The sequence below is a fragment of the Pseudorca crassidens genome, chromosome X, assembly GCF_039906515.1.
Source record: "Pseudorca crassidens isolate mPseCra1 chromosome X, mPseCra1.hap1, whole genome shotgun sequence".
NCBI classification, from domain to species: Eukaryota; Metazoa; Chordata; class Mammalia; order Artiodactyla; family Delphinidae; genus Pseudorca; species Pseudorca crassidens.
In genome coordinates, this window is record NC_090317.1 from 14,943,069 (window position 1) to 15,015,157 (window position 72,089).

The 72,089-nt window shown below is 45.2% G+C and overlaps 1 protein-coding gene across 2 annotated transcripts; it reads right to left on the bottom strand.

The window, feature by feature from the left end:
* Window positions 1–24,731: 24,731 nt before the first annotated feature.
* ZIC3 (Zic family member 3) lies at window positions 24,732–36,157 on the bottom strand. Of its 2 annotated transcripts, none has more exons than XM_067722773.1 (3): window positions 34,596–36,157; window positions 33,313–33,476; window positions 24,732–25,274 (listed from the first exon to the last, which is right to left on the bottom strand). In XM_067722773.1, exons 1-3 carry the CDS (start codon window positions 35,644–35,646, stop codon window positions 25,125–25,127), a joined length of 1,365 nt encoding a protein of 454 aa, XP_067578874.1. In that variant the 5' UTR covers window positions 35,647–36,157; the 3' UTR covers window positions 24,732–25,124. The 2 variants fall into 2 exon arrangements, with proteins under 2 accessions (XP_067578874.1, XP_067578873.1); XM_067722772.1 differs by lacking the exon at window positions 24,732–25,274 and adding an exon at window positions 30,541–32,492.
* Window positions 36,158–72,089: the final 35,932 nt, after the last annotated feature.

Consider the following 72,089-nt stretch of genomic DNA (forward strand, 5'->3'; position numbering starts at 1 on the left):
CTGTACCATATTATTCCATATGATGCCTATCTCTAAATGACCCTCTTCTGCTTCACTCACTGTCTTCCTCCTCGCTCTTGCCGAATCCTTAGCTATCAGCTCTTCTCTCTGTATGCTTATTTCCTAAGACAGATTGCTACTTCCCATCTTCATCTATATTTTAGCACCTTTTTAATAACTTAGGCACTCTTATCTCAAAGGTCCCACCTTGTATCAGATCAGATATATTAAAATACACCTACATTCTATATTACATACCATGTATGCATTATATGAGTTGAGTAATGCTCATTTTGTCAAATGCTTTCTCTGTATCAATTGATATGATCATATGTGTTAGTCTATTAATATGGTGGAGGGCTTCCCTGGTGGCACAGTGGTTGAGAGTCCGCCTGCTGATGCAGGGGACACGGGTTCGTGCCCCGGTCCGGGAAGACCCCACATGCCGCGGAGCGCCTGGGCCCGTGAGTCATGGCCACTGAGCCTGCGTGTCCGGAGCCTGTGCTCCGCAACGGGAGAGGCCACGACAGTGAGAGGCCCACGTACCGGAAAAAAAAAAATATGGTGGAATACATAGATGATTTTCAAATACTGAACCAGCTTTGCATTCCCAAAATAGACTCTACTTGGTTGTGTTATTTTTATCATACATTGCAGCATTCTATCTGATAATATTTTTTGAGTATTTTGCCCCTATATTTATGAGAGATATTGGTCTATAGTTTTTTTGCTTGTACTGTCTTTTTCTGGATTTGGCTACAGAAGAATCCTGGCCTCATAAAATGAGTTTGGAAAGGTTTCCTCCTTGAGCCTGCTACTAGGTCCATCTGTACCATTTTTCTAGATTCCATAGATATGCGTCAGCATACGGTATTTGTTTTTCTCTTTCTGACTTACTTCATTCACTCTGTATGACAGTCTCTAGAGTGAAGTAAGTCGGAAAGAGAAAAACAAATATCGTATGCTAACGCATATATATGGAATCCAGAAAAATGGTACTGATGGACGTAGTGGCAGGACAGGAATAAAGACGCAGACGTAGAGAATGGACTTGAGGACACGGGGAGGGGGAAGGGTAAGCTGGGACGAAGTGAGAGAGTGGCATGGACATATATACACTACCAAATGTAAAATAGATAGCTAGTGGGAAGCAGCCGCACAGCACAGGGAGATCAGCTCGGTGCTTTGTGACCACCTAGAGGGGTGGGAGGGAGGCTATTCGGGGTCTTCTGTGTTTCCATACACATTTTATTTAATAATATGATTATCAAGTTATCTATTTCTTCCTGAGTAAGTTTTGATATTTTGAAAATTTTAAAGAATCGTTCCATTACATCTAAGTAATCAAATTTATGTGCATAGTCATTTGTAGTATTCCCTTATTATCCATTTAACGTTGGTGATGTCTGTAGTGACATTTCCTCTTTTATTCATAATATTTGTGCCTCCTCATTCTTTTTCTTTGTCAGCCTAGCTAGAGATTTGCCAATGTTATTCATCATTTCATGAAAAAAAATAGCTTTTGATTTTACTGTGTTTATTGCTTTTCTGTCTTCAATTTCAGTGATTTATGCTATTATTCCCTTCCTTCTACTTTGAGTTTCTTTTTCTCTTCCTGCCTTTTCTAGTTTCATACACTAAAAGTTTAGATTATTGATTTGAGAACTTTTTTCTTTTCCAACATAATCACTTAAAGCAATAATTTTTCCTCTAACCATTGTTTTAGGAACACAGCACAAATTTTGATATGTTGTATTTTTATTTTCATTTAATTCAAATTATTTTCTCATTTCCCCTGACTTCCTCTTTATCACATGGATTATTAAGAAGCATATGATTTAGTTTCTAATCAATTGGTGATTTTCCAGTTATCTTTATGTTATTGATTTCTTGTTTAATTCCATTAAGGTCAGTCAACATGCTTTTTATTATTTTAATTATTTTAAACCTGTTACAATTTGTTTTATGACCCAGGATTTGGTCTATTTTGGTAAATGTTGCATTTGCAGCAGATAAGAATGTGTATTCTGCTGTCATTGGGTAGACTGTTCTATAAATGCCAGTTAGATACTGCTGTCTGATGGTGTTTTTCAGTTCTATAGCCTTGTTGATAACATGTGTACTTATTCTATCAATTACTGAGAAAGGAATGTTTAAGTCTGTAACTATAATTGGGGATTCACCCAATTCTCCCAGTTCTATCATTTTTTGCTTCACGTATTTTCAAGTTTTGTTTTAGTTGCATACACATTTAGGATTTTATGTCTTCTTGGTGATTTGATTCTTTTATCATTGTGTAATGTTGTTCTTTATCCTTGGTAATTTTCCTTGCTCTGACGTCCATTTTGTCTGATATTAATATAGTCGGTCCAGTTTATTTTGATTAGTGACTGCATGATATACATCTTTTCCCATTCTTTCCTTTTACCTAGCCTATTTCATTACATAAAAAAGGTTTTCCTGTAGAAAGCATACCACTGAATCGTTTTTTAAAAAAATCTATGCTGATAATCTGTGTCTTTTAATTAATGTGATTAGATCATTTACATATATATATCAACATGTTTGGATTTAAGTCTACTATTTTATTACTTGTTTTCTCTTCTGTTTGTCTTTCCTCTGTTACTCTTTCTTACCTTCTTTTAGATTTATTAATCCAAATATATTTCTTATATTATAAATTAATTATATTAACTATAATAATATTATTTAGTATTCCATTTTAATTTATCCATTGAGTTTTTTAGTAAATCTCTTTGCATGTCTGCTTAGGTGGTTACTCTAGGGATTACCATATACATACTTAACTTAGCACTGTCTACTCAGAATCAATATTTTACTACTTCAAGTGAAATGTAGAAACTTTACCACTATATGAGTTCCTTCAACCTCCTCACTTTATGTTGTACTTGTCTTACATATTTTATTTACATACATTGAAAATCGCATTAGGGACTTTCCTGGTGGTCAAGTGGCTAAGACGCCACACTCCCAATGCAGGGGGCCCAGGTTCGATCCCTGGTCAGGGAAATAGATCCCACATGCCGCAACTAAGAGTTCACATGCCACAACTAAAAATCCCGCATTCTGCAACTAAGACCTGGTGCAGCCAAATAAATAAATAAATATTTTTAAAAAATCGCATTAGTCAACGTTATAATTTTTACTTTCCACCTTCATAATATTTTAAAGAACATAAATGAGAAGAATCATTTATTATATTTACCCATACAATTACCATTTCTGTTGTTCTTCCTCCATTCCTGATATTCCAGGTTTTCCTCTGGTATCCTTTTCCTTCCATCTGAAGAATTTCCTTTAGCATTTCTTTTGGAGCAGGTATTCTGGTGATAAATTCTTTCAGTTTTCCTTCATCTGAGAATATCTTTATATTACCCTCATTCCAGAAGAATATTTTCATTGGATACAAAATTATGCACTAACAATTCATCTTTAGAGTCATTTTTTTAATGTTTTTCTTGCCTCCATAGTTTATGATGAGAAATCCACTATCATTGTATCACTATATGTAATGTGGTGTTTTTCTGGTTGCTTTCGATATTTTTCTTCATATTTAGTTTTATGTAGTGTGATTATGATGTGTCTACATGTGAATTTCCTTGAGTTTATCCTGGGTAGTGTTCCCTGAGCTTCTTGAACATGCAAATTCATGTCCTTTGCTAAATTTGGAAAGTTCTCATCAGTTATTTCTTCAAGTATTCTTTCCGTGCCACACTCTTTTTCTCTCTTCTGGGACTCTGATGAAACAAATATTTAATTTATATGTTTATGTTTATATTGTTTTACAGATCCCTGAGTGTTCATTTTTTTGAATCATTTTTCGCTATTTTGTTCATTTTTAGATAATTTTTATTTTTATTTATTTATTTATTTGGCCACACCCTACAGCATGTGGGATCTTAGTTCCCCCACCAGCGATTGAACCCGTGACCCTTGCTGTGGAAGCTCAGAGTCCTAACCACTGGACTGCCAAGGAATTCCTAGATAATTTTTACTGATCTATGTTCAAGTACACTGAACTTTTCCTCTTAAAACTCCTTTCTGTTATCAACCACATCCAATGAATTTTTATTTCAATTATCGTATTTTTCAATTCCATCCTTATATTTTCTATTTCTTTGCTGAAACTTTCTACCTTTCCATTTGTTTCAAGAGTATTTAAATTTCTCAGGCAAACAGGAATTGAGGGAATTCATCACCAGTGGCACATATGGCAAGAAATTATAAAAGAAGTTTTTCAGAGAAAAGGAAAATTATATAGGTCAGAACTCAGATCTATATAAAGAAAGGGTGTTAAAGAAGGAATAAATGAAGGTTAAAAAATCTTTTATTTTTCTCATTCTTAATTGCTATAACAGTTTGTTAAAATAAGTGTAGCAACAAGGTATTTGGTGATTATAGCTTATAGATAAGTGAAATGAATGACAATAATGTTATAAGGGATGGGAGGGAGGAATTGGGAATACTCCTTTATAAGATACCATCACTACCTGTGAAGTTGTATAGTGTTATTTGAAATTGATGTAGTTGTAAATGTACGTTGCAAACTCTAGGGCAACCACTTTAAAAAGCTTTTTAAAAAAGAAGTATAGGGCTTCCCTTGTGGCGCAGTGGTTGAGGGTCCGCCTGCCGATGCAGGGGACACGGGTTCGTGCCCCGGTCCGGGAGGCTCCCGCCTGCTGCGGAGCGGCTGGGCCCGTGGGCCATGGCTGCTGGGCCTGCGCGTCTGGAGCCTGTGCTCCACAACGGGAGAGGCCACAACGGTGAGAGGCCCGCGTACCGCAAAAAAAAAAAAAAAAAAAAGTATAATTGATATATTAAGAGAGAAGAAAAATGGAATCACATAAAATGCTTAATTAAAACCAGAGAAGGCAGGAAAAGAGAGGAAGACAAAGAGTATTTGCCCTTATTTATTGAACCATGGTTATAATAGATGCTTCAAAGTATTGTCATAATTCCAACATATGTGTCATCTTGGAGCTGGAATCTGATGATCATTTTGTTTTTTCCCTTGCAAGTTGAGGTTCCTGATTTTTCATATGCTGAGTAATTTTGGATTGCATCCTGCACATTTTGAATATGAGACTCTGGGTCTCGTATGATTTCTAAGGAAAATGTTGTGGTTTTGTGTTCGTTTTTGTGCTGTTTTATTTTTGCTTTAGAAGTTAATAGACCTGGTGAGATTCGGGCTACAAGTTTCAACCCAACTTCTCTGGGCTGTGGTTCCAACGTCAATTTAGTTTTCAGAGCATTTGCAGTGTGTTTTGGATCTGTCTTGCATATACACCACTCAATGGCCACTCTGAGACTAGGCAGTGGTCTAATGGTCTCTGGTATGCAACTCAGAGGTGTGCCCAGGCCTTCACACACCACTTTACAGGATCTCTCTCCGTGACAAGTTTCTGCCTCTCTGGGGCCCTCTTCACAGTCCTCTGGCCAGAAAGCTGGGGAGTTCTGATGCAACACTTCCCATTGTCTGCATATGGTATGTAAGGGAAGAAAAATCTTTTCCTCTACCCTCCTAAGTAATAGCCGGCGGTCCCTGTAACAAAAAATAAATTAACAAGAAGAAACCATACAGATTTATTAAATATAAGAAGTTTTACATGACATAGGAATCTTCATAAGGAAAGAAAGACCCAAAGAAGCAGTTAAACCTGGGGGTTTTTATGCTAGGTTTGATGAAGAGGGGAAAGTTCTGGAAAAATGTAAAAGGACAGAGAATAGTATGAGCTAAATGTGGTAAACTGGGGGAAACAGCAAAATCTGTTCATTCAAATTCCTTTCAGGATCCCTCTGTCTTGGGAGATTAAGATGCTCCTTTCCGCCAGGTATAGGGAGATGACCTGTCACAGGAGGGTTTTATGACCTGCTTCAGGGGAAAGTCAGAAAATCCTTCCAGCACCTGCCATTTCTCAAATTCCTTCAGCTTGAAATATTCAAATGCCAAGGTGCCATATTTGGGGGGGGCACATCTGAACCCTTTAGGGGCTAAGAGGTAGGAGGGCAGAGACAGAAATAATGTTTATTTACTCCACACTCTTGGGACCATAGTCCTTCCACATTGCCTGGTACAGGGCTGAACCTGGGCAATCTTCAAAACAGGCAAAGATGTCTTTGGCATCCTCCTGCCATTCCACTAACACCTGTCTCTCTCTAGTTTATTTTAGATGACTTCTGAAGTCCCTTCCCGCAGGGAGAGGCTCTTTGTTAAGTAATTCAAAGTTGTTAATAGCACAGTACCTGGTGTTCAGAATACCTTTGTTTGGATCCCATTTTTATTTGAATCCTGCTTACTAACTGGGTGACCTTAGAAAAATTACTTAAATCACCTGTACCTTGCTTTCCTCTTACTAGCACTTAACTCCTGAGGTTGCTGTGAGTTTTAAGGGAGATATTGCATATAAAGTACCTAGCATAGTACCTGACACATAGAAATAGTAAAGGCTTAATAAACGGAAGCTGTTACTTCTGTATCTTAAAGAGAAACTTTCCTATTCTGGGACAGATTTCGAATTTGTTTTATAATTATTTTTGTATTCTTATCAAGCAAGAATGTTATTTTTACGTATTAAGTGCTTTTGAATGTTAGCACAAGAGTTCTAACATGGCTTTAAACAGCCGCATGATGCATACACACCAGCACACATACGTATCCTACTGAACGTATGAACTTGAATTGTATCAAATCAAAGGTACAGAGTCTGATTAGAGTAGGACTCTATTTTATTTGCATTCACTGTTTTTCAAAGTATGAATTTTGGTGATAACCATTTATTTTTTTTTGATATTGAACATGATTATTGACGTAATTACTCTGAATGTATTTAATTCTTATTTAGGATTTATTCGTATGTGTGTTTATTTTTTATTTTGAGGCAATATTCTTTTTAGCAAGGTACCAAGTCCAAAGAGACTTAAAGAAGAAATATAGGCAATATCGTGTTGATCTTCATGCTTCTGGAATACGGCTGAGTAATAGTAATAATAATTTGCATTTGAATATTGCTTTTATAATTTCCAAAGCACTTCCACATAGCCTCTTTTGAAATTTAGTTAAACTGCATGTTTCAGTCCCAATAGTGAAAAATCTGATTCCACTTTAAAAACAAACTGAAAACTAAATCTTTCATGTTTATACAATAGTACTTTTATTTTTACTAATAAAGGTTACCCTTGTGTCATGGCCAGAACCTACCCACAATCCCAGTGGTATGACCCTTTTTCTTCACAAAATTAGATGGAAGACAGAAAACCATTTTCACAGTAGGCATCGCACAAACTAATGTAAGAGAGAAGAAACGAATAGCTTATTTAAACTTAGAAGGTAATTTATATACATTTAGTACTTTTACATTTGTAGAAGCATCCAACAAATATTTGTTAAATGAATGACAGGTTGAACTTGTTTTTAATCAAATTAAAAGATGAGGGACTTCCCTGGTGGCGCAGTGGTTAAAAATCCGCCTGCCAATGCAGGGGACATGGGTTCGATCCCTGGTCCAGGAAGATCCCACATGCCGCGGAGCAACTAAGCCCGTGCGCCACAACTACTGAGCCTATGCTCTAGAGTCCGTGAGCCACAACTACTGAGAACGCCCGCCACAAGTAGTGAAGCCCACGTGCCTACAGCCCATGCTCCACAATAAGAGAAGCCACCACAATGAGAAGCCCGCGCATTACAACGAAGAGTAGCCCCAGCTCTCAGCAACTAGAGAAAGCCCACGCGCAGCCACGAAAGACCCAATGCAGCCAAAAGAAAAAAGAAAAAGTGAATTGCAAGAATAAGGTAATATGAAATTTAATTTTTGCCAAACATTTATGAATATGTTTCTCTTTCTGGTTCAAAAGAACAGCCTGATGCTCGCCTTCTGCTGGCTTGCTCTTGCCTACTAAATAGGGTACACTTGCTTGCCGTTTCACATTCTTCGTTCTCAGACTAGTCTGCTCTCCTGCCACTCCCCTGTTGAAATCCTTGACACCAGCCCATCGTGACTGTTTATTGTTCTGTAGACACAGTCATGCTCCCCCCAGGTCAGGGCCTCTGTTCACGTGGTTTCCTTTGCTGGAAATGATCTCCCTATCTCCAGCTTACCTGTGGAATACTATCCATTTGTGTGTGTATGGGTGTAACAACCATTTATTAATGCTCATGAATTCTGTGAGTCAGAAATGCAGACAGGGCACAGCAGACATGACTTACCTCTGCTCCACCATGTCAGGGACCTCAGCCAGGAAGACTTGAACGGCTGGGGTGATCCAGTGGCTCGGGGCAAGAAATGTCCAGGGGTGTCTTCACTCACTGGAAATTGCCCTGCTGAAAATTTTACTCACATCTGGCACCTGGGCTGGGTTGGTTGAAAAATTCCACTCAACTGGGCTGTTGACAGAAGCACCTTTACATGTACTCCCCATGTGACCTTGGCTTTCCACAGCATGGTAGCCTTGAGGTTCCAAAAATGAGTGTCTCAGTAAAAAAAATCCTACTCATTCTTGGAAGCCCCTCTCAAATGCATTTCCTTCATATGAAGCCTTCCCTTATTTCCCTCTTAACCAGACGTGTTTGCTCTCTTTTGAATTTTCACTGTAGTTTCTTTGTGCCTTTCCTTAAGCACTGTTTTCACTCTGCCTTGGTTTTATAGCCATTTGAGTATTTTTTAAAATATCTATTTATTTATTTGGCTGTGTTGGGTCTTAGTTGCGGCATGCAGGATCTTCATTGCGGCTTGCGGGATCTTTTGTTGCGGCGCTCGGGCTTCTCTCTAATCGTGGCGCACAGGCTTAGTTGTCCCGCGGCATGTGGGATCTTAGTTCCCTGACCAGGGCTCGAACCCGCGTGCCCTGCATTGGAAGGTGGATTCTTAACCACTGGACCACCAGGGGAGTCCCCCATTTTAATATTTATTTTTATATTCATCCTTTTTTCCTTTGTGTTTCCTATAAACACTTTGAGGGCAAGAACCAGGTTTTACTCATCTACGTACTCTCTAAAGCAATTAATAAGGTACCTTCCTAGCATACTGTACATGGTGAACAAATATCTGTTGAATCAAAAAGGAAAGAAAAGCTGGTTTCCTAATCCTCCATTAAGTGTTCCATTTCTTCAATGTCCACTTAAAATAAACCCACACTTTTACTTGACATATATATGTGTTTGGGAGTATGGTGAGTTATGTCAAACCATAATAATCAAACAAACGGGAATACCACTTGGCAGTTGGCAAAGAGGAATCGGGTAACCATTGTGAAGTGGTTATTTCCAATCAACCATGCGTCCATGGATGGTTTGTGAACCATGGTTAATTTAATATCCACACATGCTTATTAGAAGTATTCAGCCTCTTGCTATAATCAACTTGTTTATATATTTACAAGTAATGACTTTCTGGTTATTTTAATTAAGAAACCCTTCATTCATTAGAATTCTGTTGACTAATATAATCCTTTCCAATGGGGCAAACTAGTGTTTATTGCAGTTGTAGGAAGAGCAGGTTGACACATTGCCACAGACATCCACAAAAAGGTCTTGATTAACCTGTTAATGGAAGAATTAAAATCAGATAAACATTCTGGAGGCAATTTTGCAATATGTATCAACTGATGTAAAATTGTACATATCCTTTGACCCAGTAATTTCTCTTCTAGAAATTTATCCTTGACACTTGCACAAGGATAGGAACATGATATTAATTGAAGCATCGGCTATAAGAATATATATTTGGAAACAACATAAATGCATATCAATGGAGCATTGGTAAAAGAAATAATGGTACAGCCATACAGCGGACTGTTACATAGCTGTTAAAAAGATTGAGGAGAATCTATACGCAACAGCAGTGAAAGATATTCATGATGTATTGTTAATCAAAGGAAGTTGCAGGACAATATGTATGTCATGCTACCATTTCTGTTAAAAACAAAAACACCAACATGTGCTTATAAATTATAGAAATTTAACCAGGATCAGAGTTGTGGTGTTGAGAAGGAGGGGAATGGAAGAAAAAAGGAAGGTGGAAGAGAAGGCTGGGTTACGTTTAGTAGTTCTGAGAATCAAAAACATGTGTCATCAATCCTACTCAAAAATGTAATTCTGGGCTTCCCTGGTGGCACAGTGGTTGAGAGTCCGCCTGCCAATGCAGGTGGACGCGGGTTCGTGCCCCAGTCCGGGAGGATCCCGCATGCCGTGGAGTGGCTGGGCCCGTGAGCCGTGGCCGCTGGGCCTGCGCGTCCGGAACCACCTGTGCTCCGCGGCGGGGGGGCCCGCAGTGATGAGAGGCCCACATACCGCAAAAAAAAAAAAAAATGTAATTCTAATGTCAAGGAGCTCTTCCCTTTTTCTGTCAGCCTGTCTCCCAGTTAGTGGGGCTCAAATCTCCATTCTCTCTGAGTGACCTCTTTTAGGTTTTTTTTGGGCCGCACTGTGTGGCTTGTGGGATCTTAGTTCCCGGACCAGGGCTTGCACCCGGGCCCTCAGCGGTGAGAGCGCTGAGTCCTAACCACTGGACTGCCAGGGAAGTCCCTGACTGATTTCTTTCTTGGAAATCAGTCCAGAGCCAGTGCCCAGGCTGTCAATTCTAACTAGTCCTATCAACTCTGTCTCCCCACCTCTCTCGATTTTCTCTTCCTCCCTTTTCCTTTCCACTTTCTCTACCAGGTAGTCCAGACCTTTATCACCTCACCCCTCAATTATTGCGGTTTCTCCCAGCCTGTAGTTTCTCTTCCCAGGCCACAAACCTTCCCTCCGTCCTATACGGAGTTTCCTAATCCCCAGCAGTGTGCTGGCCCAAAGCCTTGAGTGCTTTCCACCGTTAAATGTCCCAACTCCAGAGGACAGCTGGGCAGTCGACACACTCCCACAGCCTGGCCCAGACTACAGTGCCAGGCCTACCTCCCAGGACCCCACGTGATGATGGCCTGATCTTCTGCGATCATGAGGACCCCTATCTGGAAGGCCCTTCCTGCCTTTCCAGCTCTCTGAATACTACGGGTTCTTCAGTACCCACCTGTACCACTATGAGAACCTACTCATTTTTATGGGCCCCAGCAATGTCTTCCTCACCATTTTTTAGAATCTTTCTTTTATTGCCATGTGTGTAAGTCCCTAAGCTGTGTGCAGAAGCTCCCTAAGAGTGGAAACCATGTCTCTTACACTGATGAATAGATCATGTAACCTGAATTTCCTTAGGGTTTGCCAGCCTGTGGGCACAATAGGGTCACAGGAATCTATACTTCCCTGACTTTTGTCCCTATCTGCTCACGTGGGACCCTGTCCTCCTGTAAAGTGCCCTTCAGGTATTTCTGGGAGTCTCCAAGCAGCATCTCACCTTGGCTCATGACTGAGCCCCCATCAGCTGTCCAGGTCTGCTTCCATGTGGCATATACCTTTCCTTGCCTCATTTCCTGCTCTCAACCCCTGCCAGGCACCAATGCTCCCCACTGGCACCAATGCCGCTTCTGCTAGATACCACCGTGTTCACTAGGCACCAGCCTCCTGCAGACACTACTACAATTATATATTTTTTTGCGATTGCCACACTGCTGTGAACCTAACAGGCTCTCACAAATATTAGCTGTGGAATGAAGGATGATATTCACTAGGACATGCTTTGATTTGCTTTTCCAGTGGTGGAGATAGGTTGAACTGATTTATCCTCACGCTCTCTCCAGTTACCATCAGGACCAGTCAGTAGACATTTGTGAGGTGGCTTTTCAGGGCTCAGGATACACTGTTCCGAGCTGTGGAGCAAAGTAATCCTACCTGCCAAGGTTGCCAGCCCAAATCAACGGGTCCTACTCTGACGTGTTTTGATCCGTACATGGAAACTTCCTATCTCTGGGTCTTCAAAGTTCAAATCCAAGTAGGAGTTGATCTCAAATTTCAAGAAAGGTCAGCTCACACCTCAAACAGAGTTTCTTTGTGCCCATCTGCTAGGCCAAAGCGAGAGCTCCCTACTGCAGTTCTCACACGGGGAGAATTGGGGAAGTAAAACAATCAAAGAAATGCTTTCTCCATAAAGAGTGGCACATGGCAGTGCAGCTAGGAATGAACGGACAAATGCGCTACGTGCAAGTGTGGTGGAAGGATGGTCAGAAGACAGTTTATGAGTGTTTGTTTCTTAGTGCTTAACAGTATTACCATGCAAATGGTCCTCAGAGGCTTTGAAGTTAAAGCTCCTGGGAAAGAGAAGTGTTCACACTTGGGGTTTCAGTGCACTAGAGCCAAGGTCAAGTAAACCTGGTGGTGTGAAAGGCCCACAATAGAGGCTCAAATGGTAGGAAATCTATCTGGGGCTTCTTTTAAAATACCTGAAAGAATATGGAAATACTCTATCCTTATAGAAGGCAAAAGGTAACTCTGCATATTCTTCAATAGTAAAAGAAACACTTTCAAATCATATAAATTAGGTTAATAATTTCCCATGACATCTAGTCATTGGTAAGATATAACACGTGTCAAGAAAAAAAAAGCTGATGGTCTGAAATATGTGGCACTTTAGTGGCAGATATAACATTAGTAAGTTTCCAAACGTTTTGCAGTAGGTGTCAAATTTTCTCAAATGACTTTCATATAACTAGTTTTGGAATTTCTAGGACATTCTCCGTTATATGGGCCTCACTCAAGGCAAATACCATAAATAATTCTACATCTATACAAAGGAGAAACAGAGAGTGATTATTTGCCCAACCAAAGGATCTTCATCCCCTATAGAGTAGTATGAGATTTAAGTTACCCAAATATATTCTCTCATAAATTTTTCCTGGTTTTATTTTTTAAAAATCCCACCTTCGGACTTCCCTGGTGGCGCAGTGGTTGAGAGTCCGCCTGCTGATGCAGGGGACATGGGTTCGTGCCCTGGTCCAGGAAGATCCCACATGCCGCGGAGCGGCTGGGCCCGTGAGCCATGGCCGCTGAGCCTGCGCGTCCGGAGCCCGTGCTCCGCAACGGGAGAGGCCGCAGCAGTAAGAGGCCCGCGTACCGCAAAAAAAAAAAAAAAAAAAAAAAAAAAAAAAAAAAAAAAAATCCCGCTTTCATAGATTCTTTTTGGATTAAAAAAGTAATACTCATCACTTAAGCGCACTTGAGATTTGTATGACAGCTTGTGCTGATCAAGCCTTGCCCCTCGCCCATCCACTCTTAAGTTGGTTCTGGCAGCCCTGTGAGGGAGGTGGTCAGAGCAGAATTGCCCACCTCTATTTTGTTTCATCTTTATTGCGGTGGTGGTGGGGTTACTACACCATGAACCTGTTCTTGTTGTAAAATATCTAAATGATTCCAAGTCTAACATATACAACTCTATCTTGCACGTCACTCTCACAACTTCTCTCCATCAAGTTAAAGGTATTCTAACACTTCATAGAGAAACCCACTAAGAAGTGGTAGTAATATTTTCAGCCTACAGAAGTGGATCCCAAACCTGATTGTGCATCAGAATCACCTGAATTTGCTAAAAATACAGATTCCAGAACCCTACCACAAACTACTGAATCGGAATGTCTGACAGTAAGAAACTTTGCGAGAGCCTATTTCAGATGGCTCCCCTACTCCTACTTCAAGGAGAGGACTCTGCTCTCCCTAACTCCTTCAGTCCAAGCTGTAATTTTTAACAGAACTTTACTGAATGCTTGGAGGGTGGCATAGAGGTGACTGAGGTAGTAGTTTATAACTACTAGCTTGTAATTTATAATCCACGTTCAATTTCTAGCCCACCTCCTGGCAATATCCTTATAGCAAGTACCGGCTCAAAATCCACACCAAAAGGAACCTTTAGGAGTTCCCATGGCTAAGATTCCAGACCCAGCTCCCCTTGGCTCCAGCCAAAGGAGAAAGTCCTCCTTTCCTGCCACCTAAGATCATTGGCCCACTTTCCCACCCCAGAGTGAATGACACTGAGATTCTCCATTTCCTCCTAAGGGAACCTAGTCCCTGGTATCGCCAGACACCATGACCCAGATGGATAATCAGGAGTCCACAGTCTGTCTCCCAAAGGCTGGCATAAACATGTCTCAAGTGATTCCAAGTGAGGCCATCTTTCTTCTATTTTAGCCAGCACTAAGCCAGGCCCAGGCTCAGCTCCTTGTCACAGCCTTTCCTCCAATTTAAGGCTAAAGAAAAATCAAATGTACACACCTCCCCTGCTTCAAACTAATCTCAATTCCAAGTCTATTGTGAGAAAATCTCAGGGCAAAAAACCACACCCATCTCCGGGGCTGGGGTGGGGGGGGGGGCGACGGGAGGGGGGGTGACGGGGGTGGGGGGAGGTGGAAAAATCCAAGCTTAATCCATCTTTAGAAAGAGGGAAATTCTCTAACTCTATTGGAGAGTAGTTTGTTTAAACCCAATTTACATCACCAAACAGATTGATTAGCATCTCACTCTGAAGTAAGTTTCCTCCTAAACAAAGACTTAAGGCTTTTAGGACAAAAGGAGCTCATCGAAGCGGAGCTCCCCCAAACAAAGCCAGGACCTGCTACCCTTGGAGTGCAAATTGTCCTCCTATCTAAAACCTACCCAGCTCAAATCCCTCTTCTTCCTGGAAGCCCTCCTCGACCATCCTGGACCATCATGATGTCTCCTTCCAATAAATCGCAACAGTTACTATCAATCTTGTTCACCTGGCAATTGCTCACACGTGGTCTCGAGACTATTCTGGTATTATGGCCATGAACTTTTGAACTCTTTTATCATTTAACTTCGTGTATAAATATCTGGCCCCACCACCACCACCCCCATTTCATCCTGAGCTACTTAAAGAGTGCCAGTGAGAGCATCTCTCAGGCTGCTTCAGACACCTCAGAGCCGGTTCTGTATTTCCCTCCAGGATCAGCTCTATCTATACTCATCACACAACAAGTAACCATTGGGTGGTTGATAGAAATAATCTAAAATATCCTGTTACTCCCCAAAATGTCTGAAGTTTATATCATTTGTTCAGTCCTCACAACAACCCTATGCGGCAGGTGTTTGTATTATCCCCATCAACGAGGACAATGAAATTCAGAAAAGGAAGCAGAGGCACCGAAGTCACACAGCTGGATCACACAGAAGCAATTCTGATCCGACTCCCACAGAATATTCTCTTATCTGTCATCTCAAACTACTTCCCAAGGAGTCTATTTCGACTGGACCATTGGACGTATGGAAACGTATACTGCAAAATAAGGCCGGCCTAGGTGAGAAGGGCCTTATGCATCAAGCTATGAAATTTGTACTTAATTTGATGAGCAATGGGGTGCCATTGAAGGCTCTGGAGCACAGAAATGACAGGATCAGTGTTAGGTGTTAGGAAGATTAATCCAACAGTAGGGTGGAGAACGAGAGTGGTGAGAGCCTGAAGGGGGTAGGTAAGTGGAAGATCAGTTAGTGAGGAAAGACAACAGTCCAGGCGAAACAGTCCTTAGAACTTGAAGGGGAGAGGCAGATGTGCAAGAAAGAAGAGGGTACTGATTATCTAAAAATTGAGAAGGAATGTCAACACAACCCTCCTAAGTCAATTTCTGGAGCCCAAGAAGTGAAGAAAAGGATAATCTCTCAATATTATACAAAATGAACGTAGTTTTAATTTGCACCCTTTTATTCGAATCCTTGTCTCCTTTCTCCCCTTGTGACTGAGCTACAGTCACCTTACTCGAGACTCTTCTGTTAGGCGTTTCAGTTTTCCCTAACGAATGCAAACATTTAAAAGTGAGAATTGTGATTATTCCAACTTGGAGCAGAGCCACAGTATTATATCTTCACAGCTGAAATACAGTAAAACATGCCCAACGTTTCTGCCTGGTTCAGACACTTCAGCTTTCATAATGCCTAAGACAAAGATATTGAAAGTAAAGGTGACGAAGTGTGAACCAGGAACCTCTTTTAAAAACAGTATGTTCCAGAAAATAAGAGATACTTAACTTGTATTCAAGTCAGGAATTTGAACCTAACCTAGAAGTTTAACCAAAAAGAAAGAAAAGAATTGCACATGTGTTTTGTTTCTTAATGAGGACCTAATCACTCATCTTAAAGACATCTAAACACCTAAATTAAATGTTTTTTGCAACCTGATGCAAACATGAGTATTTTCTCTCCTACTCGCTCTCTGGTCTTTCCTATCAGGCCTCCTGCAACTAGATTTTTCTAGATCTCTTTTGATTATTTTTGTATCTCTAGAAAAGTGCATGGTTAGATGCTACGCAGACCAATGTTATCCTCTGATCCCCAGTGAGGAAGACCCACTGTGTACCATGTTTTTACACATCAAATACATTTCCATAGCTTCAAATATTTGGAATTACTAATGTTCCAATAATGCGTCAGGCACATTGTGGTGGTATTGAAACCACAAGAAAGGAATATTACTTTATTAAGACAGGGTTGAAGATGTGCTCTTTCACTGAGGGAAGGAAACGCCACAGTAAAAAGCACGTATGCTCTGCTTCTCTGATACCAGGGAATCCAGAGGAAAGCTCCTCGCACAAAATTAGCATAGAGCCTGGCTCCGCAGAGCGTTCCTCCAACTCTACCTCCGTTCTTTCCCATTTCAGTAGTAGAACGGTTAGTACCGAAAAGGTTTGTGCCGAAATGGGAAGTTCTCCTATTTACTGCGTTCTGAAAGCCTTACTGTACTGTGCCTCTATTTGGTGTGCATAGTATAATAAAATCCATGTGTGAATGTTTATATTTTAAAGATGTTGTGCTCCAATATGTTCTGAGTTAGGGCTTTTGAAAATACAGTACAGATTCAACACAATGCAGACTGAAAGGCTAATCTTCCCATTGTTACACTTTAATTAGTGAGACCTGTCATTACAACTTTTTATGATGAAAAGTATCAGGCCTTTTATCTTACTTTTAAGCCCTATTCTGAAAACAGCAGAAAAGGAACTGAAGAGACAAAGGAAATTGCATTTGATGGAACAATAAGGAGAGTCTTTAAAAATCCAGGGAAGTTCACCAACTGCCAAGGAAAACTACTCGGCGGCAGCAGCACTAAGAAGGGGGCCGTCTACCGAGCGCGCAGTCAGCTACCTCCCTAATCCTCTCCAGAGTCCAAGGGACAAGAAAGAATAAGGACATTTCATAACAGCAGCCTGTAAGGGTGGCCTTTCAATTGCATCCCTGAATATGTAGGAATTTAGAGCTCCAAAGCTATTAGAAAGGTCTCGGTTTGTCATACCTGTGTTCTCTTTAACATCAGGTTGGAGTCAAATGGCAAAACATTTATTGCGTCTTACTGCAAATGTATTACATCTATTCCATTACTTGCTTCACTAAAAATTGTTCTGACAGCCTTAGTAGAAAATTTCACATTGAAAAACACAAAAATCAGTACTAAAAAAAGTATAAGAAATTGGAAGATTTACAGAATTAGCCTAAAATTAGGAAGCACAAAGAGTTCTCAGGAAATGGTAACTTAAAAAAGCCAGAAGCCACAGACAAAAATAGAGCTTCCTTTCTGATTTTGTACAATTCCTTTCTGCAAACAGTGTTTAGGTAAACATTATTGTAGTTTGTCCTCAAGATAGTAGAGGCTTGATATGAATTAAGGTGCTGTTTTAAGGAAATGTGCATGTTTTGAAAGCACGTGGGACACAAAGACAAACACAAAGTTGAGAATGCAGTTTCTGTTTTTTGGGAGTGAAAAATAATTGGTTACCGCTGAAACAAAAAATACAAAAATCAACTCAAGGATACAGTTCCTTTTGTGAAGTGAAAAATAAATGACTACTGCTGAAATACTTCTCCTTCACTCTTTCATTATTACCTAGTTTGGGGTAGAATCAGTTGGTTTACTTTGTATCTGACTAGGAAACCAAAGCTTTAAACCGAGATAGGGAGAGGTTTTCAAAGCAGAATAGGAAGAAGAGCAGGGGGGTGGTTCTGAAAAGAAGGAAGATGCTGCCTTACAAATTCCAACACTCACGGCAATTTATTCCCTTTATCTACTCCCTACCTGCTGTTAGAAGCTGCATCCTACTTCAGAAACCCAGTTCAGCGCACACTCCAATTCCAGAGCTCTCCTCAGCCCCACCCCAGACCCAAGGGGATGAGAAAAGAGGGTGATACAGAAGAAGAGGAGGTGGGCTCCTATTTTCCTCCTTCCACCATTACTGACCCGATTTTATCTGGGCAGCTGGGGAAGGAGAGCCAAGGTATCCCTTTGGCATCTGTCCTTGGGTCACCAAACACTATTATGGTACCATCATCTGACTACATTGTGAGTTAAAGTTCAAAGAGAAGAATTTTAAAAGAATTTTCGGTGAGGTAATCCAAGGATTCTATCACTGATTCTAGAGAAAAATAAAATTGTGAATTGAAAATAACCTAAAACTTCAAAAGTAAATTTTGGAACATAACTCATTTCCAACTCATTTGTTGGGACAGCCTGTATTGAAAAGACTCCGCAGAGAGCACTCGATGGCTTAGAAAACTTGCCGCATTCAAGCAGGTATTTTCTTTAATATAATGGAAAAAACAATCCTTTAGCACCCGTAATGCTAAAAGTTAACTTTAGAGTTGCTTTTTCCTTCCGACTAAAACTGTTGTAACGTCTGTCTAACAGAAGTGTAGGGAAGGTGAAAGAATTATTGTTCTTACTCATTACAGAAAAAAGCAAGGGCACAGTATTTATAACGTTACCATTTTTAATATGTCATGATCATTGACACAGAAAGCTGCAGAAATCTGGAGGAGGACTTTTGGCATAATGAATGGGAAATGATCAGAGATACAAAAAGGCTTGGGTTTTGCATTTAAGTTAAACGTTAAATCAAACACACACACGCTGAGGAATCTACCCCCTGCTTGTAGATACCAATTTGTCCTCAGATCTACCTCTATGTGGCTTTGAATGGTTGGCAGTTCTACGTTGGCAAAATGAAGTAGACAGAATTGAGACACTTGTCCGCACTGGAAAAAATATTTTGCCTCAGGCAAAAGTCATTTTGGAGTTTATTAATTGAGGAGGCCATACTGATATACTGAATCTTAAAAGACCACTGGTGAACAAGTAGATAAATTGGTAGGAAAGAGTTTCAGGAGTTTTGCTTTTTGCCATTCTCTGTAAAACAGTGGTTCTCAAACTTTCATATATATCAAATTCAGCTGGAGTGACCACTTGTCCCGTTTTTCTTTTTTGGCCGCACAGTGCAGCTTGTGGGATCTTAGTCCCCAGACCAGGGATCAAACCCAAGCCCTGGCAGTGAAAGCACAGAGTCCTAACCACTGGACCACCAGGGAATTCCCTGGAACCACTTGTTTTGAAGGCACATCACCAGGCCCTGACACTGAGAACTTTGGTTTTGTTTATCTGAGCGGGGTCCAAGAAATTTTGATACAGGTGACCTGCAGGCCACATAGCTGGCAGCCCTGTGACCCTCATAATTCTGCGGAAATACCTAAATAAGCAAAACTAAAATGTCAATGAAGTTACATAGTATATTCCATGCAAACACCCTTTGAGTTATATTCATCCATTTATTCAACACTCATTTACTGGTTGGACATAGTGCAAGCCAGGCACAGAGTAGGTGCAAAGCTCAATTTCTTTAACACCCAGCTCTCTGTATAATCTCCTGACTCCCACTTCATCTTGTCCATATAAATACAGTTGTCCCTATACAATGCCAGAACATCCAGTCGATTTAATGTATCGACCAGTTTAAATATACACAATAACTTCCCGACTAATATTCAATGTTTTCTGAGATGACTGAAGTTTTGGCTTCGATTAGATGTAGCCACTCTCTGAGATTTAGAATGCCTAACGAAATCAAGGAGGAAGGTAGTGAAAGTCTTGCCTGAGAACATTCTTCAAAGCTTGAAGTAGAACATAAGAAACAATGACCGTCTCTTGAGACGGAAACAGGGAGACTGGGAGTTGTCGGTGGGCAAAGAACATTCTTTTCACTGTGTACACTTCTGAATTTCTCATCATGTACATGTATTACCTATTCAAAAATACACATCATTTTTACATTAAAAAAAAAAGCTTAAAGTAGAGAAGTTCCTAGAATGGTCCTTGGATTGTGCCCTGAATTGAAACACTTAAGTAAGAGGGGGAAAAGCCCGTGATCCACCACACATGCTGGAGGCTAATTAATGCTCAATTTGAGGACAAATGAGGTTCCCCATTTCTTTCATTCGAGACAATACATTTAAAACTCAAACATAAATATTTAAGCCATTCAACCTACACTTAGCACAGCAATTGCAATATTTTTCTAGCACTGAAGAAGTGGTCTTTATCACCTATTTTAGCTAAAGATGCTCTCTCTGGATTCTACCAGGAACTTCAGCTTTGAACACCGGACGACGATAAACACACGCTTTTAGTCTAAATGAATGTTATATGTGTGCACACACAAGCCGCGAGTCCTTTATTGAACAACACATATGCACCAAATAAGTTTCAATTAGCACAGGCTACAGAATCCATCCTCCCCCACGCCAACACAAAATGCCCCAGGCCGCACATTTAAAGAAATGAATGCAAATTGAAAACAAATGCACAATTACCTTTTCAAAATGATTTAATTTTAATTAACATATTTATATTGCATGTGGATGTTCAATTTAAAACACTTAAAAGAAGCAAATGTAGAAGATTTGATAAAATATTACATAAGAAGATTCTGCATTTATCAATTACTGATTCATTTTCTGATTTTAACATTTGCCCAAGAGAAAGCATTACTGGTTAATTTATAAACTCAAAGTTGCTTTTAGATTTTTCTTCTTTTCAGATAGGAAAGTGGTTATTGTTCTGCGTTGTGATTTTCAGGTACTATATTCCAACTATTCACTTATCCAAAGTGATTACAGTGCTAATAGAAGCATTTGGGTTTAAATTCAGCGTTCAGATAGCTGTATTATGCAATTAGTCAACATGCAATTACAGGGAATCTAATGGAGCCAGATGCATGCAGTCCAGATACATGCAAACTAGAGATTAAGACTTCCTCGGTTTTATGCATATAAGCAAATTATGCAGTTAAACAGGGCTCACTAAAGAATGAATTGCATCCATTTTTAACCAGTTGGACTATGCGAATTGTCATTTCACCAGTTCAGAGAGATGCCTTAAAGCTCTGAAGCTTTTCAATACTGTAATAGTGGTGTGAAGTTTCGAGTACCCATAGCAAAGACAACAAAAAAAGATGCCCTTAATGTTTTTCCTAAAGTAGGGCTTCTTTCCCCTCCCCCACTCGATTTCTTTCACAACAATGTCTTATCAGAAAGTCTTGTGAGAACGCTTCCCTGCCGTCTCATTCACAAGATTAAATCTAGTGCCTTGAACATAAACATTGTGTTTCGCTGGAACATTCAAATGGAAGAAGCTTCATTTCACATCCTTGAAATACCCGCAAATCAGGCTCAAAAATCATGGAAGGCTGAGAAATGATCAAGGAATAGACGCCTGATGGAACAGATGCACAGATGCTGTGCCGGAAGAAAAGACAAATGCTGAAGTGCATAATGATTTTGAAAAGATTTCTTTATCAAGCATGTCATTTGTTTGAAAGACCAGACTTGTTGGCATCAGATGTGGGATATCGGCTTGTTAGCAAAATGAAACATGATGGCTGCTAGATACTGGCGACTGATGAATCAATTGAAATCACTGATGTTGCTCAACTGAACATCTTCATTTAATATGTCAATGGTCAGAAGTTAACGGAACACCTTCTGTATTGGGTTATCACCACAACCAATAAGATGTCACATCTCAGTGGATACCCTGGCTAAATATTTTTGTAAAGAAGAGTGAAGTCGCCAAAAATATGTTATCAGCTGGCCCGACCAATTACATACTCTGCGGATGATTAGCTGCAAAAATAGAATATGAGTGTAGCTTTTCCGTGTAAGTTCTGGCTGGGTAACATTAGTGAATCATTTGTAAGCAATTTCCATGCACTGGATTTATATCAAGATGTTAAAATACATTTATTTAGCTGTACTACAAATAGCCTCCTATTATCGACTCTGGGACATTTACAGAGGGAATCATTGGCAATAACATTTTTCTCATTTCTTCAATGAAGTTTTTGATGACCCAATTTTTTAAAAATGGACTTTTTCCCCCCAGAGTACAAAACACACACACACACACACACACACACACACACACACACACACACACAAATAGGAGCAGGAACTTAGATTCTTTTCTAAGAACATAAGAGGGTGTTCTCCTGCCCGCCCCCACCCCCCTTCCCGGTTCCATAGGAAAAGGCTGTACTGAGCGACTTGATTTTCGGACTCCAGAGTGATCTCACCTATAGGAGGATCCGGCCACGGGAGGCACTACAGCACTGCACTAGACATCAGTTTCCAAACTGGTCATTTAATATAACCTTGCTCCTACTCGCTGACAAACAACCAATACTCAAAATAACATTAACACCACGGCGGACCCCCGCTTTTAATAGGGCAGCGTCAAGAAGAAAGAAATAGACAAAGGTGATAAACCGGTGAAAAAAGGAATAATGAAAAGTCCCCCAGGCCTCCGTACAAAAACCATTAACATTTAGCAGTACAGCCTCTCAGGGAAGCTCCAAGCCCCCAAAATCAGTGGGAAGGAAATACTTCCCACTCAGACCAGTTCATCTGGGAAGAGCTTAGTGTGTGGGTGTTTTTGTCTTGTTTTACCGCATAAATAGACATATGCTGAGAAAAAATACATTTCATCATGCGATAATAGAGGATTTCTACACTTTCATTTAAGCCTCAATTTTATTAACATAAAATAATCAGGGTACCCTTTAAAAACATAGTAAAACCAAAAGTATGGCTGTAAAGTAATGACTGGGGGCTGATGTTTGTTTTGTAACAAACTGAAGTGAGGCCATCACCTAGGGAGTCCATAAACTTATTCTAAGGATGCTGACATTGGTCAAAACATTTCGGGGACTCCTCTTTGGGAACTGCCTTCAGAGCCAGCTTCCAAGCCCCACAAGAAAATCAGTCTCATTCCTCTATAGTCACACCCGCACAATACTAGCATAAATTTAGTACGGGGAAACTGAATAATTTAAGACACCACGAGATTTAATCTTATCCTTAAATGTGAATGCCAATTTTCACATTGTAAAATTGTCATTTAATTTACATATAGTAAGAAGCTGTTGCCTCGAGTAAAAATTGTGTCAAATTAAAAGTAAACCATTAAATGACTATGTTTACAGATTTTTAAGCACACAACTTATTTTTAATCTAAGAATAAGTGTATTCATCGGAAGATAATGAACAACAGGCATTTAATAGCATTTTAATTTTATGTGTTTAAATATTCATAGCTATGTTCATAAACCCATATGCCTGATCTAGTGATTATGCTTATGAAATGCAGTATTTCTTATATGCCCTAACTCTCCATCTATTGTCTGAAAACTGCATTAATTTGCACCCCAGTACAAATCACTGTTTTTAGTAAAATATTCCATAATATTAAAAATAGGAAACTACCCCAAAGCAATGAAACAATAGCTACCTGCAAGAGGAAAAGAAGCGAATTAACATTTGTCCAGGGCCTACTCTGTGCCAGGCTCTTTATGGACATGTTCTTGTTTAATCCTTAGAATAACCCTAGGAGGTATTATTATCATAGTGCAGCTGGCTCATGCACAACTTGGTAGTTTACCTTTCCAAGGGCTTTTTTAATAATCCCATTATAACACTCCACTGCCTGTCTGAAAGAACGCAGTTCTTGTTCTTAAAAACAAAAACAAAACAAAAAATTCTACCAACATATCTCTGGGGGGATATAAGAATGTCAAGTTCTAGGGAGCTAAGAATCAAAGAATCATAGTCTTTCTTGACCGGCCTGTGTGCCTACTCTTGATGTAAATGAACAACAAAAATCAGAGGGAGATGAGCAGTTTTCCCCTCTACTTAAAAAATTATAGTATCATCAGTCTACTTAGCAGAAATTTTAATAAAACTGGATCTAAAGAACCAATAGCAATATACTCTATCAGTCCGCAGTTTTACAATACCTCATCATGGCATAATCACGTCAAATAGATAGAATGATGGCCACTCACAGATTACATTAGATTACAGATGTTAAATGTAAAATGAGAAATCAAGTATCTGGAGTTCGAAGAATTTCTCTGAAGTGTCTTCATCTTCTCTAGCACTACAGTTAATTAACGACAACTTGTGCTTTAATAACACCTATATTCCATGATTCTATAAGTGTTCTAATCAATGGTTGCCAAGTTGTCTGCCCCAAGAACCACTTTGGAGCTTCTGAATAATGTACATGTAATGTGCTATGCTGCAATGTCCCCTTTCCAGAGGCCCTCCTTTCTCCTTTAAGGTTATTTTCGGCTTTGTCTTTCCCTCTCTTTCTCACCCAAATAGCGGTGTTCAAATGCTCTTTTCTCTCCAAAGTCCTACCTCCAGTTCTTCCTTCTAATCATCCCATTCAATCCTTGACTCTGAATTCTTCCCCTGACCTCCCCAGCACCTGGCCCTGAGTCCCTCTGGGAAAACACTGTGAGCTCAAAACAGTTGGTTGGAGTTTGTTCAGTGGGTTTTTTTCCCCAAGTTTATTGCTCAGTGAAAACCAAGGTATATCATGAAAAATGTGAATAGAATATAAATTGTCCCAATTCAACAGGTTAATCAAGGTTATTTAGGGGCTATAGTTGTCACTGTAATAAAATAATCACAAAAAATAATTTAAATGGTTTTATTTAAGTCAAACAATTGTAGAGATCCTAGATATTGCTTTTTGAACACAAACATAGGAAATTAACAAAACAAGCATTCATATTTCTAGTTTTAAACACTTTAGTTCTACATGTGGAATGCAGATATTTGAAAGAGATTTTCAACAAGGTCAACACAATGTATGAGATAATACGCACTGGGTTATGGATTAGGCTAGTCTTCACCTCCATCTTCCCGTTTATGATCCTAAATTGGCTGGGGGAGTGTGTGTGTGTGTGGGGTGCTTTTTTGCTTTTTCATTTCACAAATGATTGCTCAACACAGAATGAAATACACCAAAAGAAGAAAATAGTCTTTTTATACCTAGGGAAGAAGCTACTACTCTTAAAATGATCACTTCAAGGTAACAGACATCCAAATTGATGTGGTTTTCTTTGAAACCTCATCAGTAAATCATTTCTTGCACAGTAGGTTCGGCATTAACCCTGCATTTAGGATAGGTAGTGTTATGGAGGGCTGGCTGCTGCATACCAACGTCAGTATCAAGTTCTTCATCAGGAATTAGAGACTGTCCCGGATACCAAGCAGGACAACACTGGCAAAAAAACAAAAAGTGAACTGCAGATAGGTCAAAACAAGCTACATTTACTCTTAGAAAAATTTCATAAAACATTACTGGATATGTCATTTTAAATGCTAGCTTATAATAAAACACGATGGAATCCTTTATTTTTAATACCTCATGTTCAAAGGTATCAAAGGTATGGTCTTTACATAGGTTGTGTTTTAATAAAACACATTAGACAACATACACATCTTATTAGAGAACATTAGAAACTTGCCAGCTGGTGAAGGCTATTTTTATAGTTACTATAGAGCTCACGTTTCTCTATTCAATCAGATCAGTAAATGGGCTGAACTGTCATCACATTAAAAATATACAAAATTGTTTGCTCTATTAGATGATTTTTAAAGAAATATACTTTCTTTAGTTTTAACAGATTCTTGGCAACAGGAATCTTATTCAAAAAAGTTTTGCTCCTGTGTTAAGTTACTATCAGTCCAAGTGCTCTGAACACTCCCCCCTTTAAATGCTTCCTGCAAACTTAGTTTTTCAAGCTGTAAATTTCAATAGTTATGGTAGAAACCAAACCTCAGTGGGAAAAGCAGTGCCCTTTGGAGTTGTCATTCAAACAAATATAAGAGTTCTACCAATTTATCACTTGTCTAGCTTTGCAGAAATTCCATTCACATAACTCCTATGAAAATCAACCACAGTTTTACCATATCAAATGACCCAAAGCACACCACAGGTATCCAGGGGAGATCGTTCACCAGTGCATCTTTAGCTTGATTTTAAAGTCAACCTTAGAGACAATCTGGGCGCTGCAGTTCTCAGAGACAAACTGCCTACCCATGGGCTAAAGATTTTTCAAGTTAATGAACTTTTCATTTGCCACACTTTTGGTACCAAGAGATTTAACCAGGAAAAAGCTCAAACCTCAGGGTTCAAACTACAGCATGAAAAAATAAAGTATACAGCAAGCACCATCTACTCCCTTTGATCTCTCAAAGATGTCAACACTCTATTCCAGTCCGGGGGTGGGGTGAAGTGGCTGAGCCCTGTAAGGAAACTTCACCCAAAGGGGGAAAAATCTGTTTGGTGGCAATTTCAAAACAAGTTTCCAAACTGCAGAAGGGACTCCAGCCCCTTTGACTTGCAGAAACCACACATAAGAAAAGGACAGAAAACACTACAAGGCAGGCTTATTTTAATTGCCCACGGGTTTCCAATGCAAAGCGCGACAACTTAAATGCATATTCCAAATTCTTGCTCCAAAGCCGTCTTCTTTGTGCACTGAAAAGGAGGAAAGACAACCCCATCAATTGTTCTCTGCAGATAAAGGCACTGTTTTGTAGTTTTCCCCCAAATCTGAGCCAGCTTTGCTAATGACCTGCCCACCCACCTGGGGCCCTTCCCAAGGTGGCCCACGGGAGCTGCCCCACACCTTCAGGAGCCCAAATACTCGACAGCGGGCAGCCCCAGTAGGCTGTCTTTTCGTTTAGCTGCTGGCCTCCACGAAGACGCAACCTGAAAGAATTCGTGCCGCTTATTTTTCTAGAGGAGACGGGGGTCAATGACTACATTTTTAAAACCCCACATTGTTTTTTCCTCACGAAAGACATCTGAAGGCGAATCTGCAACATTTTTCTGCAGAGAAAACACGGACTCGAGATCCCAGAGCTACCAGGGGTTCTTTCACACGCCAGTATTAAGGCAGTTAAGCAAAAGCTGAATGAAAGTTTTCGGAATTGTGGCCTTTTTTTTTTCTTTTTTTCGTTAGACCACCAGCTGTTACAGCACACACAAAAGCGTACACAGTACTGTTTTTCATAGGTCCGCGTTTAAATGAGATATGCAGAAAACGGGGCCTGAGTAAAGTGTAGGGTTCGAAATCGCAATGGCACATCCGTGTCGCTAATCCAGGGCATTTGGTTTGGAAACGGTGCCTCCGTGCTCCGCTCACGAGCCCCGCCATTGTCCTGGAAGAGAACAGTGTCCACTCCTTGGCATTTCGAGACTCGAAAGTGCTGGGGGATCCCGACACGGTCACGAAGCTCAAAATGGCATCCCCCACCCCAGAGGGCCCGGGAGAAACGATTTCAGTCGGAGCTGGAGGGAGTGGCGGCCTCGAGTGGGTTTCAGGTCCAAGCCGCCCCCCACCCCGGGAACCCCAGCCCCCAGAAGACTCGCCAACTTCCCACGCCCAGTATGCCCTGGAAGAACTTCTTCGCTTCCGTTTTTTGTTTTTTTTTTTAAACAATTTTGCGCTCGGCCGCCACGACCTACATTCTCCCGCGAGGCGCTCCTAGCCGAGGAATAACAAGGGAGTTGAAACCACACAACAGTTCGGCAGCCCGCAGTCAGCGCTTTGCTGCGCTCCGCGGGGGTTCGCATCCGGCCGCCATGTTCCTGACCCGAGAGCCGCCCCCAAAACCAGCCCTCCCCTCCGCCCCCCTCCCGGCCCGGCCCGGCCGAGGCCGCGGCGCTGCAAAGCCGCTTTCAACTCTCCCCCGCCGCCCCTCGCAGCGAAACCCGACTCGACGGCTGCCGGCTGTGCGCCTGCGCGCGGCGCGGGCTCGGGAGCAGGCGTGGGGGCGGGCGGGGGAGGCCGGCGGGCTCCCGGCCGCGGCTTGAAAAGGCCGGAGCGACGGGGAGCGGGGGAGGGGTTGGGGCCCGGGCCGGAGCCTACTCTTTCCTCCCAGCGGGTCACCGCTCCAGCCTCGGCGCGGCTCTCACACGTGCGCGCTAAAAACCCACTTCAAAGTCTGTTCTTGGCGCGGGGGCCGCCCCTGGGCCCTCGCGCGGGCCGCCAACCAGGCCCCGAGCCTTGCCACCCCCTCCAAAACCCTGGCGCGGCGACGAGACCGGGAGGGCCGAGCGCGAGAACGCTCGCTTAGGAGCCCCGGGCGCCGGTATCGGCCTTCGGGCGTGCGAGTACCTCCCTCCCTCCCCCACCCCACCGCACCGCCTTAAGAAAATGAATGGAACACAAAGTTTGCGGCCAGCCCTGCGCTGTGGCCATCGGAGCTCACCATTGTTTGGGCTCGTATTGACCCCAGGTCCGGATTAGGTAGCGGCTGATTCCTGCTTTACAGCCCCGCCGGCCTAATGAGGCCGGGAAGGCGACGGGGCGCGAAGCGTCCTCGGAGCCCGGGCGACCGCCGGCTTACGGCCGCCAAGGGCCCTGTAGGTGGAGGTCAAAGGGTCAGCTGGCCGAGACCGCGAGAGAATTGACCCTAGGAAATGAGGTCCCCTCCTCCCGGCCCCAGCTTCGAACGGGCCTTGCAAGAACTTGGTGTGTGTACAGGGACCCCGAGCGGGAGCCCTGACTTTCGCAACGCCTGGCCTCGTCCCGGGGCAAAGCCTGACTAGACTTGAGCCCCGAGGGGGCAGACAGCCCGAGAGAAAACCAGCCTAGCTGCCGGGCGGAGATCCCGCGCTTCAGGGGATGAGCACGCCGGTAGCGATTCTTTCAGAAACTTAAGTGGAAAGAGGCCCTTAGACTTTTTTCGTTTGTTTGGGGGGTTTTATAAGGGGAGGAGAAGGAGCCAGGGGCGAAGAGGCGAGGAGACAGCAGGCAGCGCGGAGGGGGGGAGGGGCGAGGAAGTCCTGAACACAACTTTCCTGGGAGGCTTTGTGAACGGAGGAGGTCCCTGCTAACTCTCCAACCTCCGCAGTAGCTAAGACCGACTGCCCTGCTTAGCCTGGACCCTGATCTTTAACCTTCCAAGCTGGATGAAGTCCAGACTTCTGTCTGCGTGGAAATAGACACCTTCCCCTTCCCCACCCAACGTGGAAATCTTAAACTAAACCACCCATTTTGGAAAAGATGGACTTTTCACAAAGGTCTTACCAGGTGCAAGAAGTAAAATAACAGGTCGATTACGAAGAACCCAGCTGACATTCATGGTTTCCAGCTGATCTATCTTTAGGGCTACAAGGTTTTTTTGTTGGGGGGTGGGGGGTGCGTATTCTTTAAGATATTTACTGAAAATTCAAGAATGTCAATGTGCACTCCCAGAGTCAGATTATAGGAAGAAAATCTGTGAAAAGTTTTCTACTAACGTAAACTTTTCTTTGCAACAAGTGACAAGGGCATAGGGATAGACTATTTGAGAAATATGATGCTACACCCAGATTAGAGGAAATCATGTAGAGGGGCAAAACTTTTACATTATCTTAATATAGGTTATCATCATTGTTCATTGGCATCTTCCCCTCTTAGGACACAACGCTCTACTGTAAATTTTTATGGTAGAGTAATTTCAAGCCTAGTAAAGAAAGAGCAAACTCTTCTTTGTGTCCTAAGGAGATGTTTAATATATTTAATGCGGAGGGGTGGGGGAAGCAAGTTTCTGAAATAATCTTTCAACCAACCCATCATTCTACTGCCATTTAAGGTTAGGTTACATTGGGGGTGGAGAGGGAATTCATAGAGAAAACAGTAAACTGTGGAAGTTAGATGCATATTTCGGAAGAAAAACATTATTTAGACTTCAGTTGGAACACATTTAGAGCCAATCTTATGAGTATGCACTTTCTGAAAACTTGCTGAGCATTTTAAATGGTCTCTGGTTTGAAGTGAAGGAAAAATCCTGAAATAGGAATTTGGTCCAGTACCCTCAATGTCAAGGTCAAGATTGGAATGTCTGGGCTAGGAGTGGTAGATTGACCAGGTTACCTGCTCATCACTTGTGAAGTCATCCCAATCCGTTCATGGCATTCAGACCCTTGCCTTGTCTATTGGTGGAGGAAAGTGCAAAACAACGCATTCTCCACAAACAAAAAATCGCATCCAAAGCATTTTGCAATTAGAAACTGTCAATAATTAACTGTTGACAAAGATCAGTAGATAACTTAAAATACACTGCTTCAACTGTGTCCAGGGAATCAAAGTTTCGTTTAATCATCAGAACTTCTCTGAGCATTTCAATTTAAGGTCGATTTATTTGAACATGGAAGAAAATCAGGCACCAAATACAAAAAGTTATAAATAGATGTGCCAAGACTTTATTTCTTCAAAAAGAACAATAAACAAAATTCTAGAATTCAAAATGATTATGTATAATACCAAACTGACTGCCACCAAAAATCCTAGAGCACTGCCCCTTCAAGAGAAGGAGGTACTTGGCCTATTCATTACATTTCTAAATTCTTCACAATTCCTTATCTCCACCATTCTATTTGCTGATTTGCAAGTTGGTTATTCATGAAGAGATTGGGCTCTCAATATTAAACAGCACCCTAAATTAGTAAAAAAACAAAAAAAACCTCTCTCAGTACTCTACCCACTCCACCACCCCCCAAAATAGCAATCACTTTCTTTTTCATATAACTGTAAGAGAACTGTTTGTCCAAATGAGTTGCTTCGCTGAAGATTAAATGGATTGTTAATATTTTATCACAAAGCAAACAACCATTTTTCATTGTTATTGATTTTAATGGAAACAATGCTCTTAACATCTTTGCCTACAAACCATGAACTTTAAAAATACATATTTTGCAAATGTTTTTTCTTTCCATAATATTTCAGAACCGCTGCAGTTATTACACCGCTATAAAAATGTTATGAATAATTGTGATAATTACGAATTGAACTATATACAGCAAAACAAACCAGCCTTTGCCTTCCAAAATTGTAAATGGACTATGGTTCTTTTAAGAAGCACTTTAATCATAAGTAAGCACGGCTCGACTGGCCTTACTCATCACCACTGTTTCAGACATATGCTTACTTTTGAAAATATATAGATAGATAGATTTGATAGGCAGATTAGATACGTCATAGATACAAACATATATAGGTATATGGGTGATCTCTCAATAGAATAGACAGACATGCATCTTGCCGCAATGTTCATTTTTATGCAAGATAATAAAAAAAAAACTAAGGGACAGAAAACTCATTAGGTTACCTTATGTTTATATATGTAGGGCAGGGATGATTAAATCCAGCTTCTCAGTCTTTGAAGTACAAGATTGAGATGTCATGGCCACTAACTGAATTGATCAGTAATACTTGATTTGCATGCCGAAAATCCAGGACAAACACATTTAAACTCGCAGTTAAACAACCATCTGAGCTAGAGATAAAGAAAGGAGGGTCTTCCCAGATGGAAACTGACACTGTAAAGAATCTATACTGCAATAGAAAAATAATTTAACAATTAAAAAAGGGATCTGAGTGAGTTATAAATACCAACAAACAAGTTTCATTTGCTCTCGTCTCCTCTTTGTAGAAGGAGGCTGTTACAAAACAAGAGAAAGGAGTCAGTGGTTCAAAAATTGTAAATTGTGTTCTTTCAAAACAATAAAATTTAATGCTAAAGCGGTTATAATCAAAAGCTGTACAGAATTTGTTAGAAAACATTTTCCATAAATATTGTTCAGTTCCCGGCACTTGTAGCAATAATTAAATTACAAACGATAAATATGGCATCAATGGATATGTATTTACAAAAAAAAGTTATTACAAAAGGCAACTGTATACTAAACGTCACAATCTGTGTAGGGTAACATCACATCCTCAGCCTGAAAAAATACTGAACAACAGTTTCGACCCCATTAGACAAAAATACATTCACAAGTGTAATGCTTTGAGGAAAAGTTCAAGACATAACAGGACTTTGGCACGGTTTAAGACTGTGAGAGTTTAAACAATCACCACTAAGGCGAAGATTTTTCCATCAGTTTTAACATCACCACCACCACCACCAATAAGCCTTCTATAACTTCCTCTCAGGAAACAGGACAAGAGTTAAAATGAACTGAAGGCATTTAGGGATGGGGTGAGCAGAGAGCAAGAGAAAAGGGAGGAAAAAGCAGTGAGAAGATTTTTTTTTTAATCCTTCAAATGCCAAAACATATTTTCTAATCCTGAGAAAAAAGGGCATGGCTACTTTGGGATCTTGCCCCAAAACCTTCCTGGACAATTGCAATTAACAAGATGTAGCCCTATGTATGGCCTCTTGCCTTAAAACTCCATTTCCATCTGATTGGTCTCAGTTTTCTTTTTTAAATGCATTTGGTCCATTCTATGGTTAACAGGGTTTGTGTTTGTGTTTGTCCTCAGACGTACCATTCGTTAAAATTGGGAGGAAGTCCAGGGTTGTGGCTGGTGCTAGTTTGAACTGCAGAAGGGGTTTTAGTGGTATCTTTACTGTTTGCAGAAGCTATAGCGGGTGGAGTGGAAGATTCATAGCCTGAACTGGCAGCAGGGGAGGAATCTGACCCTTGAGATTCATGAACCTAAAATTAACATGTATATATTATAATGAATATAATTCCAACTGGCATTGTGCAAGCAAAAACAAGAGCAGAATTAGAGCACTGTAAGAGCAAGACCGCCCAGTGACCCACTTAAAAGAGAAATGCTGCTGATTTGGGGGTTTTGTTTTTAATTTCCACATTACCGATGTCTAGAAAACCCCAAGATGTTCACCAACAAAACAGTCTGAGTCCTAAGACTGGCATTATGGAAAAGGAATAAAGCACTCTGATTTATTCATGCCCCTTCAGAAATGCTTTCTCCGCGGATGGAGCGGGGTAAGCACGTAGTCTTTGGGGCCCTACAAAATACTCCGGGCCCAGGTTTCGCCAAGCCCGCTTTGGCTTGGGAAAGCAGGTACAGAGAAAGGTGGCACGGGCGCCCTGGGCGCTGCGAGGTCTCAGACAAATGCGTGGGAATCCCACCGCGCTCCTCGGCCCTATTGTTTTACCGAAAGCCGAAGAGGGAATGAACCACCCGCCCCCGGGTTCGGCGCGGGCACTCTCGGTTCCCACCGCGGGCTGAGCCGGGTAGAGGCGGCCACTGAGACCTCCAGTCCTGGCGAGCTCGGTTAGAGCTTCCCAGTAAACAACTGATTGTTCCCTCCGCTCCCTCCTCCTCCCCACTGTGCTCTCCCCCGCCCCCCTCCGGGTCCCCAAAATGGGTTCAAGGTGTCAACGCTGGAGCAAATCGGATTTAACGTGGAAGATACAGGGTTGGCAGCGCAGGCGCTTCCGTTCCGCGACCCGGTGTCGGGCCGAGTGTTTATAAACCGCCGACCGCTAATAAAGAGGTAATTACCTTCATGTGCTTGCGCAGGGAGCTCGGGTGCGTGTAGGACTTGTCGCACACTTTGCAGATATAGGGCTTGTCCGAGGTGTGCACATGCATGTGCTTCTTGCGGTCGCTGCTGTTGGCAAAGCGTCTGTCACAGCCTTCAAATTCACATTTGAAAGGTTTCTCACCTGCAGAAGGCAGAAACGCAAAGGGGGGTAAATATGGTCAGGGGCCGCGAGCTTCCTTGGGCCGAGCAGCGGGAGACAGAGCGTCCGGCGGTCCTCCCTCCCGAGAGGGAGCGCCGACTGGGGGCGGCTGTAGCATCTCTTTTCCCTGGTGAAAAATGGAGAGCGCGGGTTGAGCCTGCTGGGGTGGGGAGTGGTGGTCGGGGGCGGGGGTGGGGCAGGGCCGGCCCAGAACCTGCCCGGCCCTTTGTTCTCGCGCGGGATGGAAAGCCCCTGGCTCCTCCAAAGTTGCCCCTGAGTAGCGGTACCCCCCTACCCGGCCCGGGGCCTCCAAGCGCAGCCCCGTTCCGCCGATATCTCGGCGTTGCAGCCAAGGCTGGGCGGGACAATGGACCGGGGACGGGACAATCCCTTTTAGTTCCTCCTTTGTACCTTTTAATTTGCCTCTTTCAAATGCAGCGGTTTTGCTAAGCCCAGTATTAAAAAGCTTGGGTCGTCGTACTTAACGTTCGAAAAGGGAAAACTATATAAATCCAGGGGCTCCGGACAGTTTTACAAGATGCTCTGAACAAGCCACGAAACTGTGGTGCCTTTTCTACTTTAACTTTCCTCCCGGAGGACTGAATTGAACCTGGAACTCCAAATAAAAATAGTTTGACAAAAGTATCATTTAATTAGGAGATGTGCCAATCAATGGTAAAAAAGAGCGGAAGTAACCGAAAGTTAGTTTTCATTAGCATTTCTATGGTTGCCTCCCCCGACTGTGCGCCGAGACTAAGTCGCTTGTAAGCAATTCCTCTCCACACGTTCGGAGTCCCTTCATAGTAACCCAGAAAGAGACAAAAAGAGGCGGCGCCAGTTTGTTCCTGGGCGCGAGAAGGTTCCAATTAGTTCCTGAGACCGCAGAGCCGTCTGCCCGGGAAGCTAGAACTGGGCAAAAGCGCCGCGGGGCGGGGAAGGCGAGAGGTGGAGGGACAGTGACAGCGCTACTTTTTCGAGCGGCCCCGGCGGGGCGCCGCCCCTCTCTCTCGCCGCCACCCCTCGCTCCCTCGCGCTGAAAGTCGGCTTCGTGGCGCGGTGCCGCGGCGGACCCCGCGCCCGCCCTCCCGCCCTCCCCCTTACCTGTGTGGGTCCTCTTGTGGATCTTGAGGTTCTCGGAGCGGGCAAAGATCTTCCCGCAGCCTGGGAAGGGGCAAGGGAAGGGCTTCTCGCCCGTGTGCACCCGAATGTGATTGACCAGTTTGTACTTCGCCTTGAAGGACTTGCCCTCGCGGGGGCACTCCTCCCAGTAGCAGACGTGGTTGTTCTGCTCCGGTCCCCCCACATGCTCCATGGTGACGTGTGTCACCAACTCGTGCATGGTGCTGAAGGTCCGGTCGCAGCTCTTCTTGGGCCGGCTCAGCTGAGCCTCGTCGATCCACTTGCACGACAGCTCCTGCTTGATGGGCTGCCGCATGTAACGGAAGAAGGCGCCGGGCCCGTGGTGGGCCGCCACGTTCACGCCCATGTTCATGTTCATGGGGCTGTAGTTAGGGAACTGCGCGCCGGCCGTGTAGGGGTCCGTGCGCGGGCTGGCCACCGGGCGGTACGGGTCGGCGCGGCCGAACAGCTCTCCGCGCAGCCCCAGGTGGACCTGGTTGTTGTCCACGTGCCCGGTGGGCGACGGGTGCCCGGCGCCCTGCTCGTGCAGCCCGGGGAAGAGCAGGTAGCCAGGGGGCTCAGGAATGCCAGCCGGAGCGTGCAGGCTGCTCGCCGAGCCGGCGAAGAGCCCGTGCTGCCCGCCACCCGAGGACGCCTCGCCGAGCCCAGAGCCGCGCTGGCGGAACAGAAAGTCGCGAGTGGAGTTGAAGGCGGCGGAGGCGGCACCGCCGTAGCTGGGCACCTGGCCGGCGTGGTGATGGTGGTGATGGTGGTGGTGATGATGGCCCAGGGCGTTGGCGTAACCCGAACCCTGCGGCGTGAACGCCGAGCTCTGGCCGGAAGACAGATCGTGAGCCGCGGCGGGGCTCAGCTTGAAGGCAGCGGCGGCGGCGGCGGCGTGGGGCGAGTCCCCGAAGGGATTCAGCCCAATGCCCGCCGGCTCGCGGTTGGGCATCTCGTGGTGGCGCGGCGCGCCGAAGCTGCCCACTCCCAGCCCGGGGAACTGCGGGCCTCCGTCCAGGAGCATCGTCATGGGTGGGGCGTTCTGGTCACCAGCGATCCGGCTGAAACGAGGGTGCGGGCGAAGGAGATCTCCGAAGTGTCGCAGTCGGAGAGGGGTGGAGGCGGTTGGACACTGTCGGGAGACCCCCAAGGCAGTACCAGGGGCTGCAACTTTCCGTCGCTGCGAGTCTCCTGCAGAGGGATAGGAGGGAGGAGGGGAAGTAGAAGGACCTGGAGGGGGGAGGAGGGGGGAGAAGGGAGGAGAAAAGACTCTGGGACTAGATCTGGTTTAACAAACTAACAAGCGCGCACAAAGAAAAATAAGCAAAATAATAAGTGGAGGGCGGAGTTTGCCAATCCTGTCCGGGGCACCCCTCCTCTCCCCGAGAGCGCACAACCGCGGGGCCAGGAGGCTCCCTCGGCACGGGCCTCACGGCTAGACTGCGCTTAGAAGCAGAGCCAGCTCGCGGCCGGCGGGCAGGAGGCAGGCTCGGTCCTCGCGGCTCGCCGCGCCAGTCCCAGCCTCTTCGCCTCCAGAGTAATGTCCTTGGACTGATAAAGTCACTCACTCACTCCTCTCACATAAACCGAGCGGGAGGCCGCGCGGCGAGGGCCAATGGGGAGCCAGCTGGCCCGCGGTCACCTGACCCCCGGCCCCGCAGCCTATTGGCTGTCGCCACACTGATTGGCAGCTTGGAGCGGGGAACATGGCAGCCGCGGCCCAGCGGCCGCCGCTGATTGGGCCGTGGCCGGGAGCCTGGCAGGTGAGGCGGCGGCGGCCGGGCGCCCGCGAGTGGGCTCCGCGGGGCTGGCGCTGCCGTGGGGAACTGGAGCCAGGCTCAAGCTGGCGACCGGCAGGGCGGAGCCAGGGCCTCTCCCTGGCTTCCCTCCCGCCAGAAGCGGGCGAGCACCCCTCGGGCAAGCTTTACCCGCTTTGGCCAAATGAACTCTTTGCCGCGCGAGGATCGTTCCCACCGTCGGCGCGGCGCTGGACGTCCAGCCCCGCTTGGCCCGCTCCGCCTCAACGCCAAGAGAATGTGCCCCTTCCGCGGCCTAAGGGCGGGGATCCCGGGGCGAGAACAACAGTTCCACCCTCGCGGCCCATTAGCCGCGTCCTCCTCACGCGCCACGGTGGGCCCTGATGTCCCCGAGAGCCCGGACCCAGGTCGGCCAGCTCGCCGTCTGTGACCGAAGGTGCTGCCGGCCGGCCGAGGCCCGAAGGAGGAGAAATGGTTACAGTTAGAGCCATCTCCCTTACTTCCGTCTGAGCCGCGCATTGACTCTGGTTTGTGAGTCGTGGCTGTAGTATACTGTTCCCACCACTGTCCCCGCCATCCCCCCCCACACGACACACCAGGCATAAGACGGCAAACACATATAACACAGTAAGCTCACACACACCACACTAAACACACACAACTAGCGACAGTAAGTACACACAACCCAGTAACACAACAAACTACACATAAAACAGTAAACAGGCACACAACAAATTAAACACACAACAGGATAAACACACGCACGTAACAGCAAACACACAGAAGCACAAATACTAAACATGCACAGTGTACACTTAGCCTGTGCACACCAAACATGCACACTACACAGCAAACTCACTAGACACACACAGGATCAGTGCCATTTTCAAACCACAGGGCTAAACAGCTTCGAATTCTCAACATTTTCAAATGCAAAAGTGGGGGGCGGGAATGGGGATTGTGAGGTGGAATTTTCTTCCCTCTGAACTGCCAAGGCTTTGCCCTCTTCTACTCCTACCTGGAGAAGCATATAGTGACCTCGGGAACTTCTTACCCTTAAGGATTGACTTTCCAGGGTTGTGTGTGGGATCACTGTCCCCTCTCCTGTCTGGTGCGAGGTCTTTCTGGACATAATGAGCAGGTTCAGACAGGGCTATAAATCCACTCATTTTTTGTCCAGCAGGGCATTTGCGAAGACTGTAGGAGAGTGAGAGTGAAAAGAAAAGGCGGAGAGAAAGATGGCTGTGATTGTCACACCCCGAAGAGAGCCGAGCCCCAAAGTCTGCGCCTTGAGGCAGCCTCACAGCCTGGCCGCCATGTCTCTGTAGGAAACCGAACATCTGATCAAGTTCAGAGGCGCTTGGCGGGACCGCCTCAAGCAGCGCTTTATAACTGCAGCCTTTCACTTCCTGCCCCCCCAATCCGCCTGGCCTGGTCAAGACTTCACCTTCTTTCTTTGCCAGTTTTCTGGGGGGAAACCCTGCCGGTAGCGCACTTACGTAGTCACCCCCTCCCTTCAAACTCGCCCCAATTCTCCCTCTACATCACAGCTCTCTCCCCAGGTTGGAAGGTGAGTTCACTGCTGACTTAAATTATTACATCTACTGAAAACAGCTCTCCAAGACTGGCTTCCGTGCCGCTCAGCAGAGGGTTTCTTTGCGGGGGGGGGCGGGGCGGGGGGGAGGAAATGTTCACTGAAGAACAAATAAGCCTAAATCATGCAAATGAATTCCCTGGAGTCAGGTTTACAGAAAGGGATGATTGCTTTTCTTTCTTTTTCCCATTTCTTCCCCCTTCCCCCTTTAATATTCTCCCTTCCTTCTACCTCTCTTCACCTCCCACCAAGCCCCACGGACCCTGGGCGCACAGTTGGTCTGAAAAAGTTTGGATTTCCTACCGGCGCCAGCCCCGAGGAGAGCGGGGCTCTGGGGCGGGGAGGAGGCGACTCCCGAGCCCTAACCCGGCCAGCGCTGATGCGAGGGTTTCCGGGGAGCCCCGCCAGGTACCCCGAGAACCAGGGGCCCGGCGCGTTTGGGAGTCCGGGCTGGCAGCGGGACGTGGAGCCGAGGAAGGAGGGCGCCGAGGGAGCCTCGCCTGCCCCTTTGCGGGGAGGGGTCCCGAGCGCAGGGCAGGGGATGTCGCCACCGCTGACCTACCCGGTGCCCAGTGTCCGTTTTGATATGGCCACATTCCGATAATTAATTGCCTCCAGCACGTGCTCTGTAGTCCCAGGAACAAAAAGGCATAATTCAATTAGGTCATCAACCGAGAAGTGGGGAGGGGGGATGCTTGTTAAGGGGCCGACCTGAGGCGGTTCAGCCAGGCCAAAACCCCGGGCGGTGGAGCCCTTCCTGGGGCAGCCCGGCCCAGCCCGAGTGTGCGACTCTGAGGGGGTGTCGTTGCTCGTTGGGGCGCAGGGACCCCCGATGCCCCCAAGAGGACAAGGCTGGGGACTATGTGAGCAGCAGGGCAGAGGCAGGCCATTTCGAATTCTATTTCGGTTGGTCTGAGTGGAGGTTTCTTTTTAGGGAGGGGAACCCTGAGCCTTGGAACACGATAGAAAGCGAAATACCTCCAGATATAGCAAGTTGCTGCAGAAGAAAACACCCCCCCCCCAGCAAAGCAAACCACTCCTGTTGGGCAATAATAATAATAAGCAAAGTTCTCCTGATTACCTGCAGCCCGCCGCCCCTCAACTCACTTTTCGGAGGAGACCCTGGGAACAACTTCGGGGGACAGGGGGCTTTAGGGAGCTGAGTCTGAGAGCAGAGTCGTGGCGGAAAGAGGCAAGTGAAGAAAAGTTTTTTTCTGCACACAGGCTGAGGCGAGGCAGAAGAAAGCTCTGGTTTCTTCGTTTCTCAGGTAGAGGAAAGAATCCCTGGGCAGGGCAGGGCAGGGCAGGGCGACTGGAATCCAGGGGTCGTGGTTCTTATTTTACGCTAGAACCGAGGCTCCCTCGGCAGCTTTGGCTTACTGGGGTTTACATGTGTATTAGGCGGCGTAAATTAACCAATAAATCTCTTTTATGCGTCCCCCAGTTGTATGTGGTCTGGTCTAAATATCCACATGTCTGTACGGATAGGAAATATAATGGGATCCTTTCCCTCACACTGAGTTCAAACAGTAAATAGGAAAAAGATTTATTTTCATGCCCAAATCTGAAGCAATAAATAAAATCAGAGAAACTGATCATTGCCAAACGAGCAAAGCTTTTGAGCCAGAATTTTAGGATCCATCTTGGAGAAGCAGGAGGGAAACAGAACGTCCAGAGGGGCAGTAGGGACGAACTGGTTTCTCCATACAAGCCAGAGCCCCACTCTGCAGCACTTTTCTCTTCAATCCAGCCTACTAAAAAACAAAACATGTACAGCAGTTGTGCTATCGGGCGGAATTTCTTCCTAAACACATTTTCTGTGGCGGACATGAAATTATCCTAAGTCGGAGACCTAGCAATTTTAAGTCCAAGGGAAACACTGCGGTCTTTTCTTCTGTTTTGTATTTAGAAAAGACTTGCAATCTAACACTCGCAACATTTTAAAGACCCTTTAAACCCAGCAAGGGGATTTCCGTTCTGCCAATGCTTCCTGATTTATTTCAATAAATGAATCTTTGAATCCAGGAAAGGAATTATTCCAAGACGCTGAATTTGGTGCCCCTGCCTCTTCCTAGCGAGGCACAAAGTGTTTCTCGTTGAAACATGTCCTTGAAACTCACCATTATTCGCAATTTTTTTCCCTGGTAAACGACACTTTCTTTACATCAATCCCCACCCTTTCTTCAGAGTCCCAGATCTTTTTAAAAGAAAAACTGCAAATCGCAATAAAAAATGAAGGGGGAAGAAAGCTGGGAAAGGAATGCGTTTTTAACTCCTCTTTATTTTTATGCTAAGATAAAGCTCTTAATTGGCTTCAGGGGCTGAGCTAAACTATCGATCTCGGGAGCTCCGGGACTAGGCGACACTCTCACCAACCGCTCATTTGGGGTCCAGATTTTATTGGCTAGATCAGAGTTTTCACTACCCTCTCATCATTTGACAAAAATTTTATAAGTCCTGGATACCTTTAAATTCAATATAGAATGAACAAATGGATATTGTTAACCAACCCTTTTTAAAAATCTGTTTTGTCTTTGTCCTCTGCAGTCCACCGCATATCGCTGCCCAATGTAATGAAATGCAAACCAGACAGGAATGAGACATTTTCATTCATTGTGCTTGTCAATCAAGGCTGTGCAGATAGATAGACAGACAAACGATAGATAGATATTTGAACTTCAGAGACACAGGTTGAAGTAAATAGGGTTGAACTTGGAGAAAGGCAGGAAGTTGAACTAGAGCTATCAGAATCTAGTTTGAGATTATGAAGAGAGCCCTGGAAATACGGGAAATGGAGTGAAAACCTAGGCAGTGGGCAGTGTTCTGTCACTAGCCAAGTCTGGGTGCCAGGCTCATGGTGAGCGGTGGTCCTGGCCCACCAGGACCTGCAGCCAATGAGTACCTTTATTGCCCTGGGGGTGCCTAGATGTTAGCCTCCAGACTCTAAGGTACACTGGGAGGGGCTCTGGATGCCAGAAGGACAAGTCACATTGAAAGAAGACTTCCCCTTCCCTTGGGATCAAAACACTTTGTAGGTAGGAAAGCACTTAGGCAAGCGGAGAGAGAGATCCAGGCAGGGGCAGAAATACGCAATGATGCATTTGATATGTGATTCCAAGTCCTTCCCCGGTCACCTGAAGAGATGGAGGAAGGAGAATGGATTTGGGGTGCAAAGCTTGCCTAACATTCTGGAGCTCTCATTTACCCAGGGTCCCAAGTTCCTTCTAACTGCTAAATGTTCCATTAGTTCTAGTAAATGATTTCGGCTCCAAAACAAGTGGAGAGAAGCCTTGACTCTCCTGAGGTACTTACTTATTCATTTCTCTGCTTTGAGACAGGATCCTGCACCCAAGGTGACAGGAAGGGCACCTCTGTAGCACATCATGGTTTCTGGCAGTGACTCTCATCCTTGATGCCCCCAGCATCCTAGCTCCATTTACCTATTCCAGGCCTCTTTCACCACCATTCCCCCTTCCTCCTCCCCTTCTCCCTGGGGGGGGGGGCAGATGCTGCATTACCTGAGTTATCTTCCCTTTTGACCAAATTGGAGTGAGAATCCCTGCCACCTAAAGAAATGCTGTCCCTGGCTCATTCAACTCCCAAGGAACTTTATATAGTTCAGGAACAGCATTTTAAAAATCGAATTGACTGTGGTTTTTGCATTTGGTTTGGATTCACTCCTCTAGTCCTTTCCTAGTGAAGGGACAGGAGGAAAGGGCTTTGATATTAAAACAAAGCATGGGGGCCTCCCTTCTCACCTCTTCCCCCCACCACACACACACACCCCTGCCCCAAACAGAGTGGAGGTGAATTAGACTAACTTCTAGCATGAATGTGATTTAGCAACTTGCAAACCAAATCTGGCCTGTTGTATTTGTATGGCCCCAGGAGCCAAGAATTTTTTTTAATCTTTAAAGAGTTAGAAGTAGAAAAAGAAGGAGGAGGAGAAGAAATGGGGTGGGGAGATTCTGCTACAGAGACTGAATGTGGCTTGCAAAGCTAAAATATTTTCCATATGATGCTTTACAGAAAACATTTGCTGACCCGTGGACTAGAGGTTGGACGGCAGCCTTCACGGAAGCTAGGTATTCCTAACCGGTGGGTTTTATCCACCATCACTCTCCTACTTTTCAGGCTTCATTTTGCATGAGATGATTTTTTGTTCAGCCTCACACCTCAGTTATTTCCGGGGATAACTTTGGCTTTGGAGAAAGGCGAAAAGTAGAGTCAAGGGAGGATGAGCCTGAGGGAGAATGAGAGGACAAGAAGAGAGGAGAAAGGAAAAAGGGTTGTGAATATCTCAATCCGTGACTGGGTGACCTCTGACCCTGAGGGTGGTTTTATTGTCTTTCTTCTTTGGCTAGATATACATAGTTTATTGACCCTTTCTGCATGATTGAGCCCTGAGGGGCAACTGCAGCCGCCAAACCCAGCGAGACATGTGAGTCCAGGCTAAGGCCGTTGAGCAGCCTGCCTTCAGGAAGCCCAAGGGAAGCGACCCCAGTTCCCCAGGCCCGAGGGTCTCTGAGGAAGAGAGGTCACAACTCTTCCCCAATTCAACTGCTCCTCCGCAGCGAGGGCCTGGACTTCATCCCTCGCCTCTTTCTCTCCGAGAAACACTCCCTCCCTTTCTCCCATGGACAAATGCTGTCAGCCAGTACACTTGGGCAAGGATTTTAGGCCCCCTCCCTTTGAATGCCCCTCCTTTCTTTAAAACCATAAAGGTCCCAGGGTGCTCCCAACAACCTTAGCTTGGCCTCTTGTGTATATCTCTCCCCTCCTCTTCCTTCCTCCCAGACTTCAGCCCTGTCCGGAATTTCTCTACAATGTTGCAATTCCTCCCTGCCCTTAACCTTTGTCCCGCTTGTAATCTACCAAGACTCGGTTTTGGTAGATTACACTTCACCTTTTTTTTTTTTTTAACCGGTACGCGAACCTCTCACTGTTGCTGCCTCTCCCGTTGCGGAGCACAGGCTCCGGACGCGCAGGCTCAGCGGCCACGGCTCACGGGACCAGCCCTTCCGCGGCATGTGGGATCCTCCCGGACCGGGGCACGAACCCGTGTTCCCTGCATCGGCAGGCGGACTCTCAACTACTGCGCCACCAGGGAAGCCCTACACTTCACCTTTTGAACCTGGCCCAGGCTGGCAAACAGAATCAACAGTTCCTCCAGACACAAGTAGTCACTCCACTCTGGTAGGGCTACCAGACTTAGCACATAAATCTGGGATGCTCAGTTAAATTTGAATTTCAAATAAACAATGATTTTCTTAAGTATAAGTATGTCCCAAATATTGCATGGGAGGTACTTACACTGAAAGATTATTCCTTCTTTGTCTGAAATTTGAATTTAACTGAAAGAGCTGTATCTTATCTGGTAACACTAAGATTCAGGCACCTGGCCTAGAAGGCCTAGATGAGCTGAGAAGCTAGGCTAAATTGTCTCAACTGGGAGAGGCGGCCGGACCAGGTATCACGTGCCTATGGGAGTGGAGAAAGAGGGACTTCTCTGAACCTAGGGTTTTCCACAGGCGCCGTTTGCGAAAAATCAGCTTGAGGACCCGTGACCCCGGCAGGCCCAAGGGTGCCATTTCTCTTCAAGCGGGCCAGGAGCCATCTTGGTGGGGCTATGTGGAAGACTGACTTTTTCTTTGGCTGCACTGAGCCGCTGAGGGATCTTAGTTCCCCGATCCCTGGCATTTGTGCCCCCTGTGGTGGAAGCGTGGAGTCTTAACCACTGAGCCACCAGGGAAGTCCCGAGGGCACGATATTTAAAGCGAGCCCCCTCCTGGCCCTGCCTAGAGAAACCCTCAGCTCTAGGAAGACGAGAGGGGGCCGCAGAACTCTGGGACTAGCACCCTCCCCTGCTGCCACTTCCAAACTGCGCCCCCTAGGGCTCCTGCCTCCCCTCTCAGAGCAGGTCCTTAACCCCTTGATGGAAACCCCGTGTGCTACTGACTGCAGGGCCCCCATAAACAGCAGATGTTGCGGAAGGACTCGTGCACTGGGGACCTTGAGACTCCGTGCCCTGCAGGCCTCGAGGTCCCGTGCGGTGACCTCTTGCCACCCCAGTGGGACTGGAGGCTGGGATTGGTCTGCTTGTCCTTTCCTAATTTGCTCTGTCTGTGTGCACCCGAGTCTCCCTCCCCAGGATCCAAATTCCACACCGACCTGAACCCCAAAGAACACTGTTCCTTACCCTCTCTCCCCCTCCCTGACTTTCGATCTGAGCAAGAACACCCAATGGGCCCTTGAGGAGTTCCCAGAGTCTGGGGTCCCTCTGCCCAGCCCTGTCCTTCTCCCAACCTACACACAGACACACACACAGAGACACACACACACACACAGAGACACACACACACACAGAGACACACACACACACACACACACACACACACGCTTCAGTCAACACCAGTTGTGCAGAAACCCCTTTGCAGCCTTCCAGGGCAAAAGGTCAAGTTTTCCTCAGGACCAAGGCCCTTGTGAAACACATTTTATCAGCAGACATCCATTTTCCTCCCCTTCTGTTTCCCCACCCCACATTTCTTTTTTCTTTTTTTCTTTTTTTTTGCGGTACGCGGGCCTCTCACTGCTGTGGCCTCTCCTGCCGCGGAGCCCAGGCTCCAGACGCGCAGGCTCAGCGGCCATGGCTCACGGGCCCAGCCGCTCTGCGGCATGTGGGATCTTCCCGGACCGGGGCACGAACCCGTGTCCCCTGCATCGGCAGGCGGACTCTCAACCACTGCGCCACCAGGGAAGCCCCCCACATTTCTTGACAGAGGTTCTTATCTGTCTACCTATAAAATGTAGAGGAAAAAAGCACGGCCTAGAACATTCTTTTCCGCACTCCCTCAGTACTAGTTCCACAGGCTGAATCTGTCCTCAGCTCAGTGGCCTCAAGAACATTCCAGAAGACCCCTCTACCCCCCCATCACCTAAGTACCCCTTTTCCACTTTACAAAAAGTTCACTAATTCTTATTTCTCACCTCTCCAGTCTTCCTGAAGTGGTTTTGGCCTCTAAGTATTTCTGAAGCCACGGGCGCCTCCACTGCCTTCTGATGCAAACTAGCCTTCTTGGTGGTTTATATATAGCCCTTTACCACTGTGAACATCCGTATACACATGCCTGACCTCCCCAGTTTCTAATACGCCCCCTAGGAGTGGAGGGGGACCCATTTCCTTTATGCACACACTTAAAAGCTCCAACTCTGGCCTGATCTGTTATTTTTGTGGTTCTCAGAGAGTTATATTGCAATATCTAGTTTCCTTTGCAGACATCACACCTCCTCAAATTTGGAAGAGGGAGGAATTGCCTGCCTTCTGCCACTGAAACAGTAGAATGGAGCCAGGATTCCCAGGATTGGAAACCCCGGCTCCACATTGGAATCCCCCCGGGGATCTTTGAAAGATTCAGATGCCCAGACTAGCCCGGAACTTCTGACTAGCTTAGTCTAGGGAGGGGTACCATATTACTATATTTTAAAGCTCCCCAGGTGATTCTAATGAGGGAATCACTGGGCTAGGGTAGGTCAATGGCCGGAACCTCTTTACTCCAACCCCGCAACCTCCCCCGGCACATTGTGGCCCTGGCGTCACTACGCAGGTCTAAGCTACACAAACTTGGTGTGCTCTGAGAGTAAACGTGGAGTCCCCACTGCAGACTGCTATCCCTATCTGTTCCCTTTGCCCACCAGATGTTCCCATGAAGGAGAACCTCACCTTCAACTCCTGCCTCACTCTCTGCTTTCTAGAAATGCACTCTTGCCGTGCCCTGGTCTGAGGTGGAAGAAATCACGAGCATCTGATCAAGAAATGGTTTGCTCTTGGCTCTGGTCCCATTTGTTTTATTTCAACTAAAGAGCTACAGTTTTGCTGTCACAGAACAAAAAGTCCACAGGAAGACAGTGAGGGACGGAGCTGCTTGAACAAAAGGGCTGCTCTGATCCCACTTCTCTCCATCTTACCCAGTCCAGTCCTGACTTCCTGCCAGAAGAAAGGAGAAGTGGATGTGGATGGGGAGGCATTTCCTCTCACTTGGAACTGTTCCTCAGGAATACTTTCTCTGCTTCCCCCTCCCTACCCTAGCTGGACTCGCCACGACTGGTGAGGGGAGCCTTAGGCCTCTCAGGTTTAGACAATTACGAGGAACAGAGCTGTCCAGGGATCATGCAGTTTGGTTCAGGCTCCAGGGACATCTCCCTGAAGTTGTGGAAGGCAGAGAGAGATGGGGGCAAGTGGTTGCAGCTCAAGTTGCAGAGTGATTTGAAACTTAACTTTTTTTCCTTAGAAAACTTTTTTTAAATTCACACAAGCAATACATTAGCTAGTTTCACTCTATTCAAAAAATATTTACAACTTGCCTGCTATATGCAGGACACTGTCTTAGGCACTGTGGGGGAGAGAAGAGTAAAGGATGGCACATTGTGACAGTCTTGCACATGGACCAACAGAATATTTGAATACCTTAAAAACAAATGCTAGGATTTGAAGTTTTACAATTGGTATTTCATGAATACTATATTGATTGCTTGGAAGTTTGGAGTAACTAATAGAGCTTATTTATTTTTGTAAACATGCCTCTCTGAGTTCTGTCTTTTCCAACTCAGATATGTTACTGGAGTTTGCTGGGATGAATACCCAAATTGAACTTTTATAGAAGAGTTGATCTTTTTGTGAGGAAAAAGAAATCAGCTTGAATTTATTACTTTCTTAACTTGGGGAGCGGCTTCTTCCATTGTATTCTTCTTTTGTCCTGTTCTGCAATATAAAGTCTTCAAGCCTCTTCAGAGGCTTCATTTAATATTGCTTACACTCCGGCCCCTCTAAAACAATTTTAAAGATCACTTGGTAACAACTGGAGGCTTATTTTTTATTATTATTAATTTTCCAATTCCGTAACTCCTTGAAATACACACACACAGAGAAAGAGAGAGAGAAGACTAGCATGGGAGAGTCCTTTATAGCTCAGTTCCATACATGAGCTTCATTTCTTGAGCTACGTTGTTATTCTAGAGCGGTGGTAGGTTCAAATCATTATTTTGAGTATAATGCTCAAAAAGGTTGGAAGGCAGACTGCTCTGGAAGTGGGCTTGGCACTGCTTTGTCATCACACACGTCGGTTAATTTTTCTTAATTGTTTTTATAGGGTAGACTCATTACAAATAATTTAATGAAAGAAAGAGCTTTAGAGGATAATACAATGGAGACAGCATATTATGCCTATGCTCTGTAACACCACATTTTCTGATTCATAGAAACCACATATTAAGTGAATTATTTTGATTATTATCAAATGGTCTTTGCAGTTGTTTTTTTACATTTCCATCCAAACATATCATATGTTGCTTATGTATGCTATTACATAGAGAGAGTGTATATGATTAGAAAAAGAGTCCTTGATATTGAGGATCATGACTTCCAGACATTTTCACAAATCCCAATATTCAAACTCCAATACTTAAAAAAATATACTGGGAGTTTCCTGGTGGTCTAGTGGTTAATATTCAGCGCTTTCAGCCCGGTCAATCCCTGATCGGGGAACTGAGATCCCAAAAGCTGCGCGGCTCGGGCCAAAAAAAAAAAAAAAGAAAAAACATTTGGTGGGAGAAGTAACGGATCTTTCCGTTTTCCAAAGAGAGGCAACACTGCAGACCTCCTTGCATAGTCAAACACGCTACAGAGGTATTCAGCAGCCCATCCTGCCTTCTGTCTCATTTCCTTGAGTGGAATTAGGTCAGAAGGAAATTTTCCTCTGAGCAAAAGGTGGAAAGGAGGCATCCCAGCCCTGTGGTGGGTCTCCTCACCCCCATCTCTCCTCCCAGGCCGAAAACCTTGACTTTCATTACTAGTTTCAGTAGAAGGAACAAATTTGGTCAGGAGAGGAGGTCTTATGACCAGTCCATCAATTTACGGGGTTGTGTTTGGCTTTGTCTAGAGGGCCAAATCTACGTCTCTTATTCCGCCCCCTCCTCGCCCCCCAAAGGTTTATATTTTGAATTTTCTGGTCTCACCGCAGAATGAACAAACAATGCTCTCTGAGTGTAAGGCCTCAACATGCCTACCATCATTACCTCCCAGCTGGAGCAGCAAATATTGCTGAGAGTGCTGCATGGGCCTGCTCTGTGTTAGGCTCAAGGGCTGGGCTGAGACTGAAGCCAGGCCACGGCGTGTTTGGGAGGGAGAAGGTAGTTATTGGTGGAGCTCAAGTCTGCAGAGCTTCCCAAGAAGTAAGCGCGTTGTGTGAGTGTGTGTGTGTGTGTGTAAGAACATGCCTTGCTTAGTCTCACAACACATCCTACCTTAGCTTCTCCCTCGCCTTTCTTGAGGCGTCACTTACAACAGCGCTTGCGGCGCCCGCGCTTTCAGTGAGCGGACGCTGACTAAGTCTCCTCTTCCCGTTGGTCCGGACAGAGGATCCGCTATTTTGGGACCCAAGGAGGGCGAAGTGGCCGGAAGTCGGAGCCCCAAAGCCGGGGAGTGGGCAGAGACCCCAATGCTTATCCTGGTGCCTATCGTTCCCCCGTACCCGCCCAACCTGGAGAGCCGAGAGGGCCCGGGGGAGGAGGGACGTCGGCCGCTAGCAGGGGCGGGGGTAGTAGTGGTGCTGGGGGGACGCCGGGGGAGGGGTAAGATGTTGGCTCAGAGCTCGAGCTACTTGGACGGCCTTCGTGCCATTCTGTTCCCTGAAGAGGGAAACCTCCTCCCCTTCCTCTCCTCTCCTTCCCCTCCCTCCTCTCTGCCTCCGTGGGGCGCTCAGGTCCTGCCGCTTCCCGAAGCCCCAAAGCCTCAGCCGCCTGATCCTGGCCCAGAGGGCACAAGGGCCTGCGAGCCTGGCTCCGGGGCCGGCCAGCCCTTCCGTTTTCCCTAAAGGGAACCAAGGGGCGCAGCGCCTCGCCTCCCTTCCTTGCCTGCCGCCGCTTGAGAGGGGCTGTTTAATTAAAGGGGAACCCGCAATGTATACGTCAGATAAAAGCAACGCGCAGAATAAACTAATTAAAACATTGTGTTTGCAACACATTTTATTTCTCTCTCTACCTTTTTTGATCTTCGCTGTGTTTTAAAGAAATGTCATCGCACCATAAAGCGAGCCGTGAAACGCTATTTCCTTATAGTGTGCGGCGCTTTTCAAAGGCTAGTGTGATATATTTTAGAAAAGGGATCCCGCTGTGAAAGCTTGCGTGTCTTCCCTTTACCAAACTAAGCTCTTGTCAATCACACAGAGCCCGGTCCAATCACCGAGATCCTTTTTGGAAAGCAGCTCATCCCGCTGTGCTTTTATACCGCGCTCCGCAGCCTGTTTTGATGCATTTTTACCAGCACGTCCAGGGAAATGAATGATGAGGCCGCGGACAGTGCAGGCCTGGCTCCCTGAGCGCCGCCCGGCCCTAACGAGGCGCCGGCGCATTGTGCGCCGCCTGGGCTTTCTCAGGTGGCGGTCACTTGGCGGGGGTATCCCGACGCTAACTCGGGTCAATGCTGAGGACCCGGCTTGTCATGGCCGCGCGACAGCTTCCACCCAGCAGCCACTGGCGTGGATCGGCGAGGCTCAGTAGCCGCCCTCCTGGCCGGTCTGCCCCGGGAAAGCAAGTCCCAGCGCAGCCTGACGCTGCGCCTCGACTACAGGGAGTCTTGGGGCCCTCGGGATGCGCCTCCCCTCCAGAGCTGTGGGACCCGCGAGTTTGGGGAGGGGGAGGCACGGCCGGCCACACCCACGAGAGAGGGCTCCTGCTTTGCCCGGTTTAGCCTAGGTTTCTCCTCTCTGGCCCCCTCTCCCAGCCCCATCCTAGCCAGAGGTTCGGGGGACTTCCCCAGCCTTCTGGGAAAGGCCGTTCCCGCCCCCGGAGCGGCCACGAAACCACTCAGGCCCCAGCAGCTCTCGCAGAACCCTAGCCCTGAAAGAGAGGCTTGGCTAGGGACGCCCACCGGTAGTACCGAATTGGTGGCCTCGGGCCGGACAGAGCTTACAGTTCCCCAATTGGGACGCTTACTGGCCTAATGGACCACGGAGCCGCTGGGACGGCGCGGGCGGCTCTGAAAGGCCAAATATAAACTCGTAAACCACTGCCGAGAACCCACGAGGATGAGGGCCTACGCCCGCGCCTTCTCTGGATGCAAGGAAGGGTTGGAAGGAGCCGCCCAGCTCCGGAGTCCCACAGATTTTCCCCCTCCCCCCGATCCCCCATCCTTTAGTCAGTCTCTGTCAGGGCTGGGGGCGCGCGCCCCGCCGGGGTGCTGTGGAAGCTTTTGATCTTCACATTGGCTTCCCGGCTCCGGGAGGGGAGACGGGGGAGGAGGCTTTGTGGTCCTCCTTTCCGGCAGCGCCGGAATCGTCGCCTGCTTTTGTTTCCAGTTCCACTTCGAACTTGAACCAGGAGAGTGCGGTTTGGCTAAGGTCTCAGGGGATGAACAAGTGAAAACTGTGTGAGATTTATGCATTTGTAGAATAGACAAAAGTCTGCATTTCGAAATAGTCCAGTGTGAGTCCATTCTGCCTCTCTGTCTCTCATTTCTCTGTCTCTGTCTCTCGCTCACTCTCTCTCACACACTCCTGCAGACCCGCCCTAGTCTCCAGTTACACGCGCCCTCCGCGCACATGTTCCATGTCCACCGGACTGCGACACTTCCCCTCCAGCGCCCAAGAGCACCTCTTTCCCCCACCTGCCAGTTTCTTTCTTTAGCATTCCCCAAAGGGCTCACTTGTTGGGAGGGGCCTGGGTCCATCCAGGAGCCTAGGGCGGGGAGAGGAGGGGGCCCAGGTTCCCTGGATTTTTGCTCAACCCCCCTCACCCCACCCCCCGGCTCTCTCCCGTTGGAAGGGAAATCGCCGTTCCCCCTGCCCCTTCCCAGGGGTCTCTTCAGTGACGACAAGGTCCTCAGGCTGACTCTAAAACGAGGGAAGAAGAAGCCCTCAGCCCTCCCCGCCCCCCTTCAGCTGGGCCTCGGGTTCCACGCGGTGGCTGGGGTGCAGATCAGCAGGAATCCTCGCCCAACCCTGCCCGGCGCTCCGTGACTCCCAGGGGCTCCCCTCATCTTCTCCCCAAGACCCCGCCCCGTGGAGCGCAAGCCCTGCGGGTCGGTAGCTTCTCCGGAGTTCCCCTCCCGGACTCCCGCAGGTAGGGCCGCCGGGCGGAAGAGGGACGCCTCCGCTCCCAGTGAGGAGGAAAGTTGCTGATGCCTGGTGCCCTCGGGGAGGTCTGAGGAGCCTGCCGGGAAGCCTGTGTCGGGGCAATGCTCCCCTTCCGTGCTTTGTAAGACAAAGTGTGGGGTTTGGCCACATTCTTTGGCGAAGTTTGCAAGTGCGAAGGTGGCCCCGGTGCAGGCGCCGGGGGCCGCAGAAGCCTGTGGACCGGGAGGGATGCAGGCGCGAGGGGTTTCACCTGCCTCGGTTTAGCAAGGTGACAGGGGCTGGGGTTTTGCTGTGACTCCCGGACCACGCCAGTCTGTCTCTGAGCGTCAGATCACACGGAAATTTCTGAAATGCTTGATGCAATGGGGAGCGTGGTGAAATCTTGGTATGGATGTATATATATATAAAAAATCCTGGACATAATGTGTCCTTTTGATGCGGGGAATTGCTTGTCTCCAGTGAACACGTTATTACTCTTCTTTTATATTGCATCGTGGCTCTGGGAATCCGGGGTGAACATTTAGGTTTCTACTTCCAGGCATAAAGCAGTTCAAGTGTGAACTCGACGGCTGTAATAGGCAGCTTGCCAACAGCCGCGACGGGGAGACGAGGACTTCCGCGTACGCAGGAGACAAGCCGCGGTCCGCTGGGAAGCCTGTGGCTCCCCGAACCCTGGTGGAAGAGCCTGAAGCAAAGGCAGCGCCCAGTCTGGCCCGAGCTGTCGTCGCCCACCACCCCGGGCCCCGACTGAGCCCCCCGCATGCGTCCTTCCCAGGCTCCCTCCACGGCTTGGGTACCAGTCCTTGCTGAGGGTCCCAGGGCCAAGCCAGGAAGCCCAGACCGAACCCAGGACCTTGCGGATAGCGTTTACCTCCAGCAGCCGCGCTCTCCCCGGCTGGCAAAGCCCACCTGCGCCACCGCCACCCAGGAGCCCGCTGTTGTCTTAGGCCGTACCTGGAGAAGCGGTTGGCAATAAGGGCCAGAGGCCAAGGAGCTCCGATGATTTACTGCGTCTACCTTTGAGAGAAGGGACAGTGTCACACATCATTCAAGTTGGAATTAGGACCTGGCTTCCAGTCTCAGCTAGGCTCCTACAAGTTGACTGACGTCGGGACAATCCTGGCTCCCGTCCAGGCCTCAATTTCTTCCCTGTAAAAGGAAGGGTCCTTCTAGGGCATTCCGCACAGCGCCTGGTTTTTGGCGGTAGACGCGGGCTCACCATATGTTTGTTTGGCAAACGGATGGACTCCTGCCTCTCCCCTTTGCCCTCCTCTCACAGAGACTCCTAAAAACTTCCTTTGAGCCCTTCTGTCCCCTGGACGGACTTGATCTTCTACCACCTCCTCTGTCCCCAGAGCCCTGCCAGCGCGGGAAGTTTTTCACTGCAGCAGCCAGAGGTTGCTGGGGTATTGGCGGTGCAGCGCCCCTCACCTCAGTCCCTGAGCCCGACGACCCTGAAGGACAGGGGTGGCCGCTCAGCAGCAGCAGGGTGGAGTGAGGGCTTATCGGGCCATCTGCCCTGCCTTGCCTGGACTTCCACGTTAAGGGGCTGACTGCGCCCCTTCTCTGGGGGCCAGAGGGCCACTTTGATCCCGGGTTGCCTCTTCAAAAAACGGGGGGCTTTAAATGTTTAGGGATCGCAAAAATAAGGCTGTCCAAGCTCCTGCTAAGAAGCCGAGGCCAATCCCAGGCTGTGCTCAAGCCGTTCCGAGCGGTCCACGAGCGTGCAGACGCGGCCCTACTGCTCGCTCTCCACTGCCGGGTGAGATCGCTGCCTGGCTGTAAAACCTCACGAGTCGAGAACACCAGACACAAATAGCTCCTGTCCCGCACCGTGTGACCGTTTTCTCGGTGGGACCTCTTCTCCCCACAGGCCAGAGAGAGACGATAGGCGAAGATCCCGGCGGTCGGCTGAGCCCCTGCCGGGCGGGATGCTCGTCCGCGGTGCGGGGCTCCCCACTACCCAGCTGTCCCGCCGCTGCCCCGGCCACCGCTTTCCAGCCCGCGTCTTCTCATCTGACTTCCCCCTGCCTCGGCGTTGCGCACTACCTCCCCAGCCAAGAGGCAGGTGGGAGGAACGTGCCCCTTGCTCTCCTGGGGTTGAGAATTAGGAACGAGCATGCCTGGGGCAAACACTTGGTGCCCTGCACGGGAGGCCGGAGGACCCTCAAGGGTCCCGGCACGGCCGCTCCTCCCACCGCCCCCAAACTGGCTCCTTTCTGTCAAAGTCTGGCCACAAACAAAAACAAAAACAAAAACATCTGCTGGCTTAATCCAGTTTGCCCAGTGCACCAACTGGCCCTTCTGCCCTTTGCGCTTATAATTTTTTTAGACTTCCATCCATGTCAACTGGTTGTCCCCCATTAACATCTGCTTCCAGCCAGTTCAAAGTTGCCTCCTCTCTCAGCTTCCCCACCTCACCTTGGACTTTGCAGTCGTTTAGAAAATGATTTCACAACTTTGTGAGACTTGGGGTGTTCAGAGCGCTCCGGGAGAGCAACGAAAGAGCGATTTATTTAACACCCACTAAATATAGGGCGCTGAACGTACATCGTGCCAAGAAATCCCCTCCACAACCCTCCGAGGTTGGTACTATTATCCCTCATTTTACATATCAGGAAGCTGAGGCAAGGGCTGAAGTGACTTGTCTGCAAGTGTTTAGAATCTAGTAGGCCCCTCCACCACCTAACTTGATCCAACTGTGAAGCCTCCTTTCTTAACCGGGTTTAGTGGTCCCTAACCTCTTCTTTTCCTCCTGAGGCTGGAAGACAAGGGTCAAAATGAAAGAGGCTTTGAGTGGGAGGCACAACTGCCCACCGAGTCTGCCCTCAGCAACTGCCTGGCATGAGGTACAGGATCTAGAGCCTGTCTAGACTGCTGTTGACCAGCCTTGGGCCTTGGGGGAGTCACGTCGCCTCCCTGCTTCTCCCCCATCTTTATATTGGGAATAATGATAATCACCTATCCTTTCATTGGGTGGACGTCAGAATCTGGGGAGAAGATGTCTGCGATACTGTCGAGCACAGTGCACTGTTGAAATTAGCTGATCCAGGGAGCAAAGGCAGGATTAGAGGGTCCTTGTCTGCCCAGGATGCCGGGCAGCATGCCAGTAGCCCACTTCACGGGAAGCGGACTTGCGGGGACTGCGGCTGGGAAGTCCCCCGACCCCCCCCCCCCCACCCTGGAGCCGCCTCTGGAGCAGGACGGTCCCACTGTCTGGGCCGGGCCCGCACAGAGTCTGGGGGAAGGTTTCGGGCGCACCTGGCAGCCTGAGAATCGCCGCCCCCGGTGACCTAGGCTGTTCTGAAAATGCATTGCGTTCCAGCTGGCCCAGCTACTCTGCTTGCTATTTCGAACTTACTTGGGGCCACACCCAGCTTGGGGCTGCAAAACACGGGGTCAAGTGTAAACAGAAGTACTGACGCTCGGTTCCGGTAGACATTCCAGAAAGCTTGTGCACAGAGTGGGAATCAGGGTGTGCAGGCTAGCGCCACCTGCACCCAACCTGGCCTTGAGGGCCCCGACTCCGGGCGGGGGGATGGGCACAGCATTTTTACTTTGAAAAGTTCAAGTGGGAAAAGCGGTGGCGCTTTTTTGCTCACTCTGAAGTGTCTTAGGCCGGGAACGGGGCGGGGGGGGGGCGGGGATCTAGGGAGGGAGGGCATAAATACTGCCCTGGCGTTCACAAGCTTGCCGGGTGTAGGTCCTGAGGGGCTTTGGGACAAGACCTCAAGGGCGCTCTGGGGGAAGTAGTGGCTTTTGCTGTTAGTCTTCCTGGCTTGGGGGACAGTGGCTCACACTGCTTCACCTAAAAATGTCCCATTCCTTGCAAAGTTTTAACTGATTCCCACCCTCTGGTCAAGCTGAGATTATGGGGAATCCAGTCTAACCTCTTCACCCCACAGAAGACCCAACACAACTCTCTCTCCCCCCCCAGCCCCCCGTCTCTCTCCCTCTGTCTCTGTCTCTCTCTTTCGCTCTCTCTCTTACACACTTCATTCATTCATTCACTCATTCTCTCTCTTTCTCAAAAGTCCTGCGATCAGTGCACAGACTTTAGTCAAACAGTTTTAGGAAGGTTTGATTCTCTACATCTTGCCGTTAACTAGCTTCTTGACCTGGCACAAGTGACTTAAGAGCTCTGAACCTTAGTTTCCACATCTGTGAAAGAAGGTTAATAATGGTGCCTATCTTTATGGTCTTCGGGTAAATTAGATGAAATAGAGCCACATCATAGTGGCCACTCAGTGATGGCTACTAACATGAATAAAGTAATCTCTGGTAAAGTGGCTTCCTCTGTAATGTGTCAGAGCAGGCAAAGTGGCTAGAAGGGGTTAATGTGCTTCACCATCTTTGTGGGGTCTTGGAGAAAAGTGTGTTGTATGAAGTTACTTTTAAAATCTCTTCCAAACATGAATCTATGACTATAGCCCCTTATCCTACCTGCCATCATACCAACTTAGGACAGATGCTTTTGTGCCTCAGATCCCCAAAGAGCAACTCCATTGCCACCTGGAGATACCCTAACTGAGCCCCTTATCAGTTCAGACCTAGCCAGGGCCAAGCTGGAAACCCCTCTCTCTAAAATAGGGCAAGTCTTCCCTGATCCAGTGGCCCATCTCTACCCAGGGCGGCCAAAGACCCAGCCCCAAGGGGATGTGGACCAGCAAAGAGACTCTGCCCTTCCCTTCATTTCCATTCCAATGTGTTCCCAGGTAAGTGAAGATAAGAGGATTATCAGTAGCAGTCCAGAATGTGTGGGAGGAGTCACAAAATGCAACCGAAGGAACTGGAAGTACCAGGTGAGGAAGGAGAACCCATTGGGCAAGCCTCGAGCTACATGCATGGTGGGGTTGGGAAAATGGAACTCCTGCAACCCCATCAGTTTTCCTTTCCTTAATCACTGCCCAGTTCTCAATAGCTCAACTCAACTCTCACCCTAACAAGGTACCCAGAAGAATGACAGTATTTCAGAATGCCTAGAGTCAGTCCTGGGCCTGAGCTCTGCCAGTAGCAGAGTTCTGGAAATATGATCTCAAGACAAAGAAGGTGGTGAAGTGGAGACACAATGGGCAACTGAATGGAGTGCCCTAAACTAGCCAAGTGACCTTGGACAAGTTACTTAAGCTATCTGGGTTTCTATTGAACTCATGTGCAAATCTGAGGCAGCTGGACTGGATGACACCTACGAGCCCTTCCATTCCTAAGGATCTATGACCAGAGTCCTGCGTAAAAAGTCAAGATCAAGTTTGACAGCATTGAGAGAATAACTGGGTGGAGCCAGAACGGGGCTGAGGGAGAGTGGCTATGGCATTTCTAAGCCCTTTGGATTATTTCTGAGCAGAAGATTCTTTCCTAAGAATGAGATGAGAAATCTCCATGATCCATTGCTTCAAGAATTCAGATCAAGAGGAAGTGCAACCTAACAGAGAAAGTAGAAGCAGGTTACCTGAGAAGGATGTCCTGACCTCCTTCCTGGGGTCATGGTGATCCCAGGTTCCAGCTGAATCTGTCAACCATAGTTGAAGAGTCTATATACCTTAACGGCACCTATACTGGACAGCATTAGATGCCTCTGGGAAATTATTCTAAACTCCTGTGGTTTTGCTTGGCCTTGGTTAACCTAATTGCAAGGAGTGGTGTTGGTTCCCCAGGGAGTTCACTGGTGAAAAATCAGTGGGATCTTTTCTCTCCATCCTTCCAAGGGAGGGCACATGTGTCTCCCAGACCTTCCAGAACCATCCGACAGTGCTCAGGTTAGCAATCCTAGCCAACTGATATCTGTCAGGATCACATCCATTTTCGCTTATGAGCCACGGACTAAGTAACTCTGGAGTCCCCAGATGCCTATCCACATAACTGAAAATATCAAACACAAGGAGTATTGTGACAATTAAAAATAATCTCCCAACATACAAGTAATGAGACAGGTAAGAGATTTCTCAATTAAGAAAATGATTTCAGTGTAGTCCCTGCATTTGGAGTTGGTTTGTACCACTTAGGTTCTTATTAAATCTCTGTAACACTCACTTTAAATAGCTCATTCTGGAATCAATGACTCCCTAACTTTAAGTGACCGTGACTTGAGTCACAGCATATCTTCAGTTGCATTTTAATAGCTGGTACATTTCTTTGTGTCAAAAAGTTTGAACACGTGTGTGAAGAAAGGAAAGAGAATTCTAAACTCTTTTGGCATTAGGTGATTGTAGTTTGGCTCTTATCTCTGTTAGACTGAACAGTAGGGGATTTAGACAGGCAGCCTCATTGGATTCAGGAGGAATACATCCACACTTGGGTTCTCCTCTGCTTTGGACTTTCTGAGGAGAAGAAGAAACAATGTGGTTAGAGTAAAAAGCTCTAAAAATATCGTGGCTTTGCCCTGGCTACTAAGTAGAATTATGTGGCTTTGGCCCTGTGAGTTTAGTGTTCATGGTTTTGCATAGCTTATGCTCAGATATTTGCTTTGAATATAATTTTATTTCTTTATTTTTATTTTTTTAGACTTATTTATTTATTTTTGGCTGCGTTGGGTCTTCGTTGCTGCACCTGGGCTTTCTCTAGTTGCGGCGATCAGGGGCTACTCTTCGTTGTGGTGCGTGGGCTTCTCATTGCAGTGGCTTCTCGTTGTGGAGCACGGGCTCTAGGCGCACGGGACCAGTAGCCGTGGCGCATGTGCTCAGTAGTTGTGGCTCACAGGCTATAGAACGCAGGCTCAGCTGTTGTGGCACATGGGCTTAGTTGCTCCGCAGCATGTGGGATCTTCCCGGACCACGGCTCAAACCAGTGTCACCTGCATTGGCAGGCAGATTCTTAACCACTGCACCACCAGGGAAGTGCTGAATATAATTTTACGGAAGTGCACTTTGCTGAGAACAGTCTTTTTCTTTCTGGCTTGGAGAGGTAGCAAGCAGTCTTCTTTAAACTTCCAGGGTCGAGATTTACAATCATTGACACCTGGGACGATCTATCAGATTTGTAAAACATGAATCTGTTTTGGTGGGTATAGTGGTAAGAGACATCTTTCTCATTGTTCAGTGGTTTCTGACTTGACTTTTCTCTGTGGTTTAATTTCCTGTATGTTTTCTACCTCATTTCAACCACACCTGAATACCATCTACATATTTCCTTAGGTAAAATGCATTTCAAATTCCAATCTGGGATGTTCTGCCTCAGTCATTGGAAGAGAAAGAGTCATTTGTAATTATGTTAACACCTATGTACAAGAAACAGCCTCACATGCTCCTAAGAAGTGGAGAATCCTTCTCGGCCCTCCCATTTACTAGTTGTGTCACATTGGTGAGTTATTTAAACTTCCCGAGCCTCAGTTTCCCCATCTATAAAAAGAATTATGTTGGTGATTAAAGGGTTAGTACAGTGTCTGGCACCTAGTTAGTGCTGAGTAGGTGTTGTACGTGCTCTTTTAAAATCTCTTTCTGTGTCTATAAGAGAACTCCTCAGACCTTTAAAATTAGGAAATAAAAACACAGGGAGAGACTTCCCTGATGGCACAGTGGTTAAGAATCCGCCTGCCAATGCAGGGGACACGGGTTCGAGCCCTGGTCCGGGAAGATCCCACATGCCGCGGAGCAGCTAAGCCTGTGCGCCACAACTACTGAGCCTGCGCTCTAGAGCCCGTGAGCCACAACTACTGAGCTCACGAGCCACAACTACTGAAGCCTGCGTGCCTAGAGCCCGTGCTCCACAACAAGAGAAGCCATTGCAGTGCAATGAGAAGCCCGTGCACTGCAACAAAGAGTAGCCCCTGCTCGCTGCAACTAGAGAAAGCCCGCGGGCAGCAACAAAGACCCAACACAGCTGAAAATAATAAATAAATAAATAAATAAAATAAAAACACAGGGAAAGATTTGGCTTAAATTATTACTGGGTTGGGGCCTATCTGTATTCAATCCAATTTTAAGAAGCAGTGCAGAGTAGATACACAAATCAAAAGAAGGCCGGAATTTGGATTTTGTTATTGGCTTGGTTGTGTATCTGAAAATAAATCAATGACTAGTTTCAAGTATCTGCTGTGTGCCCCTCGCTACACCATGAATCACAACAGATCACAACTCCTTGACTCCCTTCTTCATTAGCCTGTAAACTCCTCAAGGAAGGATCAGAACTGTGTCCTTCTCCTCATTGTACCCTCAGAATGTAGCCAAGTTTGTGCCCTGCTCTCATGACATAAGAGCTATTCTTTTTGGAACAATAGATTATTTCTAGGTGCTAATGGCATAGAGCAAAGCCATGATGTCACATAACATGGGAATTCTGAGTGGCCGTGGCTCAAGAAGTCCTGAAACATTCTGTGGATGGGGCACACCTAGATGTGGAGGAACTTTCAAACTGCCTTTCCTCCAAAACTGCAAAGGAAATTGAAAAGAGGTGTCTACAGATAAGATGAGGTTGTACTGTGAGACATAAAGGTATACCATGTGTACAATTTGTACAATTTATTTGTAAATTCCCAAAAGGTTTTAGCATTGTTGTCTTGCTGGCATATTTGACAAACTGAAGGCAGTTTGCCTTTCATAGTTAGAGATACTTATAGACTTCTTCTTTGTGAAAGCGGAGCCTTCCCACTTTTGTGTATCTGAATACTCCCTTTGCTACCATATATTTAAAAATGGAAGGACTCTTTCAAAGTGATAGCCTGAGTAACCAGGCCTCTTCAGACATTCATGCCCAGAAAGGAAGTACAGCAGGACCCCAAACGATGCAGGTCAACTTATGTTACAAGAAATACCATCACACACGCCAAAAAACTCCATATGGCAGGAAGTCCCACTGATGGCTGGATTTCAAGCACTATTTATTATAGCTGAGTTCCTCTATAGCAAAGGAATTTGGCGCCAGACTGCACAGTTTGTTCTAGCAGGATTTAACCTGTCACTGGAGCTAAATTTTGGGTCCCTGTGAGGCCTGACTGGACTGTGGATGGAGTACAGGATCAGCCATGGAGAATGGATGCCACGCAGGGCTGCTTGCAGGCCCAGCTGACAGGCCTATGTCACCAGGAGGAGCAGGTTTGGGCTGGTGGCAACTGTTCCCTGGCTAGACCACACATTGGTGTATTTGCTGGTGATGATGAACTAACACATATTCCAGGTTGGAGTGACTCATTGCTCCTAATGATAAAGCATTTCCTACGATGAAAATCCACTCTAGGAAATCTTGCAATGATATTTTAAAAGAAAGTCAGGAGATCTCAATATAGAACTCAGAAGTCAGGGACAATTATGCAAAATGGAGTCAAGTCACTGGACTGTTTTTAACCTAGACTCCCCAAACTGAAAATAGTGAGAGGATGTGAACTAGCCAGTAAACTCAAAAACATTTCCTAAGGGCTTTGCAGCAGGAAGAGACTGCAGGGGAGGGAGAGAGAAGCATCAAAATAAGACAACACTATCATTCTAAATAAAAGTGATGCTCTATGAATTTCTTTCCTCCAAATTGCAGGGTGCAAACATCCATGAGTTTTCTCTCTTCTGCATTCCTTATTTTTTCTTTCTCTTCCCCTTTGTCTGCTATTTTAACGTCCTTCAGATGGAAAATTCTTGGGCCTTTATTATTTTCCCTGTTATACCTCCCTCAATTTGTTACCATCTCCTACTTCCTAAAATCCTGAAAGCATGGACAGACTCCTATTTATTTGTATAAGCCTAAGTTCATGATGAGCAGGAGATCATTTAAACATGCCTAAAGGATGTTGAAGAAGGAATGTTTTACTGTGCCCCTCTCCTCAGGGAAAGAAAAGCCCAAACCTAACATTAACCAATAAGGTTCATTCATTCATTCATTCATTTATTCAAGAGCGTTGACTGTGCCAGGACTGCCCCCTTCCCAATGTAAGAGTTCTTTAGTAAAGTAAAATGTGAACATAGGATCCAATACTGTTCTGCTTCTTTCGTGCATTATACACGCACTGAGCACCACCAGTGTGTGTCAGGCACTGCTCTAGATACTGGAACACAAAGACGAATGAAGGATGGTTTGTTGTCTCCAGGCGCTCCCAGTTTAGAGGAGGGAGGCAAACAAGGAAACAGGCAAATACCTTGTAACTTTCTACATTGCTACCTTCTAATTAGGAAGCATGAACAAGGAAAGGCCATTCTCTCAGAATAATCAGAAGACCTCGCAAGTCTTGAGAAGAGCTCTAGGAAAACTTCCACATAGATGGAAGTGGCCACACAAGCAGTCCTTATCATCTCCTTCCTCATTTCTCCTCCCTCTCCTTTGGGGTTCTCTCACTTGGTTTCCCAATGTACCCAGTCCCCGATTCATTCATTTTCTTCATTCAATAAACATGTACTGATTTTTGTTTACTGTATACCAAGTACTATACAACATGCTGCAGATACCGAGATAAGACACTGTTTCAGCCCTCCAGGAAAGCCCAATCTAGTGGGAAGACAAACAAGAAAAGAGCCCATTGCACTTGGCAATTACAGTGTGGTAAAAGCACATCCCCTGAAACTCCCCTGCCACTAGCCAGGCATGTGTGAGGCCTATGTTGGGTATAATAATTATAATAGAAATCATTGTATTGATTAAAGTCATTAATTTTTTACATTAAACATCATCCAGTTTTAAATACTAAAATTAATGTTGTTCCTGTAACTGAGATGTTTTGAATGCTTATGATTCCAGGCACTTTACATGTATCACCTTATTTAAAACAACCTCCACTTCGCAGGTGAGAAAGCACAGTCACAGAGACTTCAAGAGGTGGCTTAAGGCCCCCTGGCTAGTTATTGGTACATTTGGAATTGGACTCTAAGGCCTATTTGAATCCAAAGCCCACTTCCATCCAGGCCTCTATCATAAAAAAAGCCAGAGAGAGGGGGAAGATGGCGGAAGAGTAAGACGCGGAGATCACCTTCCTCCCCACAGATACACCAGAAATACATCTACACGTGGAACAACTCCTACAGAACACCTACTAAACGCTGGCAGAAGACCTCAGACCTCCCAAAAGGCAAGAAACTCCCCACGTACCTGGGTAGGGCAAAAGAAAAAAGAAAAAACAGAGACAAAAGAATAGGGACGGCACCTGCACCAGTGGGAGGGAGCTGTGAAGGAGGAAAAGTTTCCACACACTAGAAGCCCCTTCGCGGGCGGAGACTGCGGGTGGCAGAGTGGGGAGCTTCGGAGCCGCGGAGGAGAGCAGAGCAACAGGGCTGCGGAGGGCAAAGCGGGGAGATTCCCGCACAGAGGATCAGGGCTGACCGGCACTCACCAGTCCAAGAGGCTTGTCTGCTCACCCGCCGGGGCGGGCGGGGCTGGGAGCTGAGGCTCGGGCTTCGGTCGGAGCGCAGGGAGAGGACTGGGGTTGGCGGCATGAACACAGCCTGAAGGGGGCTAGTGCGCCACGGCTAGCCGGGAAGGAGTCCGGGGAAAAGTCTGGACCTGCCGAAGAGGCAAGAGACTTTTTCTTCCCTCTTTGCTTCCTGGTGCACGAGGAGAGGGGATTAAGAGCGCTGCTTAAAGGAACTCCAGAGAAGGGCGCGAGCCGCGGCTAAAAGCGCGGACCCCAGAGACAGGCATGAGACGCTAAGGCTGCTGCTGCTGCCACCAAGAAGCCTGTGTGCGAGCACAGGTCACTATCCACACCCCGCTTCCGGGGAGCCTGTGCAGCCCACCACTGCCAGGGTCCTGGGATCCAGGGACAACTCCCCCGAGAGAACGCACGGCGCGCCTCAGGCTGGTACAACGTCACGCCGGCCTCTGCCGCCTTAGGCCCGCCCTGCACTCCGTGCCCCTCCCTCCCCCCCGGCCTGAGTGAGCCAGAGCCCCCGAATCAGCCGCTCCTTTAACCCTGTCCTGTCTGAGCGAAGAACAGACGCCCTGCAGCGACCTACACGCAGAGGCGGGGCCAAATCCAAAACTGAGCCCCGGGAGTTGTGAGAAAGAAGAGAAAGGGAAATCTCTCCCAGCAGCCGCAGAAGCAGCGAATTAACTCTCCACAATCAACTTGATGTACCTGCATCTGTGGAATACATGAATAGACAACCAATCATCCCAAATTGAGGAGGTGGACTTTGAGAGCAAGATTTATTATTTTTTCCCCTTTTCTTCTTTTTGTGAGTGTGTATGTGTATGCTTCTGTATGAGATTCTGTCTGTATAGCTTTGCTTTCACCATTTGTCTAGGGTTCTATCCATCCGTTTTTGTTTTTTTTGTTTAAAAATTTGTTTTTTCTTAATAATTATTTTTGATTTTAATAACTTTATTTTATCTTACTTTATTTTCTTTAATCCTCTTTCTTTCTTTTTTTCTACTTTTTCTTCCTTTTATTCTGAGCCGTGTGGATGAAAGGCTCTTGGTGCTGCAGCCAGGAGTCAGTGCTGTGCCTCTGAGATGGGAGAGCCAACTTCAGGACTCTGGTCCACAAGAGACCTCCCAGCTCCACATAATATCAAATGGCGAAAATCTCCCAGAGATCTCCATCTCAACACCAACACCCAGCTTCACTCAACGACCAGCAAGCGACAGTGCTGCACACCCTATGCCAAACAACTAGCAAGACAGGAACACAACCCCACCCATTAGCAGAGAGGCTGCCTAAAACCATAATAAGTCCACAGACACCCCAAAACACACCACCAGACGTGGACCTGCCCACCAGAAAGACAAGATCCGGCCCCATCCACCAGAACACAGGCACTAGTCCCCTCCACCAGGAAGCCTACACAACCCACTGAACCAACTTTAGCCACTGGGGACAGACACCGAAAACAATGGGAACTACGAACCTGCAGGCTGCACAAAGGAGACCCCAAACACAGTAAGATAAGCAAAATGAAAAGACAGAAAAACACACCACAGATGAAGGAGCAAGATAAAAACCCACTAGACCTAACAAATGAAGTGGAAATAGGCAGTCTACCTGAAAAACATTTCAGAATAATGATAGTAAAGATGATCCAAAATCTTGGAAATAGAATAGAGAAAATGCAAGAAACATTTAACAAGGACCTAGAAGAACTAAAGATGAAACAAGCAACGATGAACAACACAATAAATGAAATTAAAAATTCTCTAGAAGGGATCAATAGCAGAATAACTGAGGCAGAAGAACGGATAAGTGACCTGGAAGATAAAGTAGTGGAAATAATGACTGCAGAGCAGAATAAAGAAAAAAAATGAAAAGAACTGAGGACAGTCTCAGAGACCTCTGGGAAAACATTAAACACAACAACATTCGAATTATAGGGGTTACAGAAGAAGAAGAGAAAAAGAAAGGGACTGAGAAAATACTTGAAGAGATAATAGTTGAAAACTTCCCTAATATGGGAAAGGAAATAGTTAATCAAGTCCAGGAAGCACAGAGAGTCCCATACAGGATAAATCCAAGGAGAAACACGTCAAGACATATATTAATCAAACTGTCAAAAATTAAATACAAAGAAAACATATTAAAAGCAGGAAGGGAAAAACAACAAATAATACACAAGGGAATCCCCATAAGATTAACAGCTGATCTTTCAGCAGAAACTGTGCAAGCCAGAAGGGACTGGCAGGACATATTTAAAGTGATGAAGGAGAAAAACCTACCACCAAGATTACTCTACCCAGCAAGGATCTCATTCAGATTGGATGGAGAAATCAAAACCTTTACAGACAAGCAAAAGCTGAGAGAGTTCAGCACCACCAAACCAGCTTTACAACAAATGCTAAAGGATCTTCTCTAGGCAAGAAACACAAGAGAAGGAAAAGACCTACAATAACAAACCCAAAACAATTAAGAAAATGGGAATAGGAACATACATACAGATAATTACCTTAAATATAGATGCATTAAATGCTCCCACCAAAAGACACAGACTGGCTGAATGCATACAAAAACAAGACCCATATACATGCTGTCTGCAAGAGACCCACTCCAGACCTAGAGACACATACAGACTGAAAGTAAGGGGATGGAAAAAGATATTTCATGCAAATGGAAACCAAAAGAAAGCTGGAGTAGCAATTCTCATATCAGACAAAATAGACTTTAAAATAAAGACTATTAGAAGACACAAACAAGGACACTACATAATGATCAAGGGATTGATCCAAGAAGAAGAGATAACAATTGTAAATACTTATGCACCCAACATAGGAGCACCTCAATACATAAGGCAAATACTAACAGCCATAAAAGGGGAAATCGACAGTAACACATTCATAGTAGGGGACTTTAACACCCCACTTTCACCAATGGACAGATCATCCAAAATGAAAGTAAATAAGGAAACACAAGGTTTAAATGATACATTAAACAAGATGGACTTAATTGATATTTATAGGACATTCCATCCAAAAACAACAGAATACACATTTTTCTCAAGTGCTCATGGAACATTCTCCAGGATAGATCATATCTTGGGTCACAAATCAAGCCTTGGTAAATTTAAGAAAATTGAAATTGTATCAACTATCTTTTCCGACCACAATGCTATGAGACTCGATATCAATTACAGGAAAAGATCTGTAAAAAATACAAACAGATGGAGGCTAAACAATACACTACTTAATAACGAAGTGATCACTGAAGACATCAAAGAGGAAATCAAAAAATACCTAGAAACAAATGACAATGGAGACACGACGACCCAAAACTATGGGATGCAGCAAAAGCAGTTCTAATAGGGAAGTTTATAGCAATACAAGCCTACCTTAAGAAACAGGAAACATCTCGAATAAACAACCTAACCTTGCACCTAAAGCAATTAGAGAAAGAAGAACAAAAAAACCCCAAAGTTAGCAGAAGGAAAGAAATCATAAAGAATAGATCAGAAAAAGAAATGAAGGAAACAATAGCAAAGATCAATAAAACTAAAAGCTGGTTCTTTGAGAAGATAAACAAAATTGATAAACCATTAGCCAGACTCATTAATAAAAAAAGGGAGATGACTCAAATCAATAGAATTACAAATGAAAAAGGAGAAGTAACAACTGACACTGCAGAAATACAAAAGATCATGAGAGATTACTACAAGCAACTCTATACCAATAAAATGGACAGCCTGGAAGAAATGGACAAATTCTTAGAAATGCACAACCTGCCAAGACTGAATCAGGAAGAAATAGAAAATATGAACAGACCAATCACAAGCACTGAAATTGAAACTGTGTTTAAAAATCTTCCAACAATCAAAAACCCAGGACCAGATGGCTTCACAGGCAAATTCTATTGAACATTTAGAGAAGAGCTAACACCTATCCTTCTCAAACTCTTCCAAAATATAGCAGAGGGAGGAACACTCCCAAACTCATTCTACGAGGCCACCATCACCCTGATACCAAAACCAGACAAGGGTGTCACAAAAAAAGAAAACTACAGGCCAATATCACTGATGAACATAGATGCCAAAATCCCGAAAAAAATACTAGCAAACAGAATCCAACAGCACATTAAAAGGATCATACACCATGATCAAGTGGGGTTTATTCCAGGAATGCAAGGATTCTTTAATATATGCAAATCAATCAATGTGATACACCATATTAACATATTGAAGGAGAAAAACCACAAGGTCATCTCAATGGATGCAGAGAAAGCTTTCGACAAAATTCAACACCCATTTATGATAAAAACCCTCCAGAAAGTAGGCATAGATGGAACTTTCCTCAACATAATAAAGGCCATTTATGACAAACCCACAGCCAACATCGTCCTCAATTTTGAAAAACTGAAAGCATTTCCACTAAGATCAGGAACAAGACAAAGTTGCCCACTCTCACCACTCTTATTCAACATAGTTTTGGAAGTTTTAGCCACAGCAATCAGAGAAGAAAAGGAAATAAAAGGAATCCAAATCAGAAAAGAAGAAGTAAAGCTGTTACTGTTTGCAGATTACATGATACTATACATAGAGAATCCTAAAGATGCTGCCAGAAAACTACTAGAGCTAATCAATGAATTTGGTAAAGTAGCAGGATACAAAATTAATGCACAGAAATCTCTGGCATTCCTATACACTAATGATGAAAAATCTGAAAGAGAAATTAAGGAAACACTCCCATTTACCATTGTAACAAAAAGAATAAAGTACCTAGGAATAAACCTATGTAAGGAGGTAAAAGACCTGTACTCAGAAAACTATAAGACACTGATGAAAGAAATTAAAGATGACACAAACAGATGGAGAGATATACCATGTTCTTGGATTGGAAGAATCAACATTGTGTGAATGACTCTACTACCCAAAGCAATCACAGATTCAATGCAATCCCTATCAAACTACCACTGGCATTTTTCACAGAACTAGAACAAAAAATTTCAAAATTTGTATGGAAACACAAAAGTCCCCGAATAGTCAAAGCAGTCTTGAGAACGAAAAATTGAGCTGGAGGAATCAGGATTCCTGACTTCAGAGTATACTACAAAGCTACAGTAATCAAGACAGTATGGTACTGGCACAAAAACAGAAATATAGATCAATGGAACAGGATAGAAAGCCCAGAGATAAACCCATGCTTATATGGTCACCTTGTCTTTGATAAAGGAGGCAGGAATGTACAGTTGAGAAAGGACAGCCTCTTCAATAAGTGGTGCTGGGAAAACTGGACAGGTACATGTAAAAGTATGAGTTTAGAACACTCCCTAACACCATACACAAAAATAAGCTCAAAATGGATTAAAGACCTAAATGTAAGGCCAGAAACTATCAAAGTCTTAAAGGAAAACATAGGCAGGACATTCTATGACATAAATCACAGCAAGATCCTTTTTGACCCACCTCCTAGAGAAATGGAAATAAAAACAAAAATAAACAAATGGGACCTAATGAAACTTCAAAGCTTTTGCACAGCAAAGGAAACCATAAACAAGACCAAAAGACAGTCCTCAGAATGGGAGAAAATATTTGCAAATGAAGCAACTGACAAAGGATTAATCTCCAAAATTTCCAAGCAAATCATGCAGCTCAATAACAAAAAAACAAACAACCCAATCCAAAAATGGACAGAAGACCTAAATAGACATTTCTCCAAAGAAGATATACAGACTGCCAACAAACACATGAAAGAATGCTCAACATCATTAATCATTAGAGAAATGCAAATCAAAACTACAATGTTATATCATCTCACACCGGTCAGAATGGCCATCATAAAAAAATCTAGAAACAATAAATGCTGGAGAGGGTGTGGAGAAAAGGGAACACTCTTGCACTGCTGGTGGGAATGTGAATTGGTGCAGCCACTATGGAGGACAGTATGGAGGTTCCTCAAAAAACTACAAATAGAACTACCATATGACCCAGCAATCCCACTACTGGGCATATACCCTGAGAAAACCATAATTCAAAAAGAGTCGTGTACCAAAATGTTCATTGCAGCTCTATTTACAATAGCCCGGAGATGGAAACAACCTATGTGTCCATCATCAGATGAATGGATAAAGAAGATGTGGCACATATATACAATGGAATATTACTCAGCCATAAAAAGAAACGAAATTGAGCTATTTGTAATGAGGTGGACAGACCTAGAGTCTGTCATACAGAGTGAAGTAAGTCAGAAAGAGAAAGACAAATACCGTATGCTAACACATATATATGGAATTTAAGAAAAAAATGTCACGAAGAACCTAGGGGTAAGACGGGAATAAAGACACAGACCTACTAGAGAATGGACTTGAGGATATGGGGAGGGGGAAGGGTAAGCTGTGACAAAGCGAGAGAGTGGCATGGACATATATAGACTACCAAATATAAGGTAGATAACTAGTGGGAAGCAGCCGCATGGCACAGGGAGATCAGCTCGGTGCTTTGTGACCACCTAGAGGGGTGGGATTGGGAGGGTGGGAGGGAGACGCAAGAGGAAGGGGATATGGGGATATATGTATATGTGTAACTGATTCACTTTGTTATAAAGCAGAAACTAACACACCATTGTAAAGCAATTATACTCTAATAAAGATGTAAAAAAAAGAAAAAAAAATACAGTGGAGAAAAAAAAAAGATGTGGTATATGTATACAATGGAATATTACTCAGCCATGAAAAGAAACAAAATTGAGCTATTTGTAATGAGGTGGATGGACCTAGAGTCTGTCATACAGAGTGAAGTAAGTCAGAAAGAGAAAGACAAATACAGTATGCTAACACATATATATGGAATCTAAGAAAAAAAAATGTCATGAAGAACTTAGGGATAAGATGGGAATAAAAACACAGACCTACTAGAGAATGGACTTGAGGATATGGGGAGGGGGAATGGTAAGCTGTGACAAAGCGAGAGAGAGGCATGAACATATATACACTACCAAATGTAAAATAGATAGCTAGTGGGAAGCAGCCGCATAGCACTGGGAGGATCAGCTCGGTGCTTTGTGACCACCTAGAGGGGTGGGATAGGGAGGGTGGGAGGGAGGGAGATGCAAGAGGGAAGAGATACGGGAACATATGTATATGTATAACTGATTTACTTTGTTATAAAGCAGAAACTAACACACCATTGTAAAGCAAGTCTACTCCAATAAAGACGTAAAAAAAAAAAAAATAAAGAAAAGAAAAGCCAACCTCTGCCCTCAAGATGCTCACAGCAGTGGGGAAGATGGAGAAGGAAGCTGACAATTACAGCACCATGGGACGCTGGGATGAAAGTGGAGAAATATGTCTTTGCTGAGGGTATTTATTAATTAGAAAAGGGAATGATAGCAGATGATTCTGCTTCTGCTTTGGTTTTTTTAAAACCAGACTATCTCTCAAGTTTAGTATTTTTTCAATTTAAATTATTTTAAACATTGAATTGTAATGGATATACAATATTAGTTTCAGGTTAAGTTTTAAAAAATTGTGTTAATATATGCATAACATTATCATTTTAACCGTTTGAAGTGTACATTTCAGTGGCATTAAGTACATTCACATCTCTGTGCAACCATCACCACCATCCTTCTCCAGAACTTTTTCATCCTCCCAAACTGCAACTCTGTACCCATTAAACAATAATTCCCCATTTCCTCTCACCCAAGTCGCTGGTAAACAGTATTCTACTTTCTATCTCTATGAATTTGACTATTCTAGGTACCTCGTGTAAGTAGAATCATATAATATTTGTCCTTTTGTGTCTTGCTTATTTTACTGAGCATAATGTTTCAAGGTTCATCCATGTTGTAGCAAGGTAACAAATTTCATTCCTTTTTACGGCTGAATAATATCCTGTTGTATGTAAATATCACCTTCTGTTTATCCATTCATCTGTTGATGGACACTTGGGTTCTTTCCACCTTTTGGCTATTGTGAATAATGCTACTATGTACAAATATCTATTTGAGTCCCTGCTTTCAATTCTTTTGGAGTGGAATTGCTGGGTCACATGGTAGTTCTACGTTTAACCTTTTGAGAAACCACCAATCTGTTTTTCACAGTGGTTGCACCATTTAACATTCCCACCAGCAATGAACGAGGGTTCCAATTTCTTCATATCCTCACCAACATTTTTTTCTATTTTTTAAAAAATTGTAGCCGTCCTAGTAGGTGTAAAAGTGGCAGCTTATTGTGGTTCTAATTTGTATTTCCCTAATGAGTAATGATGTTGAACATCTTTTTATGTGCTTATTGGTCATTTGCATATCTACTTTGGAAATATATCCATTCAATCCTTTGCCCGTTTTTGAATTAGGTTGTTTTTTGTTGTTGTTGAATTACAGGAGTTTTTTGCATATCCTGGATATGGCTGCCTTATCAGGTATATGATTTGCAAATATTTTTCCCCATTCAGTAGGCTGTCTTTTTTTTTCAGTAGGCTGTCTTTTTGCTTTCTTGATAAGGTCCTTTAATGCATAAAAGTTCTTAATTTTGATGAAGTCCAGTTTATCTATTTTTTTCTTTTTTTTGCCTATGCTTTTGGTGTCATATCCACAAAGTCATTGCCAAACCATATGTCATGAAGATTTCCTCCAATGTTTTCTTCTAAGAGGTTTATAGTTTTAGGTCTTACTTTTAGATCTTTGATCCATTTTGAGTTCATTTTCATATATGAAGTAAGGTGAAGGTCCAATTTCATTCTTTTGCATGTGGGTGTCCAGTTGCCCCAGCACCATTGAATGATTTTGGCACCCTTGTCAAAAATCTATTGACTATATATGTGATGGTTGGTTCTGTTTTGAGTGTGGTCCTCTCTCACCATCACAAACTGGTTCCTGAGTTCAGTTGATTGGGGAGGGAGAAATCATGACCCTGAGGCTTGAAGATTGCTGGACAAAGCTTAAACAGGAGACCATTACCTCATATCTCAATCCTTACGACAGTATGATTCCAAAAGCTTGTTCTGCAGGTAAAAGTTACATTCATGAGCTTTCCCTTCTACATAGTGGGTGTTCAAATGAATATTTGTTGAACAAATATTAAAGCACTTTATTCACTTAACAATATAGTAAAATGCAATTTCTATATTTACAGATGTCTTAGTTCCTATAAAAGCAAATGAAATTCCCCAAATTAGAATCTGTGACATTTTCAAATATTCTGATGACTTCTTAACTTTAAAGGAGTTTTCAGAGTTTAAAAAAGTTCAAAGAGTTCTTTGATTATTATTCTCTCACTCTCTTTTTCCCCTGGCCTTTATGTTATACAACATAGTACAGACCCAGTTCTCTCTTTGATAAAGGTGCTATTAATCTTTCTCACACCTAGGAAGCGAGTACATAATGACACAGAGTAAACAGATTTCTTTCCATTTACACTTCATAAACATGAAGCAGTAATACATTAAGCTGTTCATTTTTTCTCCATGGCTGTAATATGGCAAGCACTGCACAAGCAGAATGCAATGCTGTATTTCCATCATGTTGCATTCCATACCAGCTATGTGACAAGATTCTCAGGTGCTCAATGGAATAGATGTGCTTCGAGCAATAGTAAGGCAGAGTCTTCCCTGCAGACAAGTGTAGCCTAGTTCTCTCCATTGTGAACCGGATGTCATTTTTAGGAACTCATTTGAGGTTGGCGACCCAGTGATTTCCTATGGACAGACAGTAGGGTCTGCCTGACAGGGCC

Bases quoted from the DNA above. Each gene is read 5' to 3' on its own strand.
- ZIC3 (XM_067722772.1), bottom strand. From the start codon at position 35,646: ATGACGATGCTCCTGGACGGAGGCCCGCAGTTCCCCGGGCTGGGAGTG. The intron at 33,477-34,595 runs GTAAGGGGGAGG...TGCCTTCTGCAG, and splicing joins CCACAAGAGGACCCACACAG to GTGAGAAACCTTTCAAATGT. The intron at 32,493-33,312 runs GTAATTACCTCT...TGTTAATTTTAG, and splicing joins CCCTGCGCAAGCACATGAAG to GTTCATGAATCTCAAGGGTC.